This window comes from Hypanus sabinus, assembly GCF_030144855.1.
Source record: "Hypanus sabinus isolate sHypSab1 chromosome 24 unlocalized genomic scaffold, sHypSab1.hap1 SUPER_24_unloc_8, whole genome shotgun sequence".
Taxonomy (NCBI): Eukaryota; Metazoa; Chordata; class Chondrichthyes; order Myliobatiformes; family Dasyatidae; genus Hypanus; species Hypanus sabinus.
The window spans coordinates 49,922-121,419 of NW_026778951.1; the positions used below are offsets into that span (position 1 = coordinate 49,922).

The 71,498-nt window shown below is 52.9% G+C and overlaps 1 protein-coding gene across 5 annotated transcripts; it reads right to left on the bottom strand.

The window, feature by feature from the left end:
* Positions 1–8,196: 8,196 nt before the first annotated feature.
* Positions 8,197–57,663, bottom strand: lig1 (ligase I, DNA, ATP-dependent). Of its 5 annotated transcripts, none has more exons than XM_059957676.1 (27): positions 57,544–57,663; positions 55,893–55,961; positions 55,481–55,691; positions 54,033–54,159; positions 47,135–47,254; positions 45,721–46,026; positions 45,313–45,424; positions 44,024–44,134; positions 43,873–43,929; positions 38,997–39,169; positions 38,645–38,811; positions 33,000–33,076; positions 30,155–30,246; positions 29,849–29,936; positions 29,445–29,530; positions 28,960–29,075; positions 28,783–28,878; positions 28,155–28,265; positions 27,848–27,919; positions 27,602–27,746; positions 27,086–27,168; positions 20,210–20,362; positions 18,502–18,555; positions 18,219–18,362; positions 15,713–15,805; positions 15,184–15,310; positions 8,197–8,476 (listed from the first exon to the last, which is right to left on the bottom strand). In XM_059957676.1, the coding sequence occupies exons 1-26, from the start codon at positions 57,558–57,560 to the stop codon at positions 15,224–15,226; spliced, it is 2,967 nt and encodes a 988-aa protein (XP_059813659.1). In that variant the 5' UTR covers positions 57,561–57,663; the 3' UTR covers positions 8,197–8,476; positions 15,184–15,223. The 5 variants fall into 5 exon arrangements, with proteins under 5 accessions (XP_059813659.1, XP_059813656.1, XP_059813657.1 ...); XM_059957673.1 differs by having other exon boundaries at positions 8,197–8,497; XM_059957674.1 differs by having other exon boundaries at positions 8,197–8,577.
* Positions 57,664–71,498: the final 13,835 nt, after the last annotated feature.

The following is a 71,498-nucleotide window of genomic DNA, read 5'->3' on the forward strand; positions in this document are numbered from 1 at the left end:
GGCTGTGTCCTCTGGTCTTAGACTCCCCCACCATAGAAACATCCTCTCCACGTCCACTCTATCAAGGCCTTTCACCATTCGATAGGTTTCAATGAGGTCATGCCTCACTTCTTCTGAACTCTAGTGAATACAGGCCCAGAGCCATCGAACACCAACATCATACTGATCAATCTCTAATTGTGCCACAATTTCATCCACCTTATTCCGAATACTAAGCATATTTAAATACAGCACCTTCAGTCCTATATGCTTCGCCCTTTATTCCCACTCTTTGCCTCCTGCCAATCCATGCTAAAGTCTTTCCTGTAATACAATGGGCTCATAGCTTGTTAAGCAGCTTCATGTCTGTCACCTTGTCGAATGCCTTCTGAAAGTCCAAGTACACAACATTTCCTTTGTCTAACCTGCTTGTTGTTTCTTAAAGAATTCCAACCAAGATTGTCCCTTGAGGAAGCCATGCTGACTACAGACTAATTTATCATGTGCCATCAATTACCCAAAACTTAACAATTGACTCCAACATCTTCCCAGCCACTGAGGTCAAACTAACTGCCTATAATTTCCTTTCTTCTGCCTCTCTCCCTTCTTGATTAGTGTGGTAACATTTGCAATTTTGCAGTCTTCTGGAACCATTCCAGAACCTACTGATTCTTGAAAAATCATTAGTAATGCCCCCACAATCTCTTCAGCCACCTCTTTCAGAACATTGGAGTGAGAATGCTAGCAAGGAGAGGCTGATGACAGGGTAAAATTGCAGAATGTGTTGCAATGTAAAAAGGCGGACAAAATTGAAAAGGATGAATACAGGACAGAAGGTGTTATATTTGAATGCATGCTGTATATGGAGTAAAGTAGAAGGACTTGTAGCTCAGTTACTGATTGGTATGTATGTCATTGTGCGCATCACTGAATCATGGTTGAAAGAATATCCAAGGATTCACATTACCCTCCAAGAAGACCACAGCCTTTTTGTTGGGCTTGGAAGCTTGTGTGGCTCAATGACCCAGAGAGCTATGTTGGCTGGAGTCAGGGCTTTATGTTTTAGCTCTTGGTAGGGTCACCCATGCCAAACCAGGCAAACCAGACTAAGAGTGGTCCACTGGTCCCCCAGATTCGAGGTTTCAGTTCAGGGCTAACAAACCGACTGGTCAAAAAAGAATTGTAATGGAAACAGCAATGAAGAATTCTTCTGTGCAGAGAGAGATGGAGGACTGGCATTGCTGCCCTAAGCACCAGCAGTGTGACAGGCAGAAAGTAATAAATGGTTGAGTTCAAGAGGGATCAGTTATTCTGGATTGGGTGTTGTGCAAAGAACTGGAATTGATTAGAGAGCTTAACCATATAACAATTACAGCACGGAAACAGACCATCTCGGCCCTTCTAGTCCGTGCTGAACGCTTACTCTCACCTAGTCCCACTGGCCCGCACTCAGCCCATAACCCTCCATTCCTTTCCTATCCAATTTTACTTTAAATGACAATACCGAACCTGCCTCTACCACTTCTACTGGAAGCTCGTTCCACACAGCTACCACTCTCTGAGTAAAGAAATTCCCCCTCGTGTTACCCAACCTTACCTTACCTTGATGAAGGAAGGGCAGTAGATGTAGTGTATATGGATTTCATAAGGCATTTGATACGGTACCCCATGCAAGGCTTATTGAGAAAGTAAGGAGCCATGGGATCCAAGGGGACATTGCTTTGTGGATCCAGAACTGGCTTGCTCACAGAAGGCAAAGAGTGGTTGTAGAAGGATCTTCTGGGACCCTTACTCTTCGTGACTGTAAATGACCTGGATGAGGAAGTGGATGGATGGGTAAGTTTGCTGATGACACAAAGGTTGGAGGTGTTCTGGATAGCGTGGAGGGCTGTCAGAGGTTACAGTGGGACAGTGGGACATTGATAGATGCAAAACTGAGCTGATGGAGTTCAACCCAGATAAGTGTGAGGTGGTTCATTTTGGTAGGTCAAATATGATGGCAGAATATAGTACTAATGGTAAGACTCTTGGCAGTGTGGAGGATCAGAGGAATCTTGGGGTCCTAGTCCATAAGACGCTCAAAGCAGTTGCACAGGTTAATGCTGTTGTTTTGAAGGCATACGGTGTATTGGCTTTCATCAATCGTGGAATTGAGTTTAGGAGCCGAGGGGTAATGTTATAGCTATATAGGACCCTGGTCAGACCCCATTTAGTGCTTAGTTCTGGTCGCCTCACTACAGGAAAGATGTGGAAGCCATAAAAAGGGTGCAGAGGAGATTTACAAGTACATTGCCTGGATTGGGGAGCATGCCTTATGAGAATAGGTTGAGTGAACTCGGCCTTTTCTCCTTGGAGTGACGGAGGATGAGAGGTGATTTGATAGAGGTGTACAAGATGATGAGAGGCATTGATCGTGTGGATAGTCAGAGGCTTTTTCCCAGGGCTGAAATGGTTGCCACAAGAGGACACAGGTTTAAGGTGCTGGGGAGTAGGTACAGAGGAGATGTCAGGGGTAAGTTTTTTACTCAGAGAGTGGTGAGTGTGTGGAATGGGCTTCCGGTAACGGTGGTGGAGGTGGATACAATAGGGTCTTTTAAGAGGGTTTTAGATAGGTACATGGAGCTTAGAAAAATAGAGGGCTATGGGTAAGCCTAGTAATTTCTAAGGTAGGGACATGTGGGCTGAAGGGCCTATATTGTGCTGTAGGTTTTCTATGTTTCTATGAACCCTTATGAGATGGTAATCATTATATGATAGTATTCACCCTGCCATTTGAGAGGGAGAAGCTAAAGTCAGATGCATTAGTGTTACAGTGGAGTAAAGAGAATTACAGAGGCATGAAAGAGAAGCTAGCCAAAAGAGAAGACGCTAGCACAGATAATGACAGGGCAGCAATGGCTGGAATTTCTGGGCCAAATCAAAAGGCACAGGATAGATACTTCCCAAAGAAGAAGTATTCTAAAGGCAGGGTGACACAATAGTGACAGACCAGACAAGTCAAAGCCAACATAAAAGCCAAAGAGAGGGCATTGAACACATCTACATGAAATGTTACCAAAGAAAAACACCATTCATCATCATAGATCCTCAGCACCCAGGCCATGATACCATCTTTTCTCAGTGCCTCACACCACCAAGTTCAAGAACAATACCCCACAACCATCAGGATCTTGAACAGAAGGGGTTAACTGCACTCATTCTGCTCCTGGTGTTCCCACAACCGATAGTCTCACCTTAAGGACTCTTTATCTTGTTATTTCACGCTCATCACTTATTGCTATTTACAGTCGGTCCTCCTTATCCGCGAATTCCGCATGCACGAATTCAACCAACTGCGAAAACCTGGAAGTGCTCTTCCAGCACTTGTTGTTCGAGCATGTACAGACTTTCTTTCTTGTCATTATTCCCTAAACAATGCAGTGTAACAACCATTTTACATAGCATTTACATTGTATTAGGTATTGTAAGTAATCTACAGATGAATTAAAGTATACGGGAGGATGTGCATGCCTTTTCGTGGATAGGGATCGAAAAAAATCATAAGTTCTCATTGCTCCTGTTTACAGTTACTGTTCTATAGAATTGCTAAGTATGTCCACAGAAAAGAATCTCAGGGTTGTAGGTGGTGACATGTATGTACTCTGATAATAAATTTTACTTTGAACTTTTTATAATAGAGTAAAAATTAGTGGAAAGTGAGACCAGAAAGCTTTTCAAAACCAACAAATGGCAAATAAAAAAAGTCATAAAGAAGGAAAATTTTAATATGGCAGTAAGCTAACCAGTAATATTAAAGAGGATACCAAAAGATTTTTTTCAGATCCAGAGGTGGGAGTTGATATCAGACTACAGGAAAACGATTATGGAGAGGTAATAATGGGGACAAGGGAATGGCAGACATACTGAATAAACATTTTGCACCAGTCTTCACTGTGGAAGATACTAGCAGTATGCCAGAAGTTCAATAGTGTCAGGGGGCAGAAGTGTGTGAAGTTGCCATTGCTAGGGAGAAGATTTTTGGGAAGCTGAAAGGTCTGAAGGTAATTAAGTCACCCGGACCAGATGGTCTGCGCCCCAGGATTCTCGGAGAAGTGTCTGTAGAGATTGTGGAGTGATTAGTAATGATCTTTCAAGAATCAATAGATTCTGGCATGGTTCTGAAAGACTGGAAAATTGACAATGTCTCTCCACTCTTCAAGAAAGGAGAGAGGCAGAAGAAATTATCAGCCAGTTAATCTGAACTCAGTGGCTGAGAACATGTTGGAGTCGATTGTTAAGGATGTGGTTTTGAGGCACGTAAAGGCACATGATAAAAGAGGCGATAGTCAGCATGAAGGAAAAATCTTGCCTGACAAATGGGTCAGAATCCTTTTGAAGAAATAACAAAGGAGAATCGGTATGATGTTGTGTACTTGGATTTTCTGAAGACCTTTGACAAGGTGCCACAACGTGAGGCTGCTTAACAAGCTAAGAGCCCATGGTATTACAGGAAAAATACTAGCAGTGGCTGATTGTCAGGTGGCAAAGTGTGGGAATAAAGAGAGGTTTTTCTGGTTAGCTGCTATCGGTGTTCCACAGGGGTCTGAGTTGGGATCGATACTTTTTACATTATAGCTCAATGATTTGAATGATAGAATTGATGGCTTTGTGGCCAAGTTTGTGGAGGTAGGTGGAGGGGGAGACATTTGAGGAAGTTAAACAGATGAAGGGAATGGGCAAAGAAATGGCAGATGGGATACAGTGTCGGAAAGTGTATATTCTATATATTTCTTTTGTTGGAAGAAATAACCGTGTAGACTATCTTCTAAATGGAGAGAAAATTCAAAAATCTGAGACGCAAACAGACTTGGGAGTCCTTGCGCAGGATTCCTTAAAGGCTAATTGACAGATTGTGCTTATGGTGAAGAAGGCAAATGCAATGTTAGCATTCATTTCTAGTGGACTAGAATATAAGCGCAAGGATGTAATGTTGAGGCTTTATAAAGCACTGGTGAAGACTCGTGTGGAGTACTATGTGCAGTTTTGGACCACTAATCTAAGATAAGCAGACCTCAGAGAGGGTTCAAAGGAGGTTCACAAAAATGATTCCAGGATCGCACAGCTTGTCATATGAAGAACATTTAATGGCTCTGGGCCTGTACTCACTGGAATTCAGAACAATGAGGGGTGACCTCATTGAAAACTATTTAATGTTGAAAGGGTGGATAGAAACACAGAAAACCTATAGCACAATACAGGTCCTTCAGCCCAAAAATTTGTGCTAAATATGTCCCTACCTAGGCTACAAGTCATCCCCACGATCGCCAAGATCTTTCTCCATAGTGAACACTGAAGCAAAGTATTCATTAAGTACCGCACCTTTGCTATCACCTCTGGTTCCATACACACTTTTCCACTGTCACACTTGATTGGTCCTATTCTCTCATGTCTTATCCTCTTGCTCTTCATATACTTGTAGAATGCCTTGGGGTTTTCCTTAATCCTGTCCACCAAGGCCTTCTCATGGCCCCTTCTGGCCCTCCTAATTTCATTCTTGAGCCCCTTCCGGCCAGCCTTATAATCTTCCAGCTCTCTATCATCACCTGGCTTATTGAACCTTACGCAAGCTCTCCTTTTCTTCCTGACTAGATTTATAACAGCCTTTGTACAGCACGGTGGCTGTATCCTACCATCCTTTCCCTGTCTCATTGTAACAGTTCTGTCCAGAACTCCACGCAAATATCCCCTGAACATTTGCTACATTTCTGCCGTACATTTCCCTGTCTATCCATGGCCTCCTCTACTGTCAAGATGAAGCCACACTCAGGTTGGAGGAACAACACCTTATATACCGTCTGGGTAGCCTCCAACTTGATGACATGAACATTGATTTCTCTAACTTCTGTTAATGCCCCTCCTCCCCTTCTTACCCCATTCCTTATTTATTTATTTCCCCCCTTTATTGCCTTTTCTTCCTCTGTCCCTCTCACAATCACTCCTTGCCTGCTCGCCATCTCCCTCTGGTGTTCCCCTCCCCCTTTCTTTATCCTCTCCCTTCTCCAGCTGTGTATCCCCTTTTGCCAATAAGCTTTCCAGCTCTTAGCTTCATCCTTCCCCCTCCCAAATCTCTTCTTTCAGTTAGTCCTGACGAAAGGTCTCATCCTGAAACGTAGACTATACTTTTTCCTATAGATGCTGCCTGGCCTGCTGTGTTCCACCAGCATTTTGTGTGTTGCATCTGCAGATTTCCTCGTATTTGCACTTCCCTGAGAACATATGTTTCCAATTTATGCTTCCAAGTTCCTGCCTGACAGCCTCATATTTCCCCTTACTCGCGTTTCTAACTTGTCTGTTCCTATCCCTCTCCAATGATATGGTAAAGGAGATAGAATTGTGATCACTGTCTCCAAAATGCTCTCCCACTGAGAGACCTGACACCTGACCAGGTTCATTTCCCAATACCAGATCAAGTACAGCCTCTCCTCTTGTAGGCTTATCTACATATTCTGTCAGGAAACCTTCCTGAACACATATGGTGGGGTGGGTCTGTTATTTAACTGGATATGAATGTGAGGTCAGTTAGTTCAGTGCATGTGTATAGGTTATATTCGTTCAGTGGATATGGGTAGGATTTGTTATATCATTGGGAATCTCTATTGGATCTGGGGTACGTGGATATAAATAGCTGTGGGTGGGATTTGTTATATCATTGGGAATCTCTATTGGATCTGGGGTACGTGGATATAAATAGCTGCGGGTGGGATTTGTTATATCATTGGGAATCTCTATTGGATCTGGGGTGCGTGGATATAAATAGCTGTGGGTGGGATTTGTTATATCATTGGGAATCTCTATTGGATCTGGGGTGCGTGGATATAAATAGCTGTGGGTGGGATTTGTTATATCATTGGGAATCTCTATTGGATCTGGGGTGCGTGGATATAAATAGCTGTGGGTGGGATTTGTTATATCATTGGGAATCTCTATTGGATCTGGGGTGCGTGGATATAAATAGCTGTGGAAGGGATTTGTTATATCATTGGGAATCCCTATTGGATCTGGGGTGTTAGCGTGCGTGGCGTCCATCTCCAGCCCTCCCAGAAACTGCAGTCCGTGCGTTCAATGAAGTGTCTTGCAGCTCGGAGACCCAGCCGCTATCTGTAGATCACAGACCGGGGGAAGCAGCCGGACTCACCTTCCTCCCCTATCCCACAGAACCCAGCGTCCTCTCCCCCGCCTCCCCTCCCAGTTTCCCAAATCCCACCCCACTTCCTCCCCAGTCCCGCGTCATCCTCTTCTCCGCTCCCCCCCCCCCCCAATACATCTTTCCACATCCGGAAAACTCGTTGACGGGGCCTCTGGGGGTCCGAATTCTATTGATCCACCCCGTCCCTGCCTCTCGCGTACGACGCTTTATCCTGCAACCCGGACCCAGAGCCCTCAGCCCGGGGGACGGGGGCAAACACCCCTCGCCCCTTACATCTGGACTCCCTCACCACGGAGCCTTTTCAGTACGATTTCCTTCCACTCCCGTTCTGTTCTTTCTGTCCCTGTTCGGCAAATACCGTCTGGGAAACTCCAGCTGCATTGATTCGGCCCGTCTGCAGGGAGAGGCACTGGGCCTGTGCACAATGCCCAGGAGGCGGTCTCCACAGTGTGCTTGTACCGTCCGTGTTAACCCTCTCCGTCAGCTGCCTCCAAATCTTGTAATGTTGTACTAAGAATAGATTAGGGTTGTACCTTAAAATCCTAAGATTTAAGAGCAGAATTAGGCCATTCTGCCTATCGTGTCTACTCACCATTCCATTATGACTCAACCCTATTCTCCTACCCTCTCCCCGCAAATTTGACACCGTATTAAGAACCTATCACCCCACGCTTTTACTATACCCAATGAAGTGTCCTCTGCTTTTTCCCTGGATTAGATCCCAGCCTGTAACCCACTCCTGGGGATCCGTTATTCCATAATAAACCTCGAACTCCTGGATTAGATCCCAGCCTGTAACCCACTCCTGGGGATCCGTTATTCCACAATAAACCTCGAACTCCTGGATTAGATCCCAGCCTGTAACCCACTCCTGGGGATCCGTTATTCCATAATAAACCTCGAACTCCTGGATTAGATCCCAGCCTGTAACCCACTCCTGAGGATCTGTTAATCTAAATATAAACCTCTGCATTGGATCCCTGTTTACTCCCCTTTCCCGGAACATAGGGACTGTCTCTGGATGCCGGCAGTCAGGGGCACAGGAAGGTGAGAGTCCATTTAATGAGAGAGCGGGGATTCGCCGCCCAGGACCCGCTGCCATGCGTGTGCAGGTGTCGGGCCAGGTTGGAGAACGGATTGAAACCGCGGGCAACGGAACGGCCGCTCGCCGATGCTGCTGCAGACTGGACAGCCGGTTGAAGCTGTCCAGTTAATTAACTGTCCATCCGCCACCATCTCCCCCCGACAGGCCGCCCTTTCCTCCACCGCCGGCCGCAGGTCCAGATGGAGGCTCCGGCTCCCATACAACACCTGGTGTCGCATCGCTGCCCCCTGGAGATGGGGATGTGGGAGAAAGAGGTAGGGAAATAGAGAAGGGAGGGACAAAAAGGAAGGTGGAAGGGGGTGGGGTGCTGAGGGATTGGGGAGTGTGGAGTTGAGGAGGGGTTGGGAGTGTGTGGAGTTGAGTGAATTGGGGGAGCGAGGATGGATTGGAATGAGTATGGAGTTGAGGATGGTTTGGAAGGAGAATGGGTTGGGGGTGTGTGGAGTTGAGAATGATTGGGGGAATGTAGAGAAGGATTGGAAGGGGAATGAATGAGGGTGTGTGGAGGGGAGGATCGATTGGGTGGGATGTGGAGGGGAGGAGATGAGGGGTAAGAGTTAGAGGTTTCACTTGAGGAAACCGACCTTGGAGTACCCTCCAACCCAGCTACCATATGCGGCCCCATATTATCGTCCCGCCCGAGCACTGTAGCCCCACCCCCAGTGTGCTGTTCACTCTGTAATCCCTCCTCCACCGTTGCAGCCCCACCCCTACTGTTGTCCCAACCGACCCGAGGGGTAATTGCGAACCCTGGTCACGGGGAAAAAAACACCCGTGGTAGCCCCTCTCCCAGTATCCGGGTTGGATTAGCAAACTGACCACTGTAAATACCGGTACTGTATTCGTTCCCTAGCCAGGTGAAACCGATATCCGGGGCGGCGAGGTTTGTATCAATGGCCCTGCGTCTTCTTACCGTAGGGAATCCGCCTGGCCAAACCTCCGCGCTGTTCCTCCGCCACCGGCACCGGTGCCACCCCATCCAGCCAGAGGGCTTTCATAGTCCAATGCATGCTGGGTAATGTAGCCGCCATTGTTTCTTTGCAACTATGCCTTTGACTGGCGAACCAGACGGGTAAAGGGAATGATCGGTGTTTTGTTATAATGAGGGAGTGAATGGGGGTGGAGAGAGAAGGTACCAGGGTCCAGTGAGCTGGGTGGAGCCAAGGGTGTTGTCTTTTTAAGCCTGTGCTCAAATTGGTGATAATATTCTGAAATCTCTCTCATGCCATTTTGAGCCATTTGAATGTTGATTACTGAATTTGTAGCAATGGCGGCAACAGCGTAATGTAGCAGTTAATATACTGCTTTACAGAGCCAGTGATCACCATCCTGCATTTAATTATACCTGTCTGCAAAAAGCTTGCCCATTCCCTAAAACTGTGTGTGTTTCCTCCAGACACTCCGGTTCCCAACCACATTCCAAAGATGTACACATTAGGTTTAGTAAATTGTGAGCATATTATGTTGATGCCGTATGCATGGCAACTTTTGTGGCCTGGCCCCTACACAACCTCCTTGGTCATTGTCAGAAAACAATGCATAATCACTGTTTTGTTGTACATCTGAAAAATAACATTTTAATTATGGACTTACCCTTTTCCTTTTAAAAAAAAGTTCTTAAAACATAGCAGAATTAAGCTATTTGGTTCATTGAGTCTGCTCTACCATTCTACCATGATAGATTTATTGTCCTTCTCAACCTTGCTTTCTGTAACCTTTGACACCTTTACTAATCTGGAACAGCAACTCAAAAAGACCCGAGGATTTGAACTCCACGACTGCCTGAAGTAATGAATTCCACAGATTCAACAACTTCAGTCTAGAGCAATTCCTCCTCTCTGTTCTAAAGGGATATCCTTCTATTCTGAGATTGTACCCTCTGGTCCTAGTCTCTCCACTATTGGAATCAACCTCTCCACATCCACTCTAGGCCTTTCAATATTCACTAGGTTTCAAATGAGATTCCTCCCTCTTCCTTCTAAAGTCAAGCATATACAGGCCCAGAGAAATCAAACAATCCTCATGTCAACCTTTCATTTTTAGGATCATCCTTTCTGAAGAGCCCAAAACTGCTCACAACACTCCAAGTGCAGACTGAAAAATGCCTTATAAAGCCTCAGCATTGGATCCTTGTTTTTTATATTCTAATTGTCACGAAATACATGGCATGTGCCTTCCTCACCGCTGACTCAACCTGCAAGTTAACCTTTAGGGAATCCTGCACAAGAACTCCTAAGTCACTTTGCACCTCTATTTTCTGAAAAAGGACCAAATTCAGAAATTAGAGCATTTTTATTTCCTTCTACCAAAGTGCATGACAGTAAACTTCCCAACACTGTATTCCATCCGCTACTTTTCCTATTCTCTTAATCTGTCTCAGCTATTCTGCAGACTCTGCTTCATCAAAACTACCTGTTCCTTATCTTAGTTTTGTGGGCGTAAAGTTTGGAGGGTTACGATCCAGGTGGAGGTCATTAGCACTGGGCAGGATAAAAGTTGGCAGACTCGATGGGCTGAAGGGCCTGAGTACTAGCCTATACTATTTAAACTGCTTGGGTGGTACCCCTCGTGCCTCTTTATACATTAGAAAAATAGCTGGTACTTCAATAGCATCTGTCGTTAAAGAGCCTCACCACCCTGGACATGCTCACTGATAGTGTCAGGGAGAAGGTACCCAAATGCACACACTCAATGTATTGCACTATACTACTGCAACAATGGAACAAATTTCATGGCCTATGTCAGTGATATTAAACCTCAATCTAATTCTGATTCCCATGATGTCCTACCGTCCCTGTCCCTCTCCATTCCCCACCATTCATGGTGTGTGTCTACCCTCCTACACAGAAGCCCCTCTGTCCATCAACATTCCCCTCCATCCATTCCTACCCTTGCACACAGAGGTCCCTCAACACCCCCACCTGCCTCCTGTCCTTGTATACCATGGAGAGCATTCTGACTGGTTGGAGGGACCACTGCACAGGATAGAGGCTTGCAGGCTCAGCCAGCTCCATCACGGTCATAACCCTCTCCTGCACTGAGGGAGCAGCATCCATCAGTGTGCAGAGCAGGTTCAGCTGGGTTTGAGGGCATGAGCTACGAGGCTGGGTTGCTTTCTCTGGAGCAGCAGAGGCCAAAAGGGAAGATCTTACAGAGGTTTATGAGAGGCACAGATAGAGCAGACAGCCGGTATTTTTATCCACAGGGTGATGGCATGTACTCGCAGTGAATGTTTGAAGGAGATGTGAGGGGCACAGTGAGTGGTGGGTGCCTGGAGTGTGCTGGCATGGTGACAGTAAACAGCTGTTTAACTGGCTCCTAGACAGACACATGGATGTGCAGGAATGGAGATGGATCAAATACGGTTTAAACTTGTATCCTTTTCAACAGACTCTGTGGGCCTATGGGCCTGTTCTACATTCCTGGCTCCCCATCTCATCTCCAGCCCCACCCCTTCCACCATTCTCACCTGCTCTCCACCTTCCTTTCCTTCAGATTCCACCTCCCATCCTCCATTCAGTGGTGCTGGAAACTTAGTGAACCCTGTAGAATTGTCTCTATTTCTGCATAAATATGATATAAAATGTGACCAGATCTTCACACAAGTCCTAAAACTAGATAAATAGAACCCAATTAAATAACTCAAAACATTATACTGGTTCATTGAGAAAAATGATCCAACTAGATTCTTGGAAAAAGTATCTGAACCTCTGCCCTTGTACAGCAATAATTTCTACCAAACATTTCCAGTAACTGCTGATCAGTCCTGCACATCGGGTTGGAGAAATTTTAGGTAATAGCTTACAAAACTGCTTCACTCTGGGACGTTGGTGGGTTTCCTTGCAAAAACTGCTTGCTTCAGGCCCTTACACAACATTTCTAAGGGTTAACTTGGCCACTCCCAAATACAAATTTCCTTTTTCAACCATTCTGTTGTCTTTCGGATCAACTTCCATTAATCTTCAGGTGACCCTCCGAAATTCTCCAGTAACATCTCTTGATACAAATTTTGAATTCATTGTTCACTGCAAGCTATCCAGGCCGTAAGGCAGCAACGCAACCCCAAATCACGATGCCCTTTCCACCATGTTTCACAGTTGGGATGAGGTTTTGGTGTTAGTGCAGTGTCCTTTTCCCTCCAAACATAGCGATGTGAATCTCTGCAAACAAGTTCAACTTTTGTCTTAACTGTTCACAGAACATTATCCCAGAAGTGTTGTGGAACATCCAAGTGGTCTTTTGCAAACTTGAAATGTGCAGCAATGTGTGTTTTGGAGAGCAGTGTACTGACTTCTATGAACACCATCCTTGTTCAGTGTTTTTCTTATAGTGGAGACATGAACAGGGACTTCAGCAAGTTCTACAAATCTTTTGCTATTACCCTCGGGCTCTTTTGCACCTTTTTCACCATTGTACGTTGTGCTGCAGGCGAGATCTTTGCACAATGCCAGTTCTAAGGAGAGTAGCAACAGTACTGAGTTTCCTCCATTTCTCTTGCGGTTGATGAACACTCAGGTCTTCAGTAATGCTTTTGTAGACTTTTCCATAGAACATTACAGCACAGAAACAGGTCTTTTGGCCCTTCTTGGCTGTGCCGAACCATTTTTCTGCCTAGTCCCACTGACCTGCTCCTGGCCCATATCCCTCCAAGCCCCTCTTATCCATGTACCTGTCCAAGTTTTCCTTAAATGTTAAAAGTGAGCCCACATTTACCACTTCATCTGGCAGCTCATTCCACACTCCCATCACTCTCTGCATGAAGAAGCCCCCCCTAATGTTCCCTTTAAACTTTTCCCCCTTCACCCTTAACCCATGACCTCTGTTTTTTCTTCTCCCCTAGCCTCAGTGGAAAAAACCTGCTTGCATTCACTATCTATACCCATCATAATTTTATATACCCTCATTCTTCTACAATCCAGGGAATAAAGTCCTAACCTATTCAACCTTTCTCTGTAACTCCGTTTCTCAAGTCCCGGCAACATCCTTGTAAACATTCTCTGCATTCTTTCAACCTTATTAATATCTTTCCTGTAATTCGGTGACCAAAACTGCACAAAATACTCCAAATTCAGCCTCACCATAACATTCCAACTCTTATACTCAATACTTTGATTTATAAAGGCCGATGTACCAAAAGCTCTCTTTACAACCCTATTTGTGACGCCACTTTTAGGGAATTATGTACCTGTATTCCCAGATCCCTCTGTTCCACTGCACTCCTCAGTGCCCTACCATTTACCTTGTTTGTTCTACCTTGGTTTGTCCTTTCAAAGTGCAATACCTCACACTTGTCTGTATTAAACTCCATCTGCCATTTTTCAGCCCATCTTTGTATCATCAGCAAATGTGCTGATCCAATTTACCTCATTATCATCCAGATCATTGATATAGATGACAAATAACAATGGACCCAGTCACAGTCCTCCACTCAGAGAAGCAATCCTCCACTACCAACTCCCTGACTTCTCCCATTGAGCCAATGTCTAATCCAATTTACGACCTCACCAGGTATACCTAGTGACTGAATCTTCCTAACTAACCTCCCATGCAGGACCTTGTCAAAGGCCTTACTGAAGTCCATGTAGACAACATCCACTGCCTTCCCTTCATCCACTTTCCTTGTAACCTCCTGGAAAAACTCTAATAGATTTGTTAGCCATGACCTATCACACACGAAGCCATGCTGACTCTCCCTAATAAAGTTCCTGTCTATCCAAATACTTGTAGATCCTATCTCTTAGTATTCCTTTCAATAATTTACCTACTACCGACGTCAAACTTACTGGCCTATAATTTACCGGATTACTTCTGGAGCCTTTTTTTAAACAAAAGAACAACTTGAGCTATCCTTCAATCCTCCAGCACCTCACCTGTGGATACTGCCAAGACCCCTGCAATCTCAACACTAGTCTCCTTCAAAGTCCCAGGGAATACCGTCAGGACCTGGGGATTTGTCTACTCTGATTTGCTTCAAGATAACAAGCACCTCCTCCTCTTCAATCTGTATAGGTTTCCATTTATTTCCATTGACTCCATGCTAGTTCCCTTTGCAAATACAGACGCAAAAAACAGCTTCGTGTATCTCTACAATTCTTCTAAGGTCCTCTGAAAGTTGTTTTGATAGAGGTATGGTGCATGTAAACAGGTCTTTGAGAAGAGCAGGCTCTGTCAGTAAGCTGACTTTGCGTGTCTTTTTTAATAGGACAGGCCACCTCCAATCTCAACTCATTGACTGGCACACCCAACTCCAAATAGCATTTGTAGAAGATATTCCCCCCCACAGGTCCACATACTTCTTCCAAACAAATACATGTAATATTGGATACGAGAAAATCTGCAAATGTTGAAAATCCAAATCCACACAAGATGCTGGAGGAACTCAGCAGGCCAGGGAGCATTTATGGAAAAGAGTACAGTCAACATTTCAGGCTAAATATGTAACATTGGATCATTTTTCTCAAATAAATGAACGATAATGTTCTTTGAGTTTTTATTTAATTGGGTTCTCTAGTTTTAGGACTTACATGAAGATCTATTCACAGTTTATGTCATACTTATTCCAAAACAGAGAAAATTCACAATCTTTCTAGCACCACTTTAGGTGAGGTGAGGGAGGGAAAAGGTGAAGGGGAAAAGCAAGGGGAGGGCAAAGGGAGGATGAAAGGAAGAAGGGGGAGCATGAAGGTGAGGGCTAGGGAGAAGGAACATAGTGTGCAAGCAGGAACTGTACAGTATGGGTTTGCAATGGACGTGTACAATCATTGTGTTTTATTTCTACACGGGTGCAGGGCGGTGGGGAGAGAGACATTGAACACACAGACATAAGGGGTGTGGGGAACGGAAGATCAGTGGCAGGGCTCCCACCGTCCATCTCAGGTGGATGTCTCCTGGAGAACAAGTCCCCATTGCCCACCTCGTCAGTCTCAATCATTGTCAGTCCCCTCCTTGTCTCCTCAGTCAGAATCGTTGGCCCCACCGCCCATCTCATCTGACATCTGCTGGTTCTGAATCTGCTGCTGTTTCCGGTAGAGTTCGGCAACCTGTCGGGGAGGAGAGAGGGAAGGGGGTGAGAGGGAGGAGAGGCGTCAGTGTGGGTGGAGAAGGGGGAGAGGATGGTACAGGGGGAGCAGGAGGGGTGGGGAAAGATGGTGAAGTAGGTCAAGAAAAGGGGAGGGTGGGAATGTGGGAGAGAGAGAGAAGGGTGGGGATGGAAGGGAAGTGACAGAGAAGGTTAGAGGGAGTGACAGTGAGAGGAGTTGGGAGTTGCGGAGAAACGGGGAGTGACAGTGAAGTGGTGGGGACGGGGGAGGGAGGGAAAGGGGGGAGGAGGAGGGGAGAGTGGGGGGGAGGGGAGAGGAGAGTTGGAGACTAGAAGGAGAGTCCACAGACACGTGAGAGAGAGAGATCTCAGCCCCGGCTCCGTATCTCCCACCCTCACCTACCTGGCTGCTGGTGGTTGCCTCCTCTGGTTTTTTGTCCTCCCTAATCCTCAGGAAGCGAGGAAATCGCAGTGAAATGCCTTTCTCCTCATCCACCTGTGGGAGAAAAGTACAACTCAAATTGGAGCAGTCCCACACTTTCACCAGCAGTCCTGTCCCTCACCTACATGCGGGATGAGGATGGAACGCAGGTTCGAGCAGTCCCACGGCTAATCCCAGCACGTGTCGATGCCTTCCTACCCAGGACCCTCTCCATATCCAATTATGTTCATCACACCCTCCCTCCATTGCTGGGAATTCCTCCCTTACACTCTCTATCCTTCTCCCTCCCTCCTTGATGCTCTCTCCATCTCCTGGACAACCTCTATCACTTGCTCCCTCCTTCCCCTAGATTGTCTCCTTCCTTCTTTCTTACCCTCTCTACTCTTTCTATCCATCTCCCGTACTGTGAGACTCTCTCTTCCCTTCCCTACGCTCTATTCCTCTCCCACCCCTAATCTCTCTAGCCATTTTTCCCTCCCTCCTCCAGACTCCATCTCTCACTCCTTCCCTCCTCTAGACTATTCCTCTCCCTTCCTACTCTGGGTTCTTGCTGTCCCCTTCCTCCAGACACAACTCTGCACCAACAACACATGCACTATATGACAGGGGTTGCTCACCATTTCAGACTTTAAAGGGAAATACAGCAATGCAACCAAAATCGCTGCCTCTCGCCTGGACGAGCTAAATCTTTTTAAACGCTAATTTTGAAGTTGTTAACACTGAATCCCTGAGGACAGCTGCCAACGCAACCTGCACCTTGGTCATCCTGAAGGCCAACAACCGGAAGGCAGCGTGAGTACACAAACTGTGTGTCTATGGACATCTTTATTCTTTCCTCTCCCGGTGTGTAGTGCCTTCCTGCTTCAAAACATCCAACATTTTCGCTGTACCAAAGAAAACTAAGGTTGCATGTCTGAACAACTGGCATCCTGCTTTGAGAGGCTGGTCAAAGACTACATCTGCAGCATGCCGCCACCCACAATTCGCCAAACTTATCAACAGACGATGTCATAGTCACAGCACTACACACCATCTTCACTCACCTGGAGAAGAGGGATGCTGTTCTTAGATTACAGTTCAGCATTCAACACCATAATTCTCCCCAGGGTCAGCAAGAAGCTCGAGACACCTCAGCCTGCACCCCACTTTGTGCAGCTGGATCCTGGACTTCCTGTCAGATCACCAGTAGGTGGCAAGGATGGGCACCCTCACCTCTGCACCTGTACACAGGAGCCCTCTCCTCTACTCCCTACACACCCACGCCTGTGTTTCAATGCACAGCTCCAATCTGCTGATCAAATCTGCATTATTTCCAACAATAATGAAACAGCTTATGGAGTCAACGCCCTAACAAATGGTGCCAAGAAAACCTCACCTTCAATGTCCAAAATACAAATGAGCTGATCGTGGATTACAGGAGGAACAGGGACAACACACCTGGTGTACATGGACTGTGGTGAAAAAAGCACAACAGCGTCTTTCACCTCAGACGGCTGAAGAAGTCTGGCATGAGTCCCCTGATCCTCCGGTCTTTCTATGGGGACAAAATTGAGAGCATCCTGACTGGCTGTGTCAATGCCTGGTACAGGAATTGTATTACCCTCAAACGCAGGGTACTGCAGACAGCCCAGTGTGTGAACTCTCCTACATTCAGGACTCTTACAGCAGCAGATGCATAAAAAGGGCTGGAGGATCAGCAGGGACTGCAGCCGACCCAACCACAAACTGCTCCAGCTGCTTCCGTCTGGCAAACGGTAGCGCAGCATTAAGACATCGACCAGGACAGCTTCTTCCAGCAGACCATCAGAATTATCTGTACATATCGATCTGACTGTACATACATAGAAATACAGAAAACCTACCGCACAATACAGGCCCTACCGTGCTGAACATGTACTTACTTTAGAAATTATCTACGGTTACCCATAGCCCTCTATTTTTCTAAGCTCCATGTACCTACCCAGCAGTCTCTTACTTGCACAATAATTATGTGTACAATCTCAGTGTTAGGGCAATATCCTCCCATATTTCCTTTTCTTATTGCTTGTACATTGCGACAGAGATACAAAATAAAGAGTTTTACTCCCTCGTGTTGTGAGATAAAAATAAATAAGAAATAAAAATTCTAATTCTAGACACTCTCCCAGAAACTGTCCCTTCCTCCCCGAGAATCTCTCTATCCCTCTCCCCCGCCATTGCACCTTGACTCTCTATCCTTCCCCTAGACTATCACCCTCTCCCCTCCCTCCCCTAGACTCTCTCTATACTTCTCACTGAAACCCTCTATCCATCTCTCACTCTATTTCCACTACACTCTCAATGCTTCTCTTCTGCCACCCCCCCCCCCAGATTCTCTACCCCTCACTCCTACCCCCACCAGAATCTACATTCCTCTCCCCCTCCCCTGGACTCTCTCTGTCCCCCCCTCTCCATCCTCACCCCCACCCTCAATCACCCAATGTCTCACCATTCCCAGGGCTGCTCGGTAGACAGGAGAGATCGACAGATCCGCACACTTCACTTCCCACAACTGCACTGGATCAAACCAGTCATCGGGCTTCACAGATGCGTCCCATCGGTAATAGGGCCGTGGCGTTTCGATCACGTGTTCCTGATGGAGAGGGGAAGAGAGCATGAGTGGATGGAAGGATGGCAAGGGAGCTCCAAACTGAGACGGTCACTGTGGGAGGGGTACAACATTCCCCCCACCCCACAGCATCCCATGAGGGTGGGAAGAGTCCCATACCTACCCTGAAAAACTTGGCGTGTTGTTCGAGCTCCTCGTCCGAGAACCCTGTGCCGATCTGGGAAGGGAAAAGAGGGAAGGGGAGGATGTCATTAGTAGGTGCCGGGATCACAGATGGATTTATTTCAATCAAAACATAGAGCCCAAAGATGTTGCTATTTGTGCCAACGTTGTATGTCCACAACAAAACAAAAGCAAATACTGCCCGTTGCTCCTCCTCACCACACAGGCCTCCAACCCAAGGACAGGCCTCCAGTTGTCTCGGACACTGGGCCTCCAACCATCTCAGACACTGGGCCTCCAACCATCTCAGACACTGGGCCTCCAACCATCTCAGACACTGGGCCTCCAACCATCTCAGACACTGGGCCTCCAACCATCTCAGACACTGGGCCTCCAACCATCTCAGACACTGGGCCTCCAACCATCTCAGACACTGGGCCTCCAACCATCTCAGACACTGGGCCTCCAACCATCTCAGACACTGGGCCTCCAACCATCTCAGACACTGGGCCTCCAACCATCTCAGACACTGGGCCTCCAACCATCTCAGACACTGGGCCTCCAACCATCTCAGACACTGGGCCTCCAACCATCTCAGACACTGGGCCTCCAACCATCTCAGACACTGGGCCTCCAACCATCTCAGACACTGGGCCTCCAACCATCTCAGACACTGGGCCTCCAACCATCTCAGACACTGGGCCTCCAACCATCTCAGACACTGGGCCTCCAACCATCTCAGACACTGGGCCTCCAACCATCTCAGACACTGGGCCTCCAACCATCTCAGACACTGGGCCTCCAACCATCTCAGACACTGGGCCTCCAACCATCTCAGACACTGGGCCTCCAGTTATCTCGGACGACGGGCCTCCAACCCAAGGACGGGCCTCCAGTTATCTCGGACGACGGGCCTCCAACCCAAGGACGGGCCTCCAGTTATCTCGGACGACGGGCCTCCAACCCAAGGACGGGCCTCCAGTTATCTCGGACGACGGGCCTCCAACCCAAGGACGGGCCTCCAGTTATCTCGGACGACGGGCCTCCAGTTGTCTCGGACACTGGGCCTCCAACCCAAGGACAGGCCTCCAGTTGTCTTGGACACTGGGCCGTCAACCTCCCCAGCAGCTTTGCAGAGAACTCACAGACTTGGGGCCTCAAATGCCAGACACCCAGTCAACCTTCGGGCCCAAATCCTAACCTGACCCCTATCCTTAGATCTTAACCCAACGCCCAACTCCCCTCTACCCCCAAAATCATCCCCACGTACCTAAAACTAACTGAATTTGAACTAGGGCCTTGATGAAGACCACAGCTGAGTGCCACCTCGATGGGAGTAGGAGTGAGGGGGTTGGAGAGAAGTGGGAAAGGGGAGAGGGGGCAGTAAGTGGGGGAGAGAGAAGGTATTTGGGAACGAGGGAGAGAGTATGGGAAGAACAACATAAGAATACCCCACCACCCCACCCTGACCTTACAAAGGAGAAGGAATGGAGAGAGGGAGGAGAGTGGTTTTGGGTAGAGAGGAAGAGTACTCACCCACTGCCCGGCCCCCAGATCTTACAAGGGAGAAGGTGTGGGAAGAGGGGTGCTGTGGACAGAAAGATGCCCAGCCACCCCTGCCTAACCCCAAATCTTATCAGGAAGGTATAGGGAGGGATGGGAAACGGTTGTGGATTCATAAGGGTGCCACCCTGCCCTTGACACCTCACCTTACAGATGGTCTGGAACTCCTCGTCTTCCTCGTGGAAACAAGCGAGGAGGAAGCCACCATAAACCCCTGTCCGCTTTCCTCGGCCATGAAAACCACCGATCACCACCAGGTCCAGAGAGTCCCCCACACCGTCCAGGTAATCCTTCTTCAGCTGCAGGGGAGAGGAAAGTGAGCAAGAGAGGGAGGTCGGGGCACGGGGGAAGGGGGGAGTGGTGAGGGATCTCACTGGAGGTGGGGTGGTGGAGAGGGACCTCAGGGGGTGGGGTGGAGTGGAGAGGGATCTCACAGGGGGTGGGGTGGTGGAGAGGGACCTCAGGGGGTGGGGTGGAGTGGAGAGGGATCTCACAGGGGGTGGGGTGGAGTGGAGAGGGACCTCAGGGGGTGGAGTGGAGAGGGATCTCACAGGGGGTGGGGTGGAGTGGAGAGGGATCTCACAGGGGGTGGGGTGGAGTGGAGAGGGATCTCACAGGGGGTGGGGTGGAGAGGGATCTCACAGGGGGTGGGGTGGAGTGGAGAGGGATCTCACTGGGGGTGGGGTGGAGTGGAGAGGGATCTCACAGGGGGTGGGGTGGAGTGGAGAGGGATCTCACAGGGGGTGGGGTGGAGTGGAGAGGGATCTCACAGGGGGTGGGGTGGAGAGGGATCTCACAGGGGGTGGGGTGGAGTGGAGAGGGATCTCACTGGGGGTGGGGTGGAGTGGAGAGGGATCCCACTGGGGGTGGGGGGAGTGGAGAGGGATCTCACTGGGGGTGGGGTGGAGTGGAGATGGTTCTCACAGGGGGTGGGGAGAGTGGAGAGGGATCTCGCTGGGGGTGGGGGGGAGTGGAGAGGGATCTCACAGGGGTTGGGGTGGTGGAGAGGGATCTCACGGGGGTGGGGGGAGTGGAGAGGGATCTCACTGGGGGTGGGGTGGAATGGAGAGGGATCTCACGGGGGGTAGGGTGGAGTGGAGAGGGATCTCAGGGGGTTGGGTGGAGAGGGATCACACAGGCAGTGGTGGCGGGAGTGGAGAGGGATCTCACTGGGGGTGGGGTGGAGTGGAGAGGGTTCTCACAGGGGGTGGGGAGAGTGGAGAGGGATCTCGCTGGGGGTGGGGGGGAGTGGAGAGGGATCTCACAGGGGGTGGGGTGGTGGAGAGGGATCTCACGGGGGTGGGGGGAGTGGAGAGGGATCTCACTGGGGGTGGGGTGGAGTGGAGAGGGATCTCACTGAGGGTGGGGTGGAGAGGGATCTCACTGAGGGTGGGGTGGAGAGGGATCTCACTGAGGGTGGGGTGGAGAGGGATCTCACTGGGGGTGGGGTGGAGAGGGATCTCACTGAGGGTGGGGTGGAGAGGGATCTCACTGGGGGTGGGGGGAGTGGAGAGGGATCTCAGGAGGTGGGGTGGAGTGGAGAGGGATCTCACAGGGGGTGGGGTGGAGTGGAGAGGGATCTCACTGGGGGTGGGGTGGAGTGGAGAGGGATCTCACAGGGGATGGGGTGGAGTGGAGAGGGACCTCACGGGGGGTAGGGTGGAGAGGGATCTCACTGAGGGTGGGGTGGAGAGGGATCTCACTGGGGGTGGGGTGGAGTGGAGAGGGATCTCACTGAGGGTGGGGTGGAGAGGGATCTCACTGAGGGTGGGGTGGAGAGGGATCTCACTGAGGGTGGGGTGGAGAGGGATCTCACTGGGGGTGGGGGGAGTGGAGAGGGATCTCAGGAGGTGGGGTGGAGTGGAGAGGGATCTCACAGGGGGTGGGGTGGAGTGGAGAGGGATCTCACAGGGGGTGGGGTGGAGTGGAGAGGGATCTCACAGGGGATGGGGTGGAGTGGAGAGGGACCTCACGGGGGGTAGGGTGGAGTGGAGAGGGATCTCAGGGGGTTGGGTGGAGAGGGATCACACAGGCAGTGGTGGCGGGAGTGGAGAGGGATCTCACGGGGTGGGGGAGTGGAGAGGGATCTCACGGGGTGGGGGAGTGGAGAGGGATCTCACGGGGTGGGGTGGAGTGGAGAGGGATCTCACGGGGTGGGGTGGAGTGGAGAGGGATCTCACGGGGTGGGGTGGAGTGGAGAGGGATCTCACGGGGTGGGGTGGAGTGGAGAGGGATCTCACTGGGGGTGGGGAGTGGAGAGGGATCTCACGGGGTGGGGGAGTGGAGAGGGATCTCACTTGGGGTGGGGGGAGTGGAGAGGGATCTCACAGGGGGTGTGGTGGTGGAGAGGGATCTCACAGGGGGTGGGGTGGAGAGGGATCACACAGGCAGTGGTGGCGGGAGTGGAGAGGGATCTCACGGGGTGGGGGAGTGGAGAGGGATCTCACGGGGTGGGGGAGTGGAGAGGGATCTCACGGGGTGGGGGAGTGGAGAGGGATCTCACGGGGTGGGGGAGTGGAGAGGGATCTCACGGGGGGGTGGGGGGAGTGGAGAGGGACCTCACGGGGGGGTGGGGGGAGTGGAGAGGGACCTCACGGGGGGTGGGGGGAGTGGAGAGGGACCTCCCGGGGGGTGGGGGGAGTGGAGAGGGACCTCACGGGGGGTGGGGGGGAGTGGAGAGGGACCTCACGGGGGGTGGGGGGGGAGGGACCTCACGGGGGGTGAGGTGGAGTGGAGAGGGATCTCACGGGGGGGTGGGGTGGAGTGGAGAGTGATCTCACAGGGGGTGGGGGGGTGGAGAGGGTTCTCACAGGGGGTGGGCGGAGTGGAGAGGGACACGGGGGGGAGAGGAGTGGAGAGGGATCTCACGGGGGTGGGGTGGAGTGGAGGGATCTCACTGGGGGTGGGGGGTGGAGAGGGATCTCACTGTGGGTGGGGGGAGTGGAGAGGGATCTCACAGGGGGTGGGGGGAGTGGAGAGGGATCTCATGGGGTGGGGGAGTGGAGAGGGATCTCACAGGGGGTGGGGGAGTGGAGAGGGATCTCACAGGGGGTGGGGGAGTGGAGAGGGATCTCACAGGGGGTGGGGGAGAGGAGAGGGTTCTCACAGGGGGTGGGGTGGAGAGGAGAGGGATCTCACAGGGGGTGGGGTGGAGTGGAGAGGGATCTCACAGGGGGTGGGGTGGAGTGGAGAGGGATCTCACAGGGGGTGGGGTGGAGTGGAGAGGGATCTCACGGGGGGTAGGGTGGAGTGGAGAGGGATCTCAGGGGGTTGGGTGGAGAGGGATCACACAGGCAGTGGTGGCGGGAGTGGAGAGGGATCTCACGGGGTGGGGGAGTGGAGAGGGATCTCACTGGGGGTGGGGTGGAGTGGAGAGGGTTCTCACAGGGGGTGGGGAGAGTGGAGAGGGATCTCGCTGGGGGTGGGGGGGAGTGGAGAGGGATCTCACAGGGGGTGGGGTGGTGGAGAGGGATCTCACGGGGGTGGGGGGAGTGGAGAGGGATCTCACTGGGGGTGGGGTGGAGTGGAGAGGGATCTCACTGGGGGTGGGGTGGAGTGGAGAGGGATCTCACTGGGGGTAGGGTGGAGTGGAGAGGGATCTCACTGGGGGTAGGGTGGAGTGGAGAGGGATCTCACTGGGGGTAGGGTGGAGTGGAGAGGGATCTCACTGGGGGTAGGGTGGAGTGGAGAGGGATCTCACTGGGGGTAGGGTGGAGTGGAGAGGGATCTCACTGGGGTGGGGTGGAGTGGAGAGGGATCTCACTGGGGGTGGGGTGGAGTGGAGAGGGATCTCACTGGGGGTGGGGTGGAGTGGAGAGGGATCTCACAGGGGATGGGGTGGAGTGGAGAGGGACCTCACGGGGGGTAGGGTGGAGAGGGATCTCACTGGGGGTGGGGGGTGGAGAGGGATCTCACTGTGGGTGGGGGGAGTGGAGAGGGATCTCACAGGGGGTGGGGGGAGTGGAGAGGGATCTCATGGGGTGGGGGAGTGGAGAGGGATCTCACAGGGGGTGGGGGAGTGGAGAGGGATCTCACAGGGGGTGGGGGAGTGGAGAGGGATCTCACAGGGGGTGGGGGAGAGGAGAGGGTTCTCACAGGGGGTGGGGTGGAGAGGAGAGGGATCTCACAGGGGGTGGGGTGGAGTGGAGAGGGATCTCACAGGGGGTGGGGTGGAGTGGAGAGGGATCTCACAGGGGGTGGGGTGGAGTGGAGAGGGATCTCACGGGGGGTAGGGTGGAGTGGAGAGGGATCTCAGGGGGTTGGGTGGAGAGGGATCACACAGGCAGTGGTGGCGGGAGTGGAGAGGGATCTCACGGGGTGGGGGAGTGGAGAGGGATCTCACTGGGGGTGGGGTGGAGTGGAGAGGGTTCTCACAGGGGGTGGGGAGAGTGGAGAGGGATCTCGCTGGGGGTGGGGGGGAGTGGAGAGGGATCTCACAGGGGGTGGGGTGGTGGAGAGGGATCTCACGGGGGTGGGGGGAGTGGAGAGGGATCTCACTGGGGGTGGGGTGGAGTGGAGAGGGATCTCACTGGGGGTGGGGTGGAGTGGAGAGGGATCTCACTGGGGGTAGGGTGGAGTGGAGAGGGATCTCACTGGGGGTAGGGTGGAGTGGAGAGGGATCTCACTGGGGGTAGGGTGGAGTGGAGAGGGATCTCACTGGGGGTAGGGTGGAGTGGAGAGGGATCTCACTGGGGGTAGGGTGGAGTGGAGAGGGATCTCACTGGGGTGGGGTGGAGTGGAGAGGGATCTCACTGGGGGTGGGGTGGAGTGGAGAGGGATCTCACTGGGGGTGGGGTGGAGTGGAGAGGGATCTCACAGGGGATGGGGTGGAGTGGAGAGGGACCTCACGGGGGGTAGGGTGGAGAGGGATCTCACTGAGGGTGGGGTGGAGAGGGATCTCACTGGGGGTGGGGTGGAGTGGAGAGGGATCTCACTGAGGGTGGGGTGGAGAGGGATCTCACTGAGGGTGGGGTGGAGAGGGATCTCACTGAGGGTGGGGTGGAGAGGGATCTCACTGGGGGTGGGGGGAGTGGAGAGGGATCTCAGGAGGTGGGGTGGAGTGGAGAGGGATCTCACAGGGGGTGGGGTGGAGTGGAGAGGGATCTCACTGGGGGTGGGGTGGAGTGGAGAGGGATCTCACAGGGGATGGGGTGGAGTGGAGAGGGACCTCACGGGGGGTAGGGTGGAGAGGGATCTCACTGAGGGTGGGGTGGAGAGGGATCTCACTGGGGGTGGGGGGAGTGGAGAGGGATCTCAGGAGGTGGGGTGGAGTGGAGAGGGATCTCACAGGGGGTGGGGTGGAGTGGAGAGGGATCTCACAGGGGGTGGGGTGGAGTGGAGAGGGATCTCACAGGGGATGGGGTGGAGTGGAGAGGGACCTCACGGGGGGTAGGGTGGAGTGGAGAGGGATCTCAGGGGGTTGGGTGGAGAGGGATCACACAGGCAGTGGTGGCGGGAGTGGAGAGGGATCTCACGGGGTGGGGGAGTGGAGAGGGATCTCACGGGGTGGGGGAGTGGAGAGGGATCTCACGGGGTGGGGTGGAGTGGAGAGGGATCTCACGGGGTGGGGTGGAGTGGAGAGGGATCTCACGGGGTGGGGTGGAGTGGAGAGGGATCTCACTGGGGGTGGGGAGTGGAGAGGGATCTCACGGGGTGGGGAGTGGAGAGGGATCTCACGGGGTGGGGGAGTGGAGAGGGATCTCACTTGGGGTGGGGGGAGTGGAGAGGGATCTCACAGGGGGTGTGGTGGTGGAGAGGGATCTCACAGGGGGTGGGGTGGAGAGGGATCACACAGGCAGTGGTGGCGGGAGTGGAGAGGGATCTCACGGGGTGGGGGAGTGGAGAGGGATCTCACGGGGTGGGGGAGTGGAGAGGGATCTCACGGGGTGGGGGAGTGGAGAGGGATCTCACGGGGTGGGGGAGTGGAGAGGGATCTCACTGGGGGTGGGGTGGAGTGGAGAGGGATCTCACGGGGGGTGGGGGGAGTGGAGAGGGATCTCACGGGGGGGTGGGGGGAGTGGAGAGGGACCTCACGGGGGGGTGGGGGGAGTGGAGAGGGACCTCACGGGGGGTGGGGGGAGTGGAGAGGGACCTCCCGGGGGGTGGGGGGAGTGGAGAGGGACCTCACGGGGGGTGGGGGGGAGTGGAGAGGGACCTCACGGGGGGTGGGGGGGGAGGGACCTCACGGGGGGTGGGGTGGAGTGGAGAGGGATCTCACGGGGGGGTGGGGTGGAGTGGAGAGTGATCTCACAGGGGGTGGGGGGGTGGAGAGGGTTCTCACAGGGGGTGGGCGGAGTGGAGAGGGACACGGGGGGGAGAGGAGTGGAGAGGGATCTCACGGGGGTGGGGTGGAGTGGAGGGATCTCACTGGGGGTGGGGGGTGGAGAGGGATCTCACTGTGGGTGGGGGGAGTGGAGAGGGATCTCACAGGGGGTGGGGGGAGTGGAGAGGGATCTCATGGGGTGGGGGAGTGGAGAGGGATCTCACAGGGGGTGGGGGAGTGGAGAGGGATCTCACAGGGGGTGGGGGAGTGGAGAGGGATCTCACAGGGGGTGGGGGAGAGGAGAGGGTTCTCACAGGGGGTGGGGTGGAGAGGAGAGGGATCTCACAGGGGGTGGGGTGGAGTGGAGAGGGATCTCACAGGGGGTGGGGTGGTGGAGAGGGATCTCACAGGGGGTGGGGTGGAGTGGAGAGGGATCTCACAGGGGGTGGGGTGGAGTGGAGAGGGATCTCACAGGGGGTGGGGTGGAGTGGAGAGGGATCTCACAGGGGGTGGGGTGGAGTGGAGAGGGATCTCACTGGGGGTGGGGTGGAGTGGAGAGGGATCTCACTGGGGGTGGGGTTGAGAGGGATCTCACTGGGGGTGGGGTGGAGAGGGATCTCACAGGGAGAGGGGGGAGTGGAGAGGGGGAGAGGTGAACATGGTCACAGACAGGTTGGAATAAAGGAGAGGGAGGGGTTGGCCAGGGATGGTTGCTGCTGTCCAGCCCATCGCTGAAGCTGCTTTCCAGGGCCAGGTTTACCTTTAGCCAATTGTGGGAGCGCTTGGCGATCTCGTAGGTGGCGTCTACATCCAGCGTCTTCACCATCAACCCCTCGCACGAATCTGTGAGGAGTGAAGTGAGGGAGGAACAATCAGTGGGGAATACACCCCAAAGATACCCAAGCAGATGCCTGAGACACCCAGAGAGAGATACCACAAACGGAGAGGCCACAGACATGGTCAGTCCTGCAGATCACTCACTGGGAGAGAGGAAAGGAGAAACCAGTCACCACACAGGCTGTACCCACAGTTTACATCTGCAAACATTACTGACTGCAGGCCCCCCACCCCGATGACGGGGTATTCCTTCATCCCCATCCCTTTCTGTTGTGAATGAAGATCCCTCACCCCCCCCAACACTGCGTGCAGATCACCTTAACCGTGTGAGTGGGGGTCCCTCACCCCCGACCGTGTGTGTGGGGGTCCCTCGTCCCCAACCATGAGAGTGGGGGTCCCTCGCCCCATTGAGTGGAGATTCCTCACTCCCCAGACCCACCTCGTAGTGAGTGCTCAAGAAAGTCTGCGATGTCTTCGGTGTCACTGGTGACCAGGGACTGAGCAAAGACAAACTCGCCCTCCACCTCCTTGAACGAGGTTCTCAGCAGCTCCCGCCGCCTCGAGTATGGTTCCTTCACCAGCGACTGAATGTGAGGAGAGAGCGAGGGGAAATGGAGTGAGTGCAGGGGACATTGGAGTGATGGAAGGGAGTGTGGGCGAGTGACGGACAGAGAAAGGGACTCACCTCCCCGTTCAGGTAGAGCAGATCGAAGGCATAAACACAGACCTGGACAGTAATGCTTGCTGCGTCAACATCCTGTTGAGAGAGCACAGAATGACCCCAGTGAGGAAGTTACACAGAGAGGACCTGCTGTACAAGGGAAGAGGGCAGAGAGAGGGCTAAGCGAGGTGGGTGGGGGGGAGGGGACACAAGGGGCAGAGATCGCAAAGGGAATCCAAGGGGGGTGCCGGAGAGAGAACTCATCTCATCCCATTGACTTATTGCCCTGCTCTGGTTTTGGCTACCCCCAGCCATCACCTGCCTCACCTACCTTCCGCTTGCGTGTGGTGAGCACCTGGAAGGGTTGGATTTGCTTCCTGTGACGGTCCCAGGCGACAGCCTCAGTGTCGAGAACACAGGATCGGACCTCGGGTTTCCTCACCTGAAACGGTGCACGGGTCAGCAACACAGTGACAGAAGCCACCAGAACCGTAACCCCACAGCCCACGTCCAATCCCTGCCCATGAGATTAACCCCAATCCTCAACTGGCCAGAACATCAGATCAGACACAAGGTTTCCTCAGCCAAAACAGTGCATAGGCACCATAACTCTTCCAAATTAACCCTAATCCAGCACCCCACACAAACCCCTCGTCCCCATCTCTGTAATACCTACACATACCAACCACCTGTTCAAATTCCTCCCTCACCCCCTCCCTATCTCTATAACCCCTGCACTCCTCCTATTCAAACCCCTCCCTATCTCTATAATCCTTACACTTCTCCTATTCAAACCCCTCCCTATCTCTATAACCCCTACACTCCTCCCATTCAAACCCCTCCCTCTCTATAACCCCTACACTCCTCCCATTCAAACCCCTCCCTATCTCTATAACCCCTACACCTCTGCCATCTCTCTGTGTGCGAGCCCCTGGCTGCCGGACAGTCTAATGCCTCACCTGCTCCATACGGCTGATGATATCAGGGTATTTACTCGTGTTGTTCTCCTGGTTTCGGCTGTAGATTCGGATCTCCCCCGACTCGAGCAGGTGAATCTGGAGGAGAGGTCACACAGTCAGTGAGGGATGGAACAACAGGTGGGCTCTTGGGGATTCCAGAAGAGGGAGGGTACACACCTGTGCTCGCTCTCCGTCGTACTTGTATTCACAGACGAAGGGGGCCGTGTCAAAACGTCGCAGAACCTCAGCAATGCCCCGGGTGGGATGAGCCAGCATGGGCTTCAGGGGGATCCCTGCGGCAAAGAGTGGGTATCACCTCGTCACTCTTTGATCCACGACCCCTGACCCTCACCCTCTCACATCCTACCCTCATCTTCCATCACTCTCCTCACCCCGGATCCTCCACTCCCTCTTCGTAACCTCACCCACTGCACCCCACCTCCCGTGACCTCGACCGATCACTATAATCCACCCTCTCACCTTATCCAACCTGAACCCACCACACTCCCGACATCAACATTTAGACCCTCTGAGTTTCAATGTCCATCGCAGACTCCCAGCCCCCTGCCACGAGTGAGTGCATGGGAGGAGAGGTACGTAGTGTGAGAGGGGGAAAAGGGCGAGGGGGGTCAGGGGGCCAGGCGAGGACGACGATGCGGTACCTGGTGTGAGACGGCAATGCTGGGGTAACTGGTCAATTCCCTCCTTCAGTAGAACCGGGATGATCAGGTCGTAGTTCGGCAGCTCACTGCAACACAGAGACTGACTGGGATGAGGACCAGTGACCGGACCAACCGAGGCGAGTGGGGGGACGTGGGGACTGGAACGTCTGGAGCGGAGGGCCGGAGTGGGGAACAGTGACCAGTCCAACCCGCATGGGGGCCATTGTCCGGCCAATGACTGCGGTGAGGACACCTACCAGACATGGTTGGAGGGAAGGGGGTGACTAGCCAGACCACTGGTCACTGGCTCAGTGACGAGACCGGGTGAGGGTTGTGGGAAGATGGGACACGTGGAGGGCAAGAGGGAATGGTCCCAGGAAGGAAACAGTCCTCACTTCACTCACCAGTATGTCTGCTTGAGGAGGAGGGTCTTCTCCTCGATCCAGGCCTTGCGGGTCTCCGCTGCCATTCCCCTTCCAGCGTCCAACACATCTGCCACAGAAAGACAGATCAATGAGGATAAACCAGGGCCCTGACAACCCCCACAGCCTCTGACTCCTGACCCCAGACACTTCGCACATCCAGCCCACATTCTGACACCTGCCCTACACAGACACAGACATCCCACGGACACACCCTGCCTGGGACAGGCCAGGAACTGATCCAGCTCACATCGCTCACACACACAGACTGACACCCTTTCGACTTACCCTGCCCGGGAGGGGTCAGGCTCACAGCCTGGGCAAGGGCTGCCACCACCGACTGCTCTGCCAGACCAATACGGAGCTTCCCTCCGAGAGACCTGGGTGAGGAGACAGGCTGTGAGTGCGAGTGGGCCAGTGGCTGAGCAGGGGGACAAAGGAGGAGGGGGTGAGTGTGCTGTACGGGGCTGGGGGTGTAGAGTGGTTTAATGGGGACGGGTGTAATGCTGTACTGGGCTGGGGGTGTAGAGTGGTTTAATGGGGACGGGTGAGTGTGCTGTACGGGGCTGGGGGTGTAGAGTGGTTTAATGGGGACGGGTGAGTGTGCTGTACGGGGCTGGGGGTGTAGAGTGGTTTAATGGGGACGGGTGAGTGTGCTGTACGGGGCTGGGGGTGTAGAGTGGTTTAATGGGGACGGGTGAGTGTGCTGTACGGGGCTGGGGGTGTAGAGTGGTTTAATGGGGACGTGTGAGTGTGCTGTACGGGGCTGGGGGTGTAGAGTGGTTTAATGGGGACGGGTGTAATGCTGTACGGGGTTGGGGGTGTAGAGTGGTTTCATGGGGACGGGTGAGTGTGCTGTACGGGGCTGGGGGTGTAGAGTGGTTTAATGGGGACGGGTGAGTGTGCTGTACGGGGCTGGGGGTGTAGAGTGGTTTAAAGGGGACGGGTGTAGTGCTGTACGGGGCTGGGGGTGAGTGGTTTAATGGGGACGGATGAGGGTGCTGTACGGGGCTGGGGGTGTAGAGTGGTTTAAAGGGGATGGGTGTAGTGCTGTACGGGGCTGGGGGTGTAGAGTGGTTTAATGGGGACGGGTGAGTGTGCTGTACGGGGCTGGGGGTGAGTGGTTTAATGTGGACGGGTGAGGGTGCTGTACGGGGCTGGGGGTGTAGAGTGGTTTAAAGGGGATGGGTGTAGTGCTGTACGGGGCTGGGGGTGTAGAGTGGTTTAAAGGGGACGGGTGAGTGTGCTGTACGGGGCTGGGGGTGTAGAGTGGTTTAAAGGGGACGGGTGAGTGTGCTGCAGAGTGGTTTAATGGGGACGGGTGAGTGTGCTGTACGGGGCTGGGGGTGTAGAGTGGTTTAAAAGGGACAGGTGAGTGTGCTGTAGAGTGGTTTAATGGGGACGGGTGAGTGTGCTGTACGGGGCTGGGGGTGTAGAGTGGTTTAATGGGGACGGGTGAGTGTGCTGTACGGGGCTGGGGGTGTAGAGTGGTTTAATGGGGACGGGTGAGTGTGCTGTACGGGGCTGGGGGTGTAGAGTGGTTTAATGGGGACGGGTGAGTGTGCTGTACGGGGCTGGGAGTGTAGAGTGGTTTAATGGGGACGGGTGAGTGTGCTGTACGGGGCTGGGAGTGTAGAGTGGTTTAATGGGGATGGGTGAGTGTGCTGTACGGGGCTGGGGGTGTAGAGTGGTTTAAAGGGGACAGGTGAGTGTGCTGTACGGGGCTGGGGGTGTAGAGTGGTTTAAAGGGGACGGGTGAGTGTGCTGTACGGGGCTGGGGGTGTAGAGTGGTTTAAAGGGGACGGGTGAGTGTGCTGTACGGGGCTGGGGGTGTAGAGTGGTTTAAAGGGGACAGGTGAGTGTGCTGTAGAGTGGTTTAATGGGGATGGGTGAGTGTGCTGTACGGGGCTGGGGGTGTAGAGTGGTTTAATGGGGACGGGTGAGTGTGCTGTACGGGGCTGGGGGTGTAGAGTGGTTTAATGGGGACGGGTGAGTGTGCTGTACGGGGCTGGGGGTGTAGAGTGGTTTAATGGGGACGTGTGAGTGTGCTGTACGGGGCTGGGGGTGTAGAGTGGTTTAATGGGGACGGGTGTAATGCTGTACGGGGCTGGGAGTGTAGAGTGGTTTAATGGGGACGGGTGAGTGTGCTGTACGGGGCTGGGGGTGTAGAGTGGTTTAATGGGGACGGGTGAGTGTGCTGTACGGGGCTGGGGGTGTAGAGTGGTTTAAAGGGGACGGGTGTAGTGCTGTACGGGGCTGGGGGTGAGTGGTTTAATGGGGACGGATGAGGGTGCTGTACGGGGCTGGGGGTGTAGAGTGGTTTAAAGGGGACGGGTGAGTGTGCTGTACGGGGCTGGGGGTGAGTGGTTTAATGTGGACGGGTGAGGGTGCTGTACGGGGCTGGGGGTGTAGAGTGGTTTAAAGGGGATGGGTGTAGTGCTGTACGGGGCTGGGGGTGTAGAGTGGTTTAAAGGGGACGGGTGAGTGTGCTGTACGGGGCTGGGGGTGTAGAGTGGTTTAAAGGGGACGGGTGAGTGTGCTGCAGAGTGGTTTAATGGGGACGGGTGAGTGTGCTGTACGGGGCTGGGGGTGTAGAGTGGTTTAAAAGGGACAGGTGAGTGTGCTGTAGAGTGGTTTAATGGGGACGGGTGAGTGTGCTGTACGGGGCTGGGGGTGTAGAGTGGTTTAATGGGGACGGGTGTAATGCTGTACTGGGCTGGGGGTGTAGAGTGGTTTAATGGGGACGGGTGAGTGTGCTGTACGGGGCTGGGGGTGTAGAGTGGTTTAATGGGGACGGGTGAGTGTGCTGTACGGGGCTGGGAGTGTAGAGTGGTTTAATGGGGACGGGTGAGTGTGCTGTACGGGGCTGGGGGTGTAGAGTGGTTTAATGGGGACGGGTGAGTGTGCTGTACGGGGCTGGGGGTGTAGAGTGGTTTATTGGGGACGGGTGTAGTGCTGTACTGGGCTGGGGGTGTAGAGTGGTTTAATGGGGACGGGTGTAGTGCTGTCCGGGGCTGGGGGTGTAGAGTGTTTAATGGGGACGGGTGTAATGCTGTACGGGGCTGGGGGTGTAGAGTGGTTTCATGGGGATGGGTTCCGGCAGGGGAGAGCTGAGGGTTCTCTCACTCTTTACCGGATCAAGTATCGAGCCTCCGAGTGACGACAGGCCACCAGCAAACCCTTAATCACTTCTATCTTCTTCTGCATTGACTGTGGAGCAAAAGGGGAACAGGGTCACACACCACATCCCAGACCAAAATACCCACCTCACCATCTCTCTCCTCTCCGCCTGCCGTCCCTCGACTTGCTGTCGCACCCTTCACACATCACATCCTACCCGTGTTCTGCACCCCCTCCCCTCACAAGACCTCTTTCTCAGTCACTGTCACCACACTCTGCAACCAGTATCCCCACTCTCACACCCCCACTCATAACTGTGATACCCCATCCCTCCTGCTCTGACAGCACTGCCCCTCCCCTACTCACTGTGACCCCCATCACCCCCACACCCCCATCTCCCCCACACTCACAGCAGTGACCCCCATCACCCCCCACTCAGTGACCCCCATCACCCCCCACTCACGGCAGTGACCCCATCACCCCCCACTTACAGTGACCCCCATCTCCCCCCACTCACAGCAGTGATCCCCATCTCCCCCCACTCACAGCAGTGATCCCCATCTCCCCACACTCACAGCAGTGACCCCCATCTCCCCCCACTCACAGCAGTGATCCCCATCTCCCCCCACTCACAGCAGTGACCCCCATCTCCCCCCACTCACAGCAGTGACCCCCATCTCCCCCCACTCACAGCAGTGATCCCCATCTCCCCACTCACAGCAGTGATCCCCATCTCCCCCCACTCACAGCAGTGACCCCCATCTCCCCCCACACACAGCAGTGACCCCCATCTCCCCACTCACAGCAGTGACTCCCATCTCCCCCCACTCACAGCAGTGACCCCATCTCCCCCCACTCACAGCAGTGACCCCATCTCTCCCCACTCACAGCAGAGTGCCATCTCCCCCCACTCACAGCAGTGACCCCATCTCTCCCCACTCACAGCAGTGATCCCCATCTCCCCCCACTCACAGCAGTGACCCCCATCTCCCCCCACTCACAGCAGTGACCCCATCACCCCCACACAGCAGTGACCCCCATCTCCCCCCACTCACAGCAGTGACCCCATCACCCCCACACACAGCAGTGACCCCATCACCCCCACACACAGCAGTGACCCCCATCTCCCCCCACACACAGCAGTGACCCCATCACCCCCACACACAGCAGTGACCCCCATCTCCCCCCACTCACAGCAGTGATCCCCATCTCCCCCCACTCACAGCAGTGATCCCCATCTCCCCACACTCACAGCAGTGACCCCCATCTCCCCCCACTCACAGCAGTGATCCCCATCTCCCCCCACTCACAGCAGTGACCCCCATCTCCCCCCACTCACAGCAGTGACCCCCATCTCCCCCCACTCACAGCAGTGATCCCCATCTCCCCCCACTCACAGCAGTGATCCCCATCTCCCCCCACTCACAGCAGTGACCCCCATCTCCCCCCACACACAGCAGTGACCCCCATCTCCCCACTCACAGCAGTGACTCCCATCTCCCCCCACTCACAGCAGTGACCCCCATCTCCCCCCACTCACAGCAGTGACCCCATCTCCCCCCACTCACAGCAGTGACCCCATCTCTCCCCACTCACAGCAGAGTGCCATCTCCCCCCACTCACAGCAGTGACCCCATCTCTCCCCACTCACAGCAGTGATCCCCATCTCCCCCCACTCACAGCAGTGACCCCCAACTCCCCCCACTCACAGCAGTGACCCCATCACCCCCACACAGCAGTGACCCCCATCTCCCCCCACTCACAGCAGTGACCCCATCACCCCCACACACAGCAGTGACCCCATCACCCCCACACACAGCAGTGACCCCCATCTCCCCCCACACACAGCAGTGACCCCATCACCCCCACACACAGCAGTGACCCCCATCTCCCCCCACTCACAGCAGTGACCCCCATCTCCCCCCACTCACAGCAGTGACCCCCATCTCCCCCACACACAGCAGTGACCCCCATCTCCCCCACTCACAGCAGTGACCCCCCTCCCCCCACACAGCAGTGACCCCCATCTCCCCACTCACAGCAGTGACCCCATCTCTCCCCACTCACAGCAGTGACCCCCATCTCCCCCCACACACAGCAGTGATCCCATCACCCCCACACACAGCAGTGACCCCCATCTCCCCCCACTCACAGCAGTGACCCCATCACCCCCACACACAGCAGTGACCCCATCACCCCCACACACAGCAGTGACCCCCATCTCCCCCCACACACAGCAGTGACCCCATCACCCCCACTCACAGCAGTGACCCCCCTCCCCCCACACAGCAGTGACCCCCATCTCCCCACTCACAGCAGTGACCCCATCTCTCCCCACTCACAGCAGTGACCCCCATCTCCCCCCACACACAGCAGTGATCCCATCACCCCCACACACAGCAGTGACCCCCATCTCCCCCCACTCACAGCAGTGACCCCATCACCCCCACACACAGCAGTGACCCCATCACCCCCACACACAGCAGTGACCCCCATCTCCCCCCACACACAGCAGTGACCCCATCACCCCCACTCACAGCAGTGACCCCATCACCCCCACACACAGCAGTGACCCCCATCTCCCCCCACTCACAGCAGTGACCCCCATCTCCCCCCACACACAGCAGTGATCCCATCACCCCCACACACAGCAGTGACCCCCCTCCCCCCACTCACAGCAGTGACCCCATCACCCCCACACACAGCAGTGACCCCATCACCCCCACACACAGCAGTGACCCCCATCTCCCCCCACACACAGCAGTGACCCCATCACCCCCACTCACAGCAGTGACCCCATCACCCCCACACACAGCAGTGACCCCCATCTCCCCCCACTCACAGCAGTGATCCCCATCTCCCCCCACACACAGCAGTGACCCCCATCTCCCCCAACTCACAGCAGTGACCCCCATCTCCACCCACTCACAGCAGTGACCCCCATCTCCCCCACTCACAGCAGAGTCCCATCTCCACCCACACACAGCAGTGACCCCCATCTCCCCCAACTCACAGCAGTGACCCCCATCTCCCCCCCACACACAGCAGTGTCCCCCATCTCCCCCCACACACAGCAGTGACCCCCATCTCCCCCAACTCACAGCAGTTACCCCCATCTCCCCCCCACACACAGCAGTGACCCCCATCTCCCCCCACACACAGCAGTGACCCCCATCTCCCCCCACACACAGCAGTGACCCCCATCTCCCCCACTCACAGCAGTGACCCCCATCTCCCCCACTCACAGCAGTGACCCCCATCTCCCCCACTCACAGCAGTGACTCCCATCTCCCCCCACTCACAGCAGTGACCCCCATCTCCCCCCACACACAGCAGTGTCCCCCATCTCCCCCCACACACAGCAGTGACCCCATCACCCCCACACAGCAGTGACCCCCATCTCCCCCCACTCACAGCAGTGTCCCCCATCTCCCCCCACACACAGCAGTGTCCCCCATCTCCCCCCACTCACAGCAGTGACCCCCATCTCCCCCCACACACAGCAGTGTCCCCCATCTCCCCCCACACACAGCAGTGACCCCCATCTCCCCCCACTCACAGCAGTGACCCCCATCTCCCCACTCACAGCAGTGACCCCCATCTCCCCCCACTCACAGCAGTGACCCCCATCTCCCCCCACTCACAGCAGTGACCCCCATCTCCCCCCACTCACAGCAGTGACCCCCATCTCCCCACTCACAGCAGTGACCCCCATCTCTCCCCACTCACAGCAGTGACCCCATCACCCCCACACAGCAGTGACCCCCATCTCTCCCCACTCACAGCAGTGACCCCCATCTCCCCCCACTCACAGCAGTGACCCCCATCTCCCCCCACTCACAGCAGTGACCCCCATCTCCCCCCACTCACAGCAGTGTCCCCCATCTCCCCCCACTCACAGCAGTGTCCCCCATCTCCCCCCACTCACAGCAGTGACCCCCATCTCCCCCCACTCACAGCAGTGACCCCCATCTCCCCCCACTCACAGCAGTGACCCCCATCTCCCCCCTCACAGCAGTGACCCCATCTCCCCCCACTCACAGCACTGACCCCATCACCCCCACTCACAGCAGTGACCCCCATCTCCCCCCACTCACAGCAGTGACCCCCATCTCCCCCCACTCACAGCAGTGACCCCCATCTCCCCCCACTCACAGCAGTGTCCCCCATCTCCCCCCACTCACAGCAGTGTCCCCCATCTCCCCCCACTCACAGCAGTGACCCCCATCTCCCCCCACTCACAGCAGTGACCCCCATCTCCCCCCACTCACAGCAGTGACCCCCATCTCCCCCCTCACAGCAGTGACCCCATCTCCCCCCACTCACAGCACTGACCCCATCACCCCCACTCACAGCAGTGACCCCCATCTCCCCCCACTCACAGCAGTGACCCCCATCTCCCCCCACTCACAGCAGTGACCCCCATCTCCCCCCACTCACAGCAGTGACCCCCATCTCCCCCCACTCACAGCAGTGACCCCCATCTCCCCCCACTCATAGCAGAGTCCCATCTCTCCCCCCTCACAGCAGTGACCCCATCTCCCCCCACTCACAGCAGTGACCCCCATCTCCCCCCACTCACAGCAGTGACCCCCATCTCCCCCCACTCACAGCAGTGACCCCCATCTCCCCCCACTCACAGCAGTGACCCCCATCTCCCCCCACACAGCAGTGACCCCCATCTCCCCCCACTCACAGCAGTGACCCCCATCTCCCCCCACTCACAGCAGTGACCCCCATCTCCCCCCACTCACAGCAGTGATCCCCATCCCCCACTCACAGCAGTGATCCCCATCTCCCCCCACTCACAGCAGTGACCCCATCACCCCCACACACAGCAGTGACCCCCATCTCCCCCCACTCACAGCAGTGACCCCCATCTCCCCCCACTCACAGCAGTGACTCCCATCTCCCCCCACTCACAGCAGTGACCCCCATCTCCCCCCACTCACAGCAGTGACCCCCATCTCCCCCCACTCACAGCAGTGACCCCCATCTCCCCCCACTCACAGCAGTGACCCCCATCTCCCCCCACTCATAGCAGAGTCCCATCTCTCCCCCCTCACAGCAGTGACCCCATCTCCCCCCACTCACAGCAGTGATCCCCATCTCCCCCCACACAGCAGTGACCCCCATCTCCCCCCACTCACAGCAGTGACCCCCATCTCCCCCCACTCACAGCAGTGACCCCCATCTCCCCCGACTCACAGCAGTGATCCCCATCCCCCACTCACAGCAGTGATCCCCATCTCCCCCCACTCACAGCAGTGACCCCATCACCCCCACACACAGCAGTGACCCCCATCTCCCCCCACTCACAGCAGTGACCCCCATCTCCCCCCACTCACAGCAGTGACTCCCATCTCCCCCCACTCACAGCAGTGACCCCCATCTCCCCCCACTCACAGCAGTGACCCCCATCTCCCCCCACTCACAGCAGTGACCCCCCTCCCCCCACACAGCAGTGACCCCCATCTCCCCACTCACAGCAGTGACCCCCATCTCCCCACTCACAGCAGAGACCCCCATCTCCCCCCACACTCACAGCAGTGACTCCCATCTCCCCACTCACAGTAGTGAGCCCTATTACCCCCTCAGTCACAGCAGTGACCCCATCTCCCCCCACTCACAGCAGTGACCCCCATCTCCCCCACTCACAGCAGTGCCCCCCATATGGGCAATGTCCCTCAGCCGGCTGCAGACGGTGTGGATGGTGAGGGGCGCTGGGGTGAACATGGTTCTCTGGGTGCTACGGCTGCTCTCTGCCACCAGCCCCAGGTCTCCCTTCTCCTGCGCCTCCTGCTTCACCCGCTCCAGCTGGCGACCTGCAAAGATGGGAGGTAAGAGAGGATCAGGTACATAAGAGAGAGCAAAAGTGCACGCGAGAGACGGATGCTGGGACGTCCTAGGGGAGGGGGAGGGGGAGGGGTGATTCCTGAGAGGGAAAAGGGGTGTGGGTATGGGAGGAAGGGAAGGACAGCTGGGTCAATCTGTCACCCCTCAATCTCACCTGTGGCCTGGGCCACTGCTTTCATCAGGATGGTGTCTCCCACCCCCAGCTCCAGTCCCTCGTAGGCAGGTCCCAGCTGGTTCAGACACAGGTAGACACAAGAAAGCAGATCGTCAGGAGTCAGTGCAATCACTGATCGCAGCAGATTACTCAACATCTCGATGTTCTTCAGCCTGGGGGACCAAAGGGCTGAGATCAGGACCAGACAAACAGGGTAGTAAAGAAGGCCTGAGGCACGCTTGCCCTCACCAGCTGAGTTAAAGGAGCGGCACTGAAGCAATCAATTAACAATCCCTGTCAGTTCTCACAGGGAATTCTGCCCCAACTGCCGGGTGTCACGGGGAAATCCCCCTCTCCCATTGCGGGCGTCACGGGGAAATCCCTCTCTCCCATTGCCGGAGTCACGGGGAAATCTGCCTCTCCCACTGTGGGTGTCACGGGGAAATCCCCCTCTCTCACTGTGGGTGTCACGGAGAAATACCCCTCTCCCATTGCGGGCGTCACGGGGAAATCCCCCTCTCCCACTGCCGGAGTCACGGGGAAATCCCCCTCTCTCACTGCCGGAGTCACGGGGAAATCCCCCTCTCCCACTGCCGGAGTCACGGGGAAATCTGCCTCTCCCACTGCCGGAGTCACGGGGAAATCCCCCTCTCCCATTGCGGGCGTCACGGGGAAATCCCTCTCTCCCACTGCCGGAGTCACGGGGAAATCTGCCTCTCCCACTGCCGGAGTCACGGAGAAATACCCCTCTCCCATTGCCGGGTGTCACGGGGAAATCCCTCTCTCCCACTGCCGGAGTCACGGGGAAATCCCCCTCTCCCACTGCCGGAGTCACGGGGAAATCTGCCTCTCCCACTGCCGGAGTCACGGGGAAATCCCCCTCTCCCACTGCCGGAGTCACGGGGAAATCTGCCTCTCCCACTGCCGGAGTCACGGGGAAATCCCCCTCTCCCACTGCCGGAGTCACGGGGAAATCCCCCTCTCCCACTGCCGGAGTCACGGGGAAATCTGCCTCTCCCACTGCCGGAGTCACGGGGAAATCCCCCTCTCCCACTGCCGGAGTCACGGGGAAATCCCCCTCTCCCATTGCGAGCGTCACGGGGAAATCCCTCTCTCCCACTGCCGGAGTCACGGGGAAATCCCCCTCTCCCATTGCGAGCGTCACGGGGAAATCCCCCTCTCCCATTGCGAGCGTCACGGGGAAATCCCCCTCTCCCACTGCCGGGCGTCACGGGGAAATCCCCCTCTCCCATTGCGAGCGTCACGGGGAAATCCCCCTCTCCCACTGCCGGGTGTCACGGGGAAATCCCCCTCTCCCACTGCCGGAGTCACGGGGAAATCCCCCTCTCCCATTGCGAGCGTCACGGGGAAATCCCTCTCTCCCACTGCCGGAGTCACGGGGAAATCCCCCTCTCCCATTGCGAGCGTCACGGGGAAATCCCCCTCTCCCATTGCGAGCGTCACGGGGAAATCCCCCTCTCCCACTGCCGGGCGTCACGGGGAAATCCCCCTCTCCCATTGCGAGCGTCACGGGGAAATCCCCCTCTCCCACTGCCGGGTGTCACGGGGAAATCCCCCTCTCCCACTGCCGGAGTCACGGGGAAATCCCCCTCTCCCATTGCGAGCGTCACGGGGAAATCCCTCTCTCCCACTGCCGGAGTCACGGGGAAATCCCTCTCTCCCATTGCGAGCGTCACGGGGAAATCCCCCTCTCCCACTGCTGGGTGTCACGGGGAAATCCCCCTCTCCCACTGCCGGAGTCACGGGGAAATCCCCCTCTCCCATTGCGAGCGTCACGGGGAAATCCCTCTCTCCCATTGCCGGAGTCACGGAGAAATACCCCTCTCCCATTGCCGGAGTCACGGGGAAATCCCCCTCTCCCATTGCGAGCGTCACGGGGAAATCCCCCTCTCCCACTGCTGGGTGTCACGGGGAAATCCCCCTCTCCCACTGCCGGAGTCACGGGGAAATCCCCCTCTCCCATTGCGAGCGTCACGGGGAAATCCCTCTCTCCCATTGCCGGAGTCACGGAGAAATACCCCTCTCCCATTGCCGGAGTCACGGGGAAATCCCCCTCTCCCACTGCCGGGTGTCACGGGGAAATCCCCCTCTCCCACTGCCGGAGTCACGGGGAAATCCCCCTCTCCCATTGCGGGTGTCACGGGGAAATCTCCCTCTCTCACTGTGGGTGTCACGGGGAAATCCCCCTCTCCCACTGCCGGGCGTCACGGGGAAATCCCCCTCTCCCACTGCCGGAGTCACGGGGAAATCCCCCTCTCCCACTGCAGGCGTCACAGGGAAATCCCCCTCTCCCACTGCCGGAGTCATGGGGAAATCCCCCTCTCCCACTGCCGGAGTCATGGGGAAATCCCCCTCTCCCACTGCCAGGCGCCACGGGGAAATCCCCCTCTCCCACTGCCGGAGTCATGGGGAAATCCCCCTCTCCCACTGCCGGAGTCATGGGGATATCCCCCTCTCCCACTGCCGGAGTCATGGGGTAATCCCCCTCTCCCACTGCCGGAGTCACGGGGAAATCCCCCTCTCCCACTGCCGGAGTCACGGGGAAATCCCCCTCTCCCACTGCCGGTGTCACGGGGAAATCCCCCTCTCCCACTGCCAGGCGCCACGGGGAAATCCCCCTCTCCCACTGCCGGAGTCATGGGGAAATCCCCCTCTCCCACTGCCGGAGTCACGGGGAAATCCCCCTCTCCCACTGCCGGTGTCACGGGGAAATCCCCCTCTCCCACTGCCAGGCGCCATGGGGAAATCCCCCTCTCCCACTGCCGGAGTCATGGGGAAATCCCCCTCTCCCACTGCCGGAGTCATGGGGATATCCCCCTCTCCCACTGCCGGAGTCATGGGGTAATCCCCCTCTCCCACTGCCGGAGTCACGGGGAAATCCCCCTCTCCCACTGCCAGGTGTCACGGGGAAATCCCCCTCTCCCACTGCCGGGCATCATGGAGAAATTCCTCTCTCCCACTGCCGGGCGTCACGGGGAAATCCCCCTCTCCCACTGCCGGGCGTCACGGGGAAATCCCCTCTCTCAGCTTCACGGGGAAAACCCCCTCTCCCACTGCCGGAGTCATGGGGAAATCCCCCTCTCCCACTGCCAGGCGCCACGGGGAAATCCCCCTCTCCCACTGCCGGAGTCATGGGGAAATCCCCCTCTCCCACTGCTGGAGTCATGGGGATATCCCCCTCTCCCACTGCCGGAGTCATGGGGTAATCCCCCTCTCCCACTGCCGGAGTCACGGGGAAATCCCCCTCTCTCAGCTTCACGGGGAAAACCCCCTCTCCCACTGCCGGGCGTCACGGGGAAATCCCCTCTCTCAGCTTCACGGGGAAAACCCCCTCTCCCACTGCCGGTGTCACGGGGAAATCCCCCTCTCCCACTGCCAGGCGCCACGGGGAAATCCCCCTCTCCCACTGCCGGAGTCATGGGGAAATCCCCCTCTCCCACTGCCAGGCGCCACGGGGAAATCCCCCTCTCCCACTGCCGGAGTCATGGGGAAATCCCCCTCTCCCACTGCTGGAGTCATGGGGATATCCCCCTCTCCCACTGCCGGAGTCATGGGGTAATCCCCCTCTCCCACTGCCGGAGTCACGGGGAAATCCCCCTCTCCCACTGCCAGGCGCCACTGAGAAATCCCCCTCTCCCACTGCCAGGTGTCACGGGGAAATCCCCCTCTCCCACTGCCGGGCATCATGGAGAAATTCCTCTCTCCCACTGCCGGGCGTCACGGGGAAATCCCCCTCTCCCACTGCCGGGCGTCACGGGGAAATCCCCCTCTCTCAGCTTCACGGGGAAAACCCCCTCTCCCACTGCCGGAGTCACGGGGAAATCCCCCTCTCCCACTGCCGGGCGTCAGGGGGAAATCCCCCTCTCCCACTGCCGGGCGTCACGGGGAAATCCCCCTCTCCCACTGCCGGAGTCACGGGGAAATCCCCCTCTCCCACTGTCAGGCGTCACGGGGAAATCCCCTCTCTCAGCTTCACGGGGAAATCTGCCTCTCCCACTGCCGGAGTCACGGGGAAATCCCCCTCTCCCACTGCCGGAGTCACGGGGAAAACCCCCTCTCCCGCTGCCGGGCGTCACGGGGAAATCCCCCTCTCCCGCTGCCGGGCATCACGGGAAAATTCCCCTCTCCCGGCGTCACGGGGAAATCCCTCTCCCACTGCCGGGCGTCACGGGGAAATCCCCCTCTCCCGCTGCCGGGCATCACGGGAAAATTCCCCTCTCTCGGCGTCACGGGGAAATCCCTCTCCCACTGCCGGGCGTCACGGGGAAATCCCCCTCTCCCACTGCCGGGCGTCACGGGGAAATCCCCCTCTCCCACTGCCGGGCGTCACGGGGAAATCCCCCTCTCCCACTGCCGGGCGTCACGGGGAAATCCCCCTCTCCCACTGCAGGCGTCACGGGGAAATCCCCCTCTCCCACTGCCGGGCGTCACGGGGAAATCCCCCTCTCCCACTGCCGGGCGTCACGGGGAAATCCCCCTCTCCCACTGCCGGAGTCACGGGGAAAACCCCCTCTCCCACTGCCAGGTGTCACGGGGAAAACCCCCTCTCCCACTGCCGGAGTCACGGGGAAATCCCCCTCTCCCACTGCAGGCGTCACGGGGAAATCCCCCTCTCCCACTGCCGGAGTCACGGGGAAAACCCCCTCTCCCACTGCCAGGTGTCACGGGGAAATCCCCCTCTCCCACTGCCGGAGTCACGGGGAAATCACCCTCTCCCGCTGCCAGGCGTCATGGGGAAAATCCTACCCCAACTGGAGGTGGTCAGTGCTCCAGGTAAATTCCCTCCCATACTGCAGGTGATCATGCTGAAATCCCCTCCTTACACCATCACCCAGCTCACTGGGGTCAGCCTTACCGAGCTGTCTCTGCCTCGATCTTCTCGAAGGTTTGCGTTACAGCCAGATACGGAACCCTGGATGGGGAGAGAGGATGCAGAGACTATAGAAACGTGACAAACTCCTCCCCCACCGTCACGCCGGAAATCCCAACCTGTCCCCTTTCCTCACCTCTGTCCCTGACTCCAGCAGGCATCTGTAATGGGATGGTAGTGAGATTTTCCTGGATTGTACGTCTGTGGTACACTGGGCTCCGCTCTCTCTTTGGATTTTGAGAAGAAACTGAAAAGGAATTGTCAGCGTAAGGCAACATCAGTGCCATCGTCTGGGAGTCAACACCACTCTCCGCGACTGGGTTAGGTTTAGGTCACTGCAGATAGTACAGTGCAAACAGTAAGCATAGGCACTGTGGCCATCTAGATCTGGGAGTCCACACCTCCATCTCCAACTAGATCCTCAACTTCATGACCAACAGACTGCAGTCGTTAAGGATAGACAGCAACACTTCCACAAGGCTGCATCCTCAGCCCACTGCTCTCCTCCCTGTGCACTCAGGGCTGCAAGGCTACCGTCAGCTCTGATTCCAACATGTGTTTGCAGATGACACCACCGTGGTGGAGTGCATCTCAAACAATAATGATTCCAAGTACAAGGAGGAGATAGAGACAACGACCTTTCCCTCAGGATTAGATTCAGATGCAATTATCACATGTGCATCGAACAACATATTGAAGGATGTGCTGGGGGTCACCACAAATTCCAACACCAACACAGCATGCCTATGCCCACCATCAAGAAAACAACAGAGCTGGAAATTGACTTCAGGAGGCTGGCAGGGTGTAATTGTTCCTATCAACATCGTTTTCCTGAGGCTAAGAGGATGTGACCATCACCAATAGCCTGTCCTGGTACAACCACACTTTCACAAAGATCAGCAGTGCCTCTTTCTCAGGAGACTAAACAAAGAGGGCATTTTAAGATGATTGGAGGAGCGTATTGAAGGGATGTCAAGGGTAGCTTTCTTTTGCAGAATGTGGTAGGTGAGTGGAATTTGTTAGAGGGGGTGATAGAGGCAGACATGTCGCGAACATTTAAAAATCTATCGGATAGGCACATGGATGACAGAAAAGTGGAGTGCTATGGGGCAGGGAAGGGTTATATTGATTTTGGAGTACATTAAAAGGTCAGAACTACATTGCAGACAGGGTCCCAATGGGTTAAGAGGGAGCAGGAGGCGAGGTGAAGGCAGATGACTGGGCCTCTGAGAGGGGGCGTGGGTTAGGGCAGAGGGAGCAGTGGGGCGGGGGCACTCAGAAGGAGCAGGACTCAGGCTTCCGGGGCTCTGAGAGACGGGAATCCCACTGAGTTTCACAGAGCAGGTGATAGGGTCCCAGATCCGGTGGGTTTAAAGAACAGCTCACATCCACAGTGCCAACCTTGGTGTAGCACTCTCACCCTACCTGTTGGTGCTTGTCTTTTTGGAGGTTTGGAGGGACTTGTCGTCTGTGTTACCATTCTCTGATGAGTCTTTCTTCAACTCTGTCTGGGCTTTGGAACAGGCTTTTCTGGGAGCTGTGGACAACACAAACCCACAATCTCACTGCTCAGAAATTCCCCAGCAAACACATCTGGAATAACCCATCCCAACTTTTCCCATTCGTTGCCACTGTCCAGAGTCTCAATGGGATCCCAGCCCTTCCCACTCACGCCCACCATTCACACTCCCAACAGGACCCCATCCCTTCCCACATGCCCACCGTTCACATTCCCAATGGGATCCCATCCCTTCCCATTCACACTCCCAACAGGATCCCATCCACATCCACCGATCACTCTCCCAATGGGACCAACCCTTCCCACTCACTCACCGAAGAAGCTGTTGATCAATTGTTTGCTTTTCCCCTCCTTTTCATGCCCTTTTATATTTGATCCGCTGCTCACGGACTCCTCTGGTGTTGTGCCTGCTTCCTTCGAACTGTCTGAGGCTGCGGATTCTGATTCCGCACCCTGCTGCTCCACTCCAATCCTGACACCTTCACCATACCTGGAGTCTCCACACATCTCCCCACACTCAGTTGTTTCAATATTCTGTTTAAGATCTTGTTCCCTGTCGCCCTGGGTCTCCTCCATGACCTCTGTCTCCATCTCAGAAATCTTGTCATCTGCTTCACCTGCTGGGAACAACCAAGGAATATCATGGGAAAATTTGGTTGCATGGAGGAACACGGATATCCGGAGAGACAGATTAAAGACAACGACCATTATTAACGACCTGGATGTGAGGGCAGAAGGGTGGCAAGTTTGCAGACGACACAAAGGTTGGTGGTGTTGTGGATAGTGTAGAGGATTGTCTAAGATTGCAAAGAAACATTGATAGGATGCAGAAGTGGGCTGAGAAGTGGCAGATGGAGTTCAAACCAGAGAAGTGTGAGGTGGTACACTTTGGAAGGACAAACTCCAAGGCAGAGTACAAAGTAAATGGCAGGATACTTGGTAGTGTGGAGGAGCAGAGGGATCTGGGGGTACATGTCCACAGATCCCTGAAAGTTGCCTCACAAGTAGATAGGGTAGTTAAGAAAGCTTTCATAAGTCAAGGTATAGAGTTTAAGAGTCACGAGGTAATGATGCAGCTCTATAAAACTCTGGTTAGGCCACACTTGGAGTACTGTGTCCAGTTCTGGTCGCCTCACTATAGGAAGGATGTGGAAGCATTGGAAAGGGTACAAAGGAGATTTACCAGGATGCTGCCTGGTTTAGAGAGTATGCATTATGATCAGAGATTAAGGGAGCTAGGACTTTACTCTCTGGAGAGAAGGAGGATGAGAGGAGACATGACAGAGGTGTACAAGATATTAAGAGGAATAGATAGAGTGGACAGCCAGCGCCTCTTCCCCAGGGCACCACTGCTCAAGACAAGAGGACATGGCTTTAAGGTAAGGGGTGGGAAGTTCAAGGGGGATATTAGAGGAAGGTTTTTCACTCAGAGAGTGGTTGGTGCATGAAATGCACTACCTGAGTCAGTGGTGGAGGCAGATACACTAGTGAAGTTTAAGAGACTACTAGACAGATATATGGAAGAATTTAAGGTGGGGGGTTATATGAGAGGCAGGGTTTGAGGGTCTGTGCAACATTGTGGGCTGAAGGGCCTGTAATGTGCTGTACTAGTCTGTGTTCTATTAACGTGACCTGTCCACTTCCCATTTACCCTGACCGTCTACAGTCCCAGTATGACCCACCCCACCAGCCAGGAAAATCCCCCCTCCCTCCCATTTCCCCAAATACCTTCCAGACGTTGCCACTTTGCCGATCTCTCCTCCTCCTCCTCCTCCTCCTCCTGACTCTCGGTATCACCATTAACCTGTCTCCTCACATCAATCTTCCGCTTAGGCAGCTGCTTACGGGCTAAGGGAGAGAGGGAGATGGCGGGGGTGGGGGGGAAGAGAGAGGGAGAGAGACTTCAGTAGGGTTTTGCTCCTCATAGTCTGCCTGCATTGCACTTTCTCTGAGGCTCCGCATTGTTTTCTAACCTTCTTCCCATTGTTACCATCAGGGAGGAGATCCAGGGGCACTAAGATATACACTCAAATGTTTAGGGAACAGCACCACTTATTTTTTATGTGTATAGCTTGTTATTTATGGTAATGTTTATGTGTATTGCTGATATGAAACAACAGATTTCACAACGTGTCAGTAGAAATAAGGCAGAGTCTGATTCTGCCTCAGTGCACGGTACTGATCTGATCTGTATGAACATTATGTCTGAAAGTTTCCTCCAGCTTCCTTGGGTTAAGACTCGGGAGTCCAGGCGAACCCGTGAGAATGAGATGGCTCTCCCGCCCCAAACTTGCAACTTGCTGCTCCGTTACAAATGGGTTCCAAGAAATAAGAGACAACACACTGCACACAACCAAAGGAATATTTATGAATCTCAAGTTGACTAAAGGGCTAATAAAAAAAACCCAAAAAGGGCCCATTATAATTAAACAGTCAAACGTGTACAAGTTGGAGCTCAACTCTTCCAAAAGGCATATTCACCGACCATCAGAAGACCTCAGCACCCTTCACAGACCCCAACCAGATCGAATCCTCTGACCAGTTCTCTGCAGCATCTCCCACAACACAAAAACCCACTCCCTCGGTCCGATGGCTCACAATCCAAAGCACCTTTAACCATAACCTAAACACTTCTACAGAAAAACCACTACGTCAGCAGTAAAACCTTTCCCAGGGTGTTACGCTCTCCCTCCACCAATATCAGTCATGTTCTCATGACATTGAGATAATTTGTCACCCTTTCATACAAGCCAGGTGTAAATAGCAGTGCCATATCTCAGCAAGGGTTCTGCGTCCTCTGGAAATGACATAGGCCAGTCTGCCTGGGGGTTTCCTGACTCCGGGACCCCATCTACTTCTTTAGCTTCAGACACCTTCTAGGTTCTTGCCTGTCTAACTGGGGAGGCCCTTCCCTGCCAGTACTCGTGCCTCCTGACACCTCCCGACACCTCCCCTCGTCACCTGCCTGAGCTCACCTTCAGTCTCCCGTATTTTCTAACCACAAACCCGCCTCTCCACTGCCAGTCTCAGTGTGAAAGGGGGTGGGAGTCACTTCATGGATTATTGGGGAGTTTACAAAGGGCAGCAGATATCACACCTCCATCCATTATCACATTCGGTGGGGGGGGGGGGGGGGGGGAGATCTGGTCTAGTCCTTCGGTTCCCCACGTGGACACAGAGTCCTCTGAATAGGTGTTTGGTCCAGGTTAGGCTCTGGGTCAACACACATCTCTTGCCCCAAAGGTAGAAGGTGGTTCTAATGATAGGCCCGTTCACATCCTGATAAACTGGTACGTTTGACATCTGACTCTCCACTACATTGGGCGTAGCTGCCCAACAGTCCGCCAACTTACGCTTCCCAGGGAGCCCCAAATTCTTTGTCTCCAGGAATTAATTGGGAGAACTTAACCCCCTCTTATTCCCTTGGCTACCAATCAGAATCAAGACCGCAGGTAATTTGTAAGCCTTTTTCAGCTCCCTTCTGTCTGAGGTAAGGTAAGTCTTCCCTGCCAATCCCAAAACAGGGGTCAGCAGGTTACCTCACTTCACACCAAGATAATACATCGAGTACCCGGTAGCTTCATTCTCTGTACAATTGCAGCAGCGGACTCCACTTGTTCTTTTTATTAATCTCCAAGGTTCCGAGTGTGTCTAGCAAGGTCTGATTGAACCTCCTGACCTGGGGATCACCCTCTCGAAATCCCATCCCTGATCGCTATATATCCACCTGGGGAGGCCATGATAAATAAAATATTTCTCCCACAACACTTCGGCCACAAGGACACCCTCTGAGCCTGTCATTGCGGAAAAAGAACTAACACTGAGACACGGAGGGAGATCGCTTCAGAACACCTTTGTTGTAGCATGATATCATGGAGAGCCCATCCTCTTAAAAGCGGAGTTCGTGAGAGTCTGTCTGACAACGGGTCACGCTCTTATTTATATCCCAAGCATATGAGAGAAAAACACAATCAGAAGGAGGATCTTCAATGGCAGTTCTGCTGAGCAGCGAAGTTGCAGGATACGTCCCTGAGTAGTCACACATTCACTTCAGTGTTAATTTCTCAAAAGAGTATACCAGACATGTGATGATTCTTTGACTAAGAACAGTTATTTCAATCAGCCTGACTGAAAGGCACATTGTCAGCAGCACAGAGTACAGAGACTTTGATTTTACATTTAAAGATCATTAACCCTTCCTTGCTCAATACGGTGTCAGCTCTGGATATCTTCTTCCACAGATCCTTGGTAGGAAAGGCTTGCGCATATCTGGTGTACTGATCGGTAATAACCAAGACATTCGCCATGTTGCTGGCACCTGGCTCTGTTGAAAGGAATTCATACACACCAGATCAAGTGGCTCACACTCTGCAAGTGGGATAATGGAGCTGCCCTCGTAAGCAGCATCTTCCTCCGGAGTACTCTTGCAGTACTCTTCGACCCCCAGCTTCATTCGGGACCAGTAGAATCGATCTCTGACCAACTGTAGTTCTTGTCAACCCCCAAATGACCGGAATCGTCATGAAGAGACTCTGCAACACAATTCTCTGACATTTCTCAGGCAGAACCAGCTGGAAATGCCAAGGCCTGTCTGAGGTGACATGACCCGGTATGGGGTCCAATTGGGGCCATTCCCTCTGTAGCAGAGACACAGCAGAGTGTTTCCTCTTAGGCCATGTCCCCTTTCACAACCGCTGACCGAAGATACACAGATCAGCTCACTGAGCAGCTGCCACTTCCCCTGGACTGACATCTGCTTTGTCTCCAGAGCAGCCAGGTCAGTGAGCTTGTAACTCTGCCCTTGCCCTTCCTGTGCCTTCCCAGTGATGGAAAACTGGCCCATGGCTTTGACTCCAGGGGCAGGAACGCTCTCCCACTCTCCATCCCTATCCAGTCCCTCAAGCTGAAATCATAGGCAGACAATGCTGACAACCACCTGTTGTCCATCCTCACCTCAAACTTGGCACCATGTAGTCACTTGGGCATCCACCACAGCCCACTTCAGTGCCAGGAACCCCACTAGTTTCGCTTAGAGGGTGACAGACTCCATCTGACAAACACGCCAGGTCTCAACCCCGTGCCCTGATCCTGATACAGGACACCCCCTAACCCCTCTCAGCTGGCATCCGTTTGCAATACATACGGCAACCGGGATCTGCAAACGCCAGCACAGGCATTTTCATCAGCAGCTCCTTCAGCAGCTGAAAGGCCTCTTCACATTTCCTATCCCACCTCGCTCCTAAAGGCTCTGAGGGCTAAGATAATCTTTACCATCGTCGCCTTTCATCCTCCTCCCGTTCTTCCCCAAGGGAGGGTAACCGAACGGAAGGCTTGTGTAGTCCTTCACAAGCCCAGACTCCAAGGAACGGGCGCAAAGCCTTCAGTCTGGGGGTTTGGCCACATGGTCACCGCCTCTTAGATCCTTAGGTAAGGTAAGGTAGGGACATGTTTGTGGGCAAAGGGCCTGTATTGTGCTGCAGACTTTCTGTTTCTACTCCGTTCCATGAGACTATGTGCCCAACAGACTTGACAGACGTCTGCAGAACTTGCACTTGTCCAGAGAAAGTTTTAACCCTTCAGCTTTCAGGTGGCCCGGCACCTTTAGTAACCTGGCTTCATGTTCCTTCAAGGTGGACCCGAACACTATGAAATCATCCAGGTACACCAACATCTCAAGCAAGTTCATATCTCCCATTGTTTTTTCTATGACATGCTGAAAAGTGGCTGAGGCTCCTTATATGCCCTGGGGCAGCCTTTCAAATGGGAAGATGCCAGTGGACGTATGAAAGCCGTCTTCTCTTTGTCAGCCTGACTCGTGGGGATCTGGCAGCCACTTCGCACCACAATGCGACCTCGAAACTCAGGACCATATGTTGGTCAGGGACTGTACAGCTTTTCAGAGTCCAATAGTCCACCCATATACCTTCCTGGCCATGCCTATTGGAGACTCAGAAGGGCTTCTGGACTCAGTGATCATCCCACCTTCCGCAGATGCTGCCAGATGTCTTCCACCTCTGCAGGAGTCAGTTGCCGCGACCTTTCTGTGAACGGGGTGTCCTCTGTCACCCGGATGACGTGGCAAGCGCTCTTGGAACAACCCACTTCAAACTCATCAGTAGAAAAGACATCTTACAGCTTCAACATCTTCTCTATCGACCGCCTCCTTCAATCTCCAGGTACTGGGGAGTCCCCAAAGTCAACTTTCCCTCTTTTGGAGAGTTTCTTGCCAGCTTATCTTACAGCGACATTAGACATTACCATCACCGGAAAGAAGCACACCATTAGCATCCGCGCCTGAGGGTGACCTCCCTCTCTGAAGTCTTTGTGACTATCACATTCATCCTAATTACCTGCCCGACTGAGTTGGGCAGTTCGAGCCTCACCGGTACCCCAGCGAGTGAGCATGACTCCTCTTCGTGGTCTTCCGGAGCATCCACCAAGAGGACCTGAGCATCAGGCATTCCATAGCTACTCCCCCCAGACCGTAACACAGCTGGTTTGGACTGGGTGTACTACACAGACTCCCCATTTATGCTCATCATCCAGTGTGGTCATAGCTCAGAACACAGGATGAAATGACAATGTTTTCAGAAAACTTTCTCCTTGCAGGGTCCCACTAGCCTCTTCACAATAGGAACATTTGTCCCCACAAGAATTGAAGCTTTGCCCTTCTCGACCGGATCCAGACAAACCAACACTAACGTATCAAGGACCTCAGCTCCTCCCACATCTGCCTCCAAAAACTCCAGCTTCAAACAAGTAACCACCATACGGATAATCATCTGTACTAAGACTCCAGATCTCTAGCACAGAGTGATGTCAAAATTGTAAATACATGAAATACCAGTTGTAAAGTGAACAGTACACCAGAGTAACCTGAGAGCCTGTGTCAAGCATGACTCTAGCATAAACACCCTCTAGCCATAGCGACACACTGGAGCTCAGCCCCACTAAGCCTTCAGGAATAGGGATTTTTGCTTTAGGGTGCTCCTTGATATATTGCTGTTCCCCTCAAGACATCGAGCCATTCTCTCACTGGGTCCCGATATCTCTAGGCACCTGGTGGTTCGCTCTCCGAAGGCTTTCCCAGCCTCCACATTCCCGCCCGGTGTCCCTCTTCCCCAGTTATAGCAGACAATACCAGTCGCTCCCCTTCTCGTGGGACCCCGCTCAATGGCAGCCCTCTGTCCTCTCAGGGGATCCGACACCCTGTCCGTTTTGTCAGGTGGGGTGGCTGCACCCACTGATAGCAACCAGGACATCTCCGTTCTAAACTCTATCACTCCCTGGGCTGGGCCTGCAAAGGGCTGTACCCGGCTGGCAGAGAACTCGCGTGTCCCCATCGCATTCTCCTTCTCTGATCAGCACAACAAACGAGGGAGGGGAGCACATCTTACAAGACATCTGGAGACCCTGAACGATCGTGTCCTGTGACTGCGCCTTTCACCACTTGGCCCATTCTTTCCCGATTCACCTCAGCCATTTGGATGGCCTCTCTACATCACACGCAACTCAGCTATCTCTCCAGCTGAGAGTTTCTTCCCTTTCTCCTGAAAGATGTTCCGAAACCCCGTAAGCTCTATCGGGCTTCCAGTTGTGCCTAATCATTTTCTAACACCTACATGTAGCCCGCAGAAGCAGCAAAGAGGTTGTGTGTCTTTAAGGATGTCACTACGTCAGCAGCCTGCTCCCTCAGACTCGCTACAGTCTTTTCACATCATCAGAGCACTGCCACTCATCCAGCATCTGAGTCTCATAACACAGCAGGCCAGGCAGCATCTATAGGGAGAAGCACTGTCGATCTTTCGGGCCGAGACCCTGTGTTCCACCAGCATTTCGTGTGTGTTGTTTGAATTTCCAGCATCTGCAGATTTCCTCGTGTTTGCTCCGAGTCTCATATTCCTCTTCCCCACCTGGGGTGGGAGTACTCCCCGAGAAGATGCTCAGCCTATGGTAACTAGGACTCTGCACAGCCATTTATCCAGCAGGGAGGTAACGTCCAGTACCAACACAGAATGCTTGAGAACTCAGTAAACCTTCCAAATCAGACTGCTCCTTCCCCTCACTCTGCAGAAAGCAGAGCTTTAAGGCTACACATGTACACGTGACAATTCTAGTTCTCTAGGATGCTGGTAGCTGGGGATGAGCTGTTGACACTGCGGTGTCCGCTGAGCTTGGCAATTAACTTACTGACGTTTCATCACCAGTCGAGGTGCCACGAACCATGCACAGCTGTTGGCGTTTCTCTCTGGGAGAGCTCACGTTTATACCGGCCCCCAGTTCCTGATTGGCTAACCATTCAGTTGACCTTTGCCTTCTGTGGGCTCTTCAGGGTTTCTAGTTGGTTTCTATTTTGAGATGTTTGTTGGGAGTTATCAGAAGAGAACCATGTTTTTAAAAATTCTTGAACAGGGAGGGCCCTGTATAAACACGAGCACACACAGAGAAACACAAACAGCTGAGCACTGAAACTGTCACAGCTAATCGCCAAGCTTGGCAAACACCAGAACATCAATTCTAATTCTACCTCAATGCACTGTGTAACAATTGGATCCATAGGAACAATATGCAAGCAGAGCTCTTCCCCGGACAACTGTATGTGTATCAGTGGAAAAGCGCTTCCAACCTGTACGCCGGCGCGGGAAGCCGCGGTGAGCCGGAAGGCCAGCGTCCACTGGACTGTCGTCCGCTAGTAGAGCAGAAGTTGGTGGGGGAGAGGCACTGACCGAAAAGGCAGCTGTGTGTCCAGGAGGCTGGAGGAGGAGGAGAAGGAGGTCAGTGCAGAACCCACCAGGAACACAGTGAAAAGAAACCAAGTTTGTCATTATAGCTCATACCCTCTAATCCAGGCAGCATCCTGGTGAACCTCTTCTGCACTCTCTCCAAAGCCCCCCCACCTTTCCTGTAACAGGGCGACCACAATCCTCCAAGTATGGCCCAACCACAGTTTACACTGCTGCAACAAGACTACCCAAAATTTTGCCCTCTTGTCTTAGCCTGGGAAAAAAACAGAAAAGCCCTGGCTGACTCAAATTTCCTAAGACACGGTCTCTAATCCAGGCAGCACCCCTCAAAAGCTTTCACATACTTCCTGTAATGAGACGACCAGTATGACTGCAATATTCAGGTCACGATTTGAGAATTAGGGGGCAAAAGTTTAAGGGTAACACGAGGGGGAATTTCTTTACTCAGACAGTGGTAGCTGTGTGGAACGAGCTTCCAGTAGAAGTGGTAGAGCCAGGTTCGGTATTGTCATCTAAAGTAAAATTCGATATGTATATGGACAGGAAAGGAATGGAGAGTTATGGGCTGAGTGCAGGTCAGTGGGACTAGGTGAGAGTAAGCGTCGGCACGGACTAGAAGGACTGAGATAGCCTATTTCCGTGCTGTAATTGTTATATAGTATGTGGTTATATATAATACTCCAAGTGCGGTCGAACTGGAGTTTTATAGAGCTGCAACATCATCTTGTGGCTCTTGAAATGTTTCCTGACTAAAGGCGGCCAGCACACCACGTGCCTTCTTAACCACCCTATCAACTTTTGAGGGATCTTGCCACTAGCCATGTATACTGCCTCCCAATGTGAATGACTCGCACTTTGAACACCATCTGTCACTCATCAGCGCAGTCTGGCATTCTGTCAACCTACAACAACCCTATAGAATACTCCCGTGATTGCTCACCTCCTGTTTCTGTGACACTTAGAGTACACGGTCCTCTGCGATGTTCTCCCTTTCGGCAGGAGCTAAGTGTACTTGGACCACAAAATACCCTTGCACATCAAAATATTAAGGGCCCTGCCATTTCCTATGCCCAGTCCCCTTACAGCTGACCTGCCAAAGTCCAACACCTCACACTTGCACGGGTTAAACTCCATCAGCCATTTCTTCAGAGAACTGTAACTGATCGCTATCCCGCTGTATCGTTTGGCAATGTTTTACACCGTCCACATCACGAAACTCTATTGTCTGTGAACTTACTAACACCGCCAACCCCCCCACCATCTACAGGTAAGAGACCCTAGTCTCAATGCCGAGTGGGGCAGGGTCTAGACAGAGATTAGTCAAGCTCACCTCTCCTGCCTCTGGTGCCAAGGACTTCCTTTCATCCAAGGGGACATCAGCTGACTCTGGCGCTTCCTCCTCTTCGCTCCCACTCACTGCATCCTCCTCATCCTCGCTCTCCAGAACCCGGCCGACCCTGCGGCTACGGGGCTTCACCGGAGACACCAACCCCTCCTCCTCAGTCAGTGTGGTCCGAGGCTTCAGTGGGGACGTGGGCCGTCTGCGGACAGGGAGCAAGGACACAGTCAGTGGAAGGGAGGTTAGGGGATGCAGTCCAGGGAGACGGAGAAGGGGGAGAGAACTCTACAATGGGGGAGGGCAAGGAGGTGCATGCAGGGGAGGGGGATATTTTACGCTGGAGGAGAGGAGGTTGGGAAGTCGGTAAACAGGCAGGGGAGTAGAACGGAAGGGTAAGACTTACCGCCCTTCTGTGGGACCTTCCTGACATTTTTTGACCTGTCCCTCTCCCTTCAGGGGCTGAAAGAACGATCTGTGTGGGGGCAGAATGAGAGACAGTTCCAGAATGTCTCTGAACAGTATTATACCCCCACGCCCCGGAACGAGAATATTCCCCCCCCCCCCACCATCCCCAGGAACAGGAATATATCTCCCCTCCACTCTCGGGAACAGGAATATACCCAACAACCCTGGGAACGGAATTATATCCCCCCTCACCCCCCCCTCTAGAAACAGGAGTATACTCCCCCCTCCCAGAAATGGGAATATACCCAACCACCTCTGGGAATAGAAATATATCCCCCCACCTAGAGATGGGAGCGTATACTCCCCCCCCCCACCATCCCCGGCAACAGGAATATATACCCTCCCCCCCTCCCCAAAAAAAAGAAATATATCCCACCAGCCTGTGAACAGGAATATGTCCTGCATACACCCGAGAATGGGAATACCCCCCCACCCCCAGGAACCAGAATCTAGCCCCCTTACCCCTGGGAATGGGAATATATTTCCACCCCCCCCCCCAGCCCCAGGGACAGGATTATACCCCGCTGGGAACAGAAATATATCCCACCACCCACAGTAACAGGAATACACGCCCAATGGGAATAAACACACACCCCCTCAACAGGATGGGGGGAAGGGGAGTTGGAGAGGAAGTGGGGAGGAGGGAAGGGGCAGTTGGGAGATGGAGGAGTGGGGTTCGGGGGAAGGCCGGTGGGGGAGGAAGGGGGGAAAGAGGGAGACAGGAGGGGATTACCCACCCACAGCCCCTCAACAAGGGGAAGGGGGATAGGGGATTGGTAGGGGGAGGAGAAGGGGAATACCCATCCCCTCAAAAGGATGGGGGAAGGGGGAATGGGGATAGGGAGGTGAGAGGTGGAAGGGGCAGAGGGGAGCTGTGGGAGAAGGAGTGGGGGGAATGGAGAGAGGGAGGGGAAGAGAGAGTTGGGAAAGGTAGGGGCAATGGGGGAAAGGGATGGGGAAGGGGGACGGGGAAGGGGGAAAGGGATGGGGCAGGGGGAAAGGGGACGGGAGATGGGAGGGGGACGGGGCAGAGGAAGTGGGTGGGGAGGAGTTGGGGTTTGGGGGGAAGAGGGTTGGGGGCAGGGGAGAAGGGAAGGTGGGGAGGGGAGACTAGGCTGAATACTTACCCACTCCCCTAAACGGGAAGGGGAAGGAGGTGGGGTCCACAAGGGGAAGGGGAATACCCACCCACACCCTCAACAGAATGGAGGAAGAGGAGAGTGGGGGGAGGAAGTGGGGAGGGTGGAAATGGGGGGGAAAGGGTGACAGCAGGGGAATACCCACCTACTCCCCTCAACAGGAAGGGGGATGGGGAGGGGGAAAGGGGAGTGGTGGGGGGGTGGGGAGACGAGGGGGGGGAAATCCCCGCCTACTCCCCTCAACCAGCGGATGTGGAATGGGGGAAGGGGTGACGGGGCAAGGGGAGAGGAAATACCTACCCACCGCTTTCAACAAGGGAAAGGGGGGAAGTGGGAAGGGAGGTCCACACCCACCCCCCCTCAACAAGGGGAAGTGGAATGCCGACCCCCCCCCAACAAGGGAAGGAGGAAGGGGAAGGGGATCTGCCTCGGTCCCGTCCCCCTCCTTACGCAATACTCCGTTGCATGGTAACGTATAACCCGGGATCCGGAGTGGGACCAGGCTCCGCTCTCCTGCTCGCTCTGCGCGCCAAAATATAACTTCCGGGTGAAAGGGCTACTCGGCTTCCGGCTCATCTCCCACTAGCCAATCGGAACCCGAAAGGGGCGCCAGTGAGGACACACATCCAATCACAGCAGGGGGGGTGCTGACCATCCAATTAGAACTGGGAACAGATGTACAGGCAATCAGAGTCCAGAGATCGACGTCAATCAAGATTACAGCTCACTGACGGGGGCGGTGCGATATGGCGACCGTAGCCAATCAGTGACCAGGCTGTGAGGACAGCCGGCGCGCAGTCGGGGGAAACCCGGGCTCTCCCATGAGGCGACCCTCCCTATTCCAACCTGGATTTCTCCAGCCCTTTCACCCTGCCATCTCCTCTCACCCTCCTCCACTCCAAGGAGAAAGGGCCGAGTTCACTCATGATGCATGGTCCCCAGTCCAGGCAAGGTCCTTGTAAATCTCCTCTACACCCCGGCTTCCACAACCTCCCAGAACTGAGCACAGTACTCCAAGTGGGGTCTGACCAGGGTCCTATAGAGCTGCAACATTACCTCTCGGCTCCTGAATTCAACTCCACGATTGATGAAGGCCAATGCATCGCTTTCTTAACCACAGAGTCAACCTGCGCAGCAATTTTGAGTGTCCGATGGTCTCGGACCCCGAGATCCCGCTGATCCTCCACTGCCACACTGCCAAGTGTATTATCGTTAACACTATATCCTGCCAAAATGAACCACTTCACGCGTTTAACTTCATCTGCCACTTCTCAGCCCAGTTTTGCATCCTATCAATGTCCCGCTGTAACCTCTGACAGCCCTCCACACTATCCACAGCACCCCCAACCTTTGTGTCAAACTAAATAATGCATCCGCCGCTTCCTCATCCAGGTCATTTATAAAAATCATGAACAGTAGGGGCCCCAGAACAGATCCCTGAGGCACCCCACTGGTGACTGACCTCCATGCAGAATATGACCCATCTACAACCACTCTTTGCCTTCTGTGGGCAAGCCAGTTCTGGATCCACAAAGCAATGTCCCCTTGGATCCCAAACTTCCTTACTTTCTTAATAAACCTTTCATGGGGTACCTTATCAAATGCCTTATGAAATCCATATAGACTACATCTTCTGCTTTACCTTCATCCATGTCTTTAGCCACATCCTCAAAAATTCAATCAGGCTTGTAAGGCCCAGTTCCTTATCAGTTATCCTTATCCCAGTTAATATTCCTTATCATATTATGTCTCTCCAAATGTTCATAAATCCTGCCTGTCAGGATCTTTTCCATCAACTTACCAACCACTGAATTAAGACTCACTGGGCTATCTGTACTCCTTTTCTTGAATAATGGAACAACATCTGCAACCCTCCAATCTTCCGGAACCTCCCCTATCCCCATTGATTATGCAAAGATCATTGCCAGAAGCTCAGCAATCTCCTCCCTTGCCTCCCACAGTAGCCTGGGGTACATCTTGTCCAGACCTGGAGACTTATCCAATTTGATGCTTTCCAAAAGCTCCAGCACATCGCCTTTCTTAATGTCTACATGCTCAAGCTTTTCAATCCGCTGTAAGTCATCCCTACAATCGCCAAGTTCCTTTTCCGTAGTGAATACTGAAGCAAAATATTCATTAAGTACATCAGCCATCTCCTCTGGTTCCATACACACTTTTCCTATTCTCTCATGTCTCATCCTCTTGCTCTTCACATACTTGTAGAATGCCTTGGGGTTTTCTTTAATTCTGCTAGCTTTATAATCTCTATCATTACCTGGTTTTTTGAACCTTTTGTAAGCTTTTCTGTTCTTGACAAGATTTTCAGCAGCCTTTGTACAGCACGGTTCCTATACCCTACCATCCTTCCCGTCGCATTGGAACTATGCAGAACCCACGCAAATATCTGAATATTTGCCACATTTCAGCCTTACAATTCCTTGAGAACATCTGTTCCCAATTTATGCTTCCTGCCTGATAGCCTCATATTTCCCCTTACTCCAATTAAACGCTTTCCTAACTTATCTGTTCCTATCCCTCACCAATGCTATTGGTAAAGGAGATAGAATTGACACTAGATAGACGCTACCTCCAAAATGCTCTCCCACTGAGACCTAACACCTGACCAGGTTCATTTCTCAATATCTCCCCTCTCGTAGGCTTCCTGTCAGGAAACCTTCCTGAACACACCGAACAAACTCCACCCTATCTAAACACATTGCTGTAAGGAGATGCCAATCAATATTCGGGAAATTAAAATCTCTTACCACGACAACCCTGTTATAGAACATAGAAACCCGACAGCACAATACAGACCCTTCAGCCCACAATGCTGTACCGAACATGTACTTACTGTAGAACTTACCTTATGGGTTACCCATAGCCCTCTATTTTTCTAAGCTCCATGTAACTATCCAGGAGTCTCCTAAAAGACCCTATTGTATCCGCCTCCACAACCGTCGCCGGCAGCCCATTCCATGCACTCACCACTCTCTGTGTAAAAAAACTTACCCCTGACATCTCCTCTGCACCTACTTCCAAGCACCTTAAAATGTGTTAGCCATTTCAGCCCTGGGAAAAAGCCGCTGACTATCCACACGATCAATGGCTCTCATCGTCATTATTAGTCCTTTCCAGAAAGTCTCCCTATCTGCTCCTCGATGTCCCTGTTACTATTGGGTTGTCTATTAAAAAAACACCCAGTGGAGTTATTGACCCCTTCCTGTCCCCAACCTCCACCCACAGAGACTCAGCAGACAATCCCTCCATGACTTCTTCCTTTTCTGCAGCCGTGACACTATCTCTGATCAACAGTGCCACACCCAGCTCTTTTGCCTCCCTCCCTGTCCTTTCTGAAACATATAAAGCCTGACACTCTAAGTAGCCATTCCTGTCCCTGAGCCATCCAAGTCTCTGTAATGGCCACAAGTCTCTGTAATGGTCTCTTGCATTAAAATAGAAATATCTCAAACCATCAGTCTGAGCGTATCCCTTCTCTATCACCTGCCTATCCCCCTTCTCGCACTATCTCCAAGCTTTCTCTATTTGTGAGTCAACAGCCTCTTCCTCCATCTCTTCAGTTCGGTTCCCACCCCCCGGCAATTCTAATTTAAACTCTCCCCAATAGCCTTAGCAAACCTCCCTGACAGGATGTTGGCCCCCTTGGATTCAAGGGCAACTCGACCTTTTTGTACAGGTCACACCTGCCCCAACAGAGGTCCCAATGATACAGAAATCTGAATCCCTGCCCCCAGCTCCAATCCCTCAGCCACACATTTATTCTCCTCCTCACTCTATTCCTGTATTCACTGGTGGAACACAGCAGGCCAGGCAGCATCTATAAGGAGAAGCACTGTCGACATTTCGGGCCGAGACCCTTCGTCAGGACTAACCGAAAGGAAAGACAGTAAGAGATTTGAAAGTAGTGGGGGGAGGGGGAAATGCGAAATGATGGGAGAAGACCGGAGGGGGTGGGATGAAGCTAAGAGCTGGAAAGGTGATTGGTGAAAGTGATACAGAGCTGGAGAACGGAGAGGATCATGGGAAGGGAGGCCTCTGAGCTCTGAGGGCGACTGTCTACGCCATGAGAAGGTATCTGGCGTCCCTATCACAATCCCTTCCAAGCCTCCGGGACACCTTTTTCTCCATTTGCAATGGACCTGTCCGTTATTTCATCCTCCGTCGGATCCATGCATGCAATCGCAAGTTCTTTGACTTTATCACGTCCTGCAAGGATCGCAAGATCTTCCATCTGCAGACCCCAGAGCATGGTCTTCGTATCGCGTCCCCGGCCCCAGCTGTCGATCTCGGCTGCCCCAGCAACCCAGGGCATATTGAAAATCCGGATTCCAGCACCATAAAGGGCAACCCAGGGCATATTGAAAATCCGGATTTCAGCACCATAAAGGGCAACCCAGGGCATATTGAAAACCCGGACTCCAGTGCCATCAACGCGGGTTCCAATGGCCATGGATCGGCCCCGGCCGTCGATCTCGGCTGCCCCAGCAACCCAGGGCATATTGAAAATCCGGATTTCAGCACCATAAAGGGCAACCCAGGGCATATTGAAAACCAGGACTCAAGTGCCATCAACACGGGTTCCAACGACAGTGGACAGCTTCAAAGCAATTGCACAACCACCGACTGCGACGCCAACCCTGAACTCCAGACATGCTGCGATTTTGTGTCTCCCGTCTCCCCTTCCCCCACCACCACTCTGCCATCCCCTTTCCCTCAGATCCCATCGTCAGCTCCTGGGCCCTCAGAGGCTCCATCTTCCTCTCGCCCCAACCCTCCCCTCTCCACCGACACCACCAGACTCCCTCCCCACCTCTGATTCCATCTCTCATCCGTGCCGGGTCTTCACCATTCCCTACGACCTTCAACTCTGAGGCAGAGTGCCCTGTCCTCAGTAAGGGCCTCAGCTTTGTCCACCTTCGCCCACATCTCAGGAGTTCTGCGTACGCCATGACGCTGAACTCTTCTTCCGTCGTCTCCGAGCTCACTTCTTTGACAAGGACTCTCCTACCCCCACCGATGACCCCTTCTCCTGTCTTCAATGGACTCCCTTTCAAGGACACCCCGCTCTGGTCTTCTGCCTGTTCTGGATCTCTTTATTGCTAATTGCCGACGAGACATCAACCGTCTCGACATCACCACACCCTTTTCCAATTCCAACCTCACTCCTTCCGTACGGTCTGCTCTCTGCTCCCTCCGCACCAATCCCAACCTCACTATAAAACCTGCTGATAAGGGGGGAGCTGTTGTTGTCTGGCATACTGACCTCTACCTAGCCGAGGCACAGCGACAACTCTCTGATACCTCCTCTTATTTACCCCCTGATCATGACCCCACTAAGGAGCCATTGTCTCCTATACCATCACCAACCTTATCAGCTCTGGGGATCTCCCATCCACTGCCACCACCCTCATAGTTCCCACACCCTGCACTTCTCATTTCTACCTCCTGTCCCGGTAGCCCTATTGTCTCAGCTTGCTCCTGCCCCACTGAACTTCTTTCTGCATACCTTGACACTGTCAAGAGATTGCCTTGTTCAATCTCTTCCCACCTATGTTTGTGACATTTCTCATGCTTTGAATTCTTTCAATGATTTTAAATTCCCTGGTCCCCTCTGTCTTATTTTCACCATGGACGTCCAGTCCCTATATACCTCCATCCCCCACCGAGATGGTCCCAAAGTTCTTCGCTTCTTTTTGGATTCCAGACCTAACCAATTCCTCTCTAACACCACTCTCCCCTGTCTAGCGGAATTAGTTCTTACTCTCAATAATTTCTCCTTTGGCTCCTCCCACTTCCTCCAAACCAAAGGTGTAGCCATGGGCACCCGTATGGGTCCCAGTTATGCCTGCCTTTTTGTTGGCTTTTTTCCAAGTCTATACGGGTATTCGTCCCCCTCTTTTCCTTCGCTATATCGACGACTGCATTGGCGCTGCCTCCTGCTCGCATGCTGAGCTCATTGACTTCATTAACTTTGCCTCCAACTTTCACCCTGCCCTCAAATTTACCTGGTCCATTTCCAACACCTCCCTCCCCTTTCTTGAACTTTCTGTCTCCATCTCTGGAGACGGCTTATCTACTGATATCTACTATAAGCCTACTCTCACAGCTACCTGGACTATTCCTCTTCCCACCCTGTCTCTTGCAAAAATGCCATCCCCTTCTCACAATTCCTCCGTCTCCGCCACATCTGCTCTCAGGATGAGGCTTTTCATTCCAGGACAAAGGAGATGTCTTCCTTTTTTAAACAAAGGGGCTTCCCTTCTTCCACCATCAACTCTGCTCTCAAACGCATCTCTCCCATTTCTGGCACATCTGCCCTCACCCCATCAGCCTGCCACCCCACTCGGGATAGGGTTCCCCTTGTCCTCACCTACCACCCCACCAGCCTCCAGGTCCAATGTATAATTCTCTGTAACTTCCGCCACCTCCAACGGGATCCCACTACCAAGCACATCTTTCCCTACCCCACCTTTCTGCTTTTCGCAGGGATCCCCTGTCCACTCGTCTCCCCCCCCCCCATCCCTTCCCACCAATATCCCTCCTGGCACTTATCCTTGTAAGCGGAACAAGTGCTACACCTGCCCTTACACTTCCTCCCTCACCACCATTCAGGCCCCCAGACAGTCCTTCCAGGTGAGGCGACACTTCACCTGTGAGTCGGCTGGTGTGGTATACTGCGTCCGGTGCTCCCGGTGTGGCCTTTTATATATTGGTGAGACTCGACACAGACTGGGAGACCATTTCGCTGAACACCTACGCTCGGTCCGCCAGAGAAAGCAGGATCTCCCAGTGGCCACACATTTTAATTCCACATTCCATTTCCATTCTGATATGTCTATCCATGGCCTCCTCTACTGTCAAAATGAATCCAAACTCAGGTTGGAGGAACAACACCTTAGCTACCGGCTGGGTAGCCTCCAACCTGATGACATGAATATTGACTTCTCTAACTTCTGTTAATGCCCCTCCTCCCCTTTTTACCCCATCCCTGACATATTTAGTTGTTTGCCTGTTCTCCATCTCCCCCTGGTGCTTCCCCCCACCTCCTTTCTTTCTCCCAAGGCCTCCCATCCCATGATCCTTTCCCTTCTCCAGCTTTCACCAATCACCTTTCCAGCTCTTAGCTTCATCCCACCCCCTCCGGTCTTCTCCTATCATTTTGCATTTCCCCCTCCCCCCACTACTTTCAAATCTCTTACTATCTTTCCTTTCAGTTAGTCCTGACGAAGGGTCTCGGCCCGAAATGTCGACAGTGCTTCTCCTTATAGATGCTGCCTGGCCTTCTGTGTTCCACCAGCATTTTGTGTGTGTTGTTTGAATTTCCAGCATCTACAGATTTCCTCATGTTTGCTCCTATACTTTCTGTCGTGTGGCACAGGCAGTAATCCCGAGATGTCTACATTTGAGGTCCTGCTTCTCAACTTTCTTCCTTACTCCCTGTAGTCTGTTTTCAGAACTTCCTCCCTTTACCAATATGTACCATGTCCTCTGACTGTTCACCTTCCCACTTCAGGATATCTTGGATGCGATCAGAAACATCCCAGACCCTGGCACCTGGGAGGCAAACTACCATCCGTGTTTCTTTCCTGCATCCACAGATTTGCCTGTCTAACCCCCTGACTGTAGAGTTCCCTATCACTGCTGACTTCGTCTTCCTTTCCCTACTCTTCTGAGCCACAGGGCCAGACTCTGTGCCAGAGGTGCAGCTACCCCATGTCCCCCCCCCCCAACAGTACTCAAACAGGAGTACTTCTTGCTAAGGGTGACAGCCACAGGGGTACTCTCTGGTATCTGACTCCTGACCTTCCCTCTCCTGTTAGGCACTTATCTGCCCCCGAGGCCCTGGTGCCTATAGCTACTATCTATCACCACCTCACTTTCCCTGACCAGGTGAAGGTCATCGAACTGCATCTCCAGTTCCCTAACCCGGTTGCTAAGCTTTTCTTATCTTCTTAACTAGATCTTCTACATCCTTTGTACACCATGGTTCTTTTCCCCTAACGTCCTATCCCTGCCTCAATGGAACATACCCATGCAAAATGCCATGCAAATGTTCCCAGAGCATTTGCCACATTTCTAACATGCATTTCCATGAGAAATCTGCACTCAAGTTCCTGCATGATATTTCCCCCCTTCGCCGATCAAATGTTTTCCCAAATTGTCTGCTCCTGTCCCTCTCCAGCGGCATGGCAAAGGAGATAGAATTGTGATAGAGCTGGCAGGGAATATAAAAACTGACTGTAAAAGCTTTTATAGATACGTGAAAAGAAAAAGATTGGTCAAGACAAATGTGACTTTACAGTCAGAAACAGGTGAATTGATCATAGGGAACAAAGACATGGCAGACCAATTGAATAACTACTTTGGTTCTGTCTTCACTAAGGAGGACATAAATAATCTTCCGGAAATAGTAAGGGACCGAGGGTCTAGTGAGATGGAGGAACTGAGGGAAATACATGTTAGTAGGGAAGTGGTGTTAGGTAAATTGAAGGGATTAAAGGCAGATAAATCCCCAGGGCCAGATGGTCTGCATCCCAGAGTGCTTAAGGAAGTAGCCCAAGAAATAGTGGATGCATTAGTGATAATTTTTCAAAACTCCTTAGATTCTGGATTAGTTCCTGAGAATTGGAGGGTGGCCAATGTAACCCCACTTTTTAAAAAAGGAGGGAGAGAGAAACTGGGGAATTATAGACCGGTTAGTTTGACATCGGTGGTGGGGAAAATGCTAGAGTCAGTTATCAAAGATGTGATGACAGCACATTTGGAAATAGGTGAAACCATCAGACGAAGTCAACATGGATTTTTGAAAGGAAAATCACGCCCGATGAATCTTATAGAATTTTTTGAAGATGTAACTAGTAGAGTGGATAGGGGAGAGCCAGTGGATGTGGTATATTTAGATTTTCAAAAGGCTTTTGACAAGGTCCCACACAGGAGATTAGTGTGTAATCTTAAAGCACATTGTATTGGGGTATGGTATTGATGTGGATAGAGAATTGGTTGGCAGACAGGAAGCAAAGAGTGGGAGTAAACGGGACCTTTTCAGAATGGCAGGCAGTGACCAGTGGGGTACCGCAAGGCTCAGTGCTGGGACCCCAGTTGTTAACAATATATATTAATGATTTAGACGAGGGAATTAAATGCAGCATCTCCAAGTTTGCGGATGACACGAAGCTGGGCGGTGGTGTTAGCCGTGAGGAGGATGCTAAGAGGATGCAGGGTGACTTGGACAGGTTAGGTGAGTGGGCAAATTCATGGCAGATGCAATTTAATGTGGATAAATGTGAGGTTATCCACTTTGGTTGCAAAAACAGGAAAACTGATTATTATCTGAACGGTGGCCGATTAGGAAAAGGGGAGATGCAACGAGACCTGGGTGTCATTGTACACCAACCATTGAAGGTGGGCATGCAGGTACAGCAGGCGGTGAAAAAGGCAAATGGTATGTTGGCATTCATAGCAAAAGGATTTGAGGACTGGAGCAGGGAGGTTTTATTGCAGTTGTACAAGGCCTTGGTGAGACCGCACCTAGAATATTGTGTGCAGTTTTGGTCCCCTAATCTGAGGAAAGACATTCTTGCCAAAGAGGGAGTACAGAGAAGGTTCACCAGATTGATTCCTGGGATGGCAGGAATATATATTCCTAGGCCTATACTCACTGGAATTTAGAAGATTAAAACATATAAAATTCTAAAGGGATTGGACAGGCTAGATGCAGGAAGATTGTTTCCGATGTTGAGGAAGTCCAGAACGAGGGGTCACAGTTTAAGGATAAAAGGGAAGCCTTTTAGGACCGAGATGAGGAAAAACTTCTTCACGCAGAGAGTGGTGAATCTGTGGAATTCTCTCCCACAGGAAACAGTTGAGGCAGGTTCATTGGCTATATTTAAGAGGAAGTCAGATATGGCCCTTGTGGCTAAAGGGATCAGGGGGTATGGAGAGAAATCAGGTACAGGGTTCTGAGTTGGATGATCAGCCATGATCATACTGAATGGCGGTGCAGGCTCGAAGGGCCGAATTTTCTATGTTTCTATGTGATCACTACCTCCAAAATGCTCTCCCACCGAGAGATCTGACACTTGACCCACTGAGCTCTGACATCACTCTATTACAGCGAAGTTCAACCCAAGCTGGGGGTGGAAATCTTCTGCCCGCTGGGCTCAGTGCAGACATCAGACTATCAAAGTCTCCATCAGCTTTCCTGTCTGTACAAGAATGGGACATTTCTGCCCGTTTTCAATCAGTGACTTGACTCAGTTTGACTCTCTAGAGGGCTATAAGGTAGGGAAATTCCAGGCAGCTTCTGTAGTAGGTTACATGGTCAACACAACATTGTGGGCCAAAGGGCCTGTAATCTGCTATAGATCTCTATGTTTCTATATTCAAATTTGCAGATGGCACCACAAGATGGTGATGTATCAGGTTACAGGAAGGACATTGAAAATTTGACTGAGTGGTGTCATAATAGCAAACTCACTCATTATCTACAAGACCAAGAGACTGATTATTGGCTAAAGAAGAGGGAAACCAGAGGTGAATTGGCCAGTTCTCATTGGAGGACTGGAGGTAGAGAGGGTCAGTAACCTTAACCTTCTGGATGTCACTATCTCAGAGGGCCTGTCCTGGATCTATCATATAAATGTGATTGCAAACAAAGCACGGCAGCTCTTCTGCTTCCTTAGGAGATTTGGCGTGTCATCAAAAACCTTGACAGACTTCCACAGAGGTGCAGTGGAAGTGTGCTGACTGGCTGTCTTACAGCCTGGTATGGAACACCAATGCCTTTGAACGGAAAGTCCAACCAAAGGTAATGGATTTGGTTCAGTATGTAACGGATAAAGCCCTCACAACCATTGAGCACATCTACATGAAACACTGTCCTAGGAAAGCAGCATCCATCATCAGAGATCCTCACCACCTAGGCCATTCTCTTTTCTCACTGCTACTATCAGGCAGAAGGTACAAGAACCTCAGGACTCACACCACCAGCTTCAAAAACAGTTATTATCCCCGAAACATCAGGCTCTCGAACAAAAGTAGATTCAGCAATTCAGATGTTCCCACAACCAACGATCTCACTTTGCAGGCTCTTAATCTTGTTATTTCATGCTCTCGATAATGTGTTAATCATTTGTAAGGATAAGAAACAGTGTAAGAAGGCATTACGCTTGAAGACATTGCTTTGTAAAAAGCTGGTATCTATGCTGCCTTATGAAAATAGAGTATTAGAGGTGTTATAATGGGTGTTCCAGTGGAGATTTCAATGGAAGAGGTTCAAACTCATTCATTGGGTGGTAAGGTTAATGAGGTAAGGAGATTGCAAGTGATTACAAATGGGGAATTGATTTATTTTGATGAGGTGAAGCCGCTTGATAAAGTAAGTTTAGGGTCCCACCACCAGTTAGATGTTATAAATGTCAGTGGTTTGGTCATGTTCCAGCAGTATGTCATGGGAAAACTAAGGTCTAGTAAGTGTGATGGGGAATGTAAGTATGAAGATTGTGGAGAAGGTGTAATGTTTAACTGTTGGAATTGTGGAGGAGAACATTGTGCAGTTTATAGAGGGTGTGAAGTGTTTAGGAAGGCAGCTGCACTTCAACAGGATTAAGTACAGTTTGGGTGTGTCTTTTGCAAAGGCCTTGCTATAAACCGAATGTTGTTGAAGTGTTACCAGTCAGAAAGCAGACTGTGAAGTCAGTAGATATGTGTTGGCATCACAGTACATACTTTAATAAAGATAATTTACTGTTGCATAAAATAAAGTTTGTGATGTTTAGAATGGATGTGATGAATCATACTGCTCAGACATCTAGCCGTACTGAGGAAATTAAAATTATTGTGAAAGCTGCAGAAAAATATCTTCATATAACGGTGTTATGTTGCAAACTGTAAATGAAGCTCTGATTGATGATGTATCTGTGTCCCAGTCTACTTGTGAAGGTACAGAATGGGATTAAAAATATTGCAGTGGAATGCGAGAAGCCTGATTTCTAATGGTCAAGACTTTTAGAAGTTTACTTCTGATTTGTCAGATCCTCCCGAATTTATTTTCCTTTGGGAAACCTGTTGTTACTACATTCAAGTTCTTTTCTTGGCAGGATTATATTGTCATTAGGCATGATAGGTTAGTTGGTGTTACCAGTTTAATAAGGAAAGAGGCAGGGTATCCAGGTGTGAATGTAAATGAAATTAATCGGGTACTTGTGGAAATATTTGATTCAATAGTATTAAATTGCTTACTTTTTACAACCCTTATGGAAAACTTTCTATTGATATACAAAGTTCCATCTCACTGAAGGTTGTACGTTCTGGGGATTTTTTTACGCACATAGTTCACTGTGGGGTCGTTCATGGAATGATAGTAATGGTTTGTTTGTGCAAGAGATTTTCGATATTTCTCATCTTGTGTGTCTGAATGATGGGAGGGAACACAATAGTTTTGAAACTGCCAGAGATTAAATTTTAGTTTTGGACACTGGCTCGAGTGAGTGTGTAGGATGTTATGGGAGCTGAGACATGGGGGCAGGGATGGTGATCATGTTCCTATATTTATAAATTTAGGTTTGGATTTATATCGGGGACAAGCAGCCACTTTGAGGAGGTGGAGTTTTGATAAAGCAAACTGGGAGGAGTTTTAAGTTTTTATGTGATGGAGGTCTGACAGGACTGAAGGTTTATCTGGGACGAATGTGGATTTTCGTAATGAAAGGTTATGTCAAATGATGCATTAAATTGCATTGGAAGTGATTCCTATTACGAAGTGCATTAATTGAGGAAGGTCTGAACCATGGTGGACTGAGGCGTGTATGCAGGCAACTGGGGACAGAAGTGAGGAGTTTGGTAAGGTTAAGGACCATCAGTCTCTGAGTGAACTTATCAAGTGTAAAAGGGCACAGTCCATGGTGAGGAAAGTGTGTGTGGGGTAGCGCGTAGGGATTATAATATTGATCGGTGAGGGTAAGATGATTATTACTGAAATAGTGAAGGTTGTGTTACTGGCTGCGATTCATAATCAGGACTATTTAAGTGAAGATGTAGGGATGAGGTTCTCGGTGAATACCCTGATGTGTTGAAAGTCAGCTGTAGCAATGATAGTATCACTGATGTAAAGTTCATGTTGTGTGAGTTTAAGAAGGCTATTATTAATGCAGGTCAGACAGCTACAGGAAAGAATGATGTATGTTATTATATGATTGGACATATAACAATGCTTTTGAGATACTGCTTGGAATCATATTTGGAGGTTAGGGAATATCGGTGTGGCTGCTTTTGTGCCTGAATTACAGGTACCGATACAAGATGACCTACCAGCCATTTATCGGCACACACAGCAGAATTGGTTACCATCATTTTAGGCTTACAGTGGGTAAATGAAATTTGTCCATGTAATGTTGTAATTTGTTCAGAATCCTTTTTTGTTTTCATGAGTCTTAAAACAGGTCATTCAAGCAGTAGGTCGGATTTACTGTGAGAAGCACATGAAACATATACAAAGTATTCATATACAAAGTATTGGTTGACATGTCCACCTCTGATCTGTCCCTGCACATGGAAAAGTTATGGGAGTGAGTTAATTCACAGTATTGTCTTTCAGCGCGTACAATCTCCATGCCTTTTTTGGGTAATTTATCTTTTTTTTTAGAAAGTAGTAGTAAGGGTGTGATGCCCTGGTTAAGGTTTTTACTTCTATGCTGTCCGTGTTTTATAGCAGCCATCTGTTCTGCTTTCAGCCTGTTTGGATTTGAGCTAAAATGAGAGGCATGGTTTTCAGTTTAGGAATGTGTTAGCAGCCAATCAGGGTGGTGAAATTGGGAGAACGCTGGATTGAGGTGGGAGCTGGGAGGGATGGTGGCTGAGGATCCATCCCTGCTGCACAAGGTGCTTTGTGCAGATAAATGGCTCCAAGGAGGAAGAACGAGTACTCCCGTGGGGAAGCCCGATTGCTCGAGATGGAATTTGAGTGCCGTTTGGAAGGTGGTGTGTCCTTTCACACAGATCGAGGGCTGCACATTTGACTAATTATAACGGGCTCTTTAAGTTTTTTTTTTCTTTCTTTCATTTAATAACTGCTTAAATTAACATTCTGAAAAATGCTTAATAAATTGTATGCTCTATATGATCTGTTGGGCAATGTCGGGGGCAGTAAATCACACAAATTGGGGTTTGGGTTTGGGTGGGCAAGGCACCCCAACCTCATGGGTTTGGTGGGGCCGAAGTTGTACACATCCTAGACATACTGAGCCGGAGAAAGGTGGACTTATCGCCGCAAAATCCGGTGGCTGTTAGCGAGGGGCTACTGAGTCGGTTTTCCAGAGACGCCCAGAAAAAGGGGTTTTCAAAGGTTTTATTTCACAATTCTCTACACCACATTTCAATCCAGTTGGTGC

What these genes read in the sequence shown, in the direction of transcription:
- lig1 (XM_059957676.1), bottom strand. An exon ending in ACGACGGAGAGCGAGCACAG is followed by an intron (nt 28,879 to 28,959) that starts GTGTGTACCCTC and finishes CCTCTCCTCCAG; the next exon opens with ATTCACCTGCTCGAGTCGGG. An exon ending in AGTTCCAGACCATCTGTAAG is followed by an intron (nt 18,556 to 20,209) that starts GTGAGGTGTCAA and finishes TTCCCTTCCCAG; the next exon opens with ATCGGCACAGGGTTCTCGGA.